This window comes from Akebia trifoliata, chromosome 15 (genome assembly GCF_017979445.1).
Source record: "Akebia trifoliata isolate Shusen 1 chromosome 15, ASM1797944v1, whole genome shotgun sequence".
NCBI classification, from domain to species: Eukaryota; Viridiplantae; Streptophyta; class Magnoliopsida; order Ranunculales; family Lardizabalaceae; genus Akebia; species Akebia trifoliata.
Window position 1 is genome coordinate 27,187,442 of NC_141389.1, and position 61,493 is coordinate 27,248,934.

General features: G+C 34.0%; 7 protein-coding genes across 11 annotated transcripts; 4 read left to right on the forward strand and 3 right to left on the reverse strand.

The window, feature by feature from the left end:
- The first annotated feature begins 6,562 nt into the window (after nt 1-6,562).
- LOC147384934 (uncharacterized) lies at nt 6,563-14,233 on the forward strand. Of its 3 annotated transcripts, none has more exons than XM_086426731.1 (12): nt 6,563-7,822; nt 8,465-8,699; nt 9,264-9,358; nt 9,982-10,044; nt 10,128-10,216; nt 10,338-10,403; nt 11,169-11,516; nt 11,625-11,696; nt 12,618-12,688; nt 12,759-12,831; nt 12,972-13,167; nt 13,293-14,232. In XM_086426731.1, the coding sequence occupies exons 2-12, from the start codon at nt 8,614-8,616 to the stop codon at nt 14,018-14,020; spliced, it is 1,887 nt and encodes a 628-aa protein (XP_086282857.1). In that variant the 5' UTR covers nt 6,563-7,822; nt 8,465-8,613; the 3' UTR covers nt 14,021-14,232. The 3 variants fall into 3 exon arrangements, with proteins under 3 accessions (XP_086282857.1, XP_086282858.1, XP_086282856.1); XM_086426730.1 differs by having other exon boundaries at nt 6,564-7,822; nt 11,169-11,519; XM_086426732.1 differs by lacking the exon at nt 9,264-9,358 and having other exon boundaries at nt 11,169-11,519; nt 13,293-14,233.
- Nucleotides 14,234-17,230: 2,997 nt separating this feature from the next.
- Nucleotides 17,231-20,501, reverse strand: LOC147384935 (F-box/LRR-repeat protein At1g67190-like). Its single transcript, XM_086425811.1, has 2 exons — nt 20,265-20,501; nt 17,231-18,761 (listed from the first exon to the last, which is right to left on the reverse strand). Exon 2 carries the CDS (start codon nt 18,754-18,756, stop codon nt 17,497-17,499), a length of 1,260 nt encoding a protein of 419 aa, XP_086281937.1. The 5' UTR covers nt 18,757-18,761; nt 20,265-20,501; the 3' UTR covers nt 17,231-17,496.
- Nucleotides 20,502-21,135: 634 nt separating this feature from the next.
- Nucleotides 21,136-24,410, reverse strand: LOC147384936 (iron-sulfur assembly protein IscA-like 1, mitochondrial). The gene is made up of 3 exons (XM_086425812.1): nt 24,187-24,410; nt 21,993-22,110; nt 21,136-21,655 (listed from the first exon to the last, which is right to left on the reverse strand). Exons 1-3 carry the CDS (start codon nt 24,374-24,376, stop codon nt 21,544-21,546), a joined length of 420 nt encoding a protein of 139 aa, XP_086281938.1. The 5' UTR covers nt 24,377-24,410; the 3' UTR covers nt 21,136-21,543.
- A 3,557-nt stretch (nt 24,411-27,967) lies between these two features.
- Nucleotides 27,968-34,430, forward strand: LOC147384937 (cell division protein FtsZ homolog 2-1, chloroplastic-like). 3 transcript variants are annotated; one of them, XM_086425109.1, is made up of 8 exons: nt 27,968-28,097; nt 28,815-29,592; nt 30,739-31,038; nt 31,540-31,630; nt 32,628-32,752; nt 33,320-33,412; nt 33,944-34,009; nt 34,095-34,430. In XM_086425109.1, exons 2-8 carry the CDS (start codon nt 28,939-28,941, stop codon nt 34,224-34,226), a joined length of 1,461 nt encoding a protein of 486 aa, XP_086281235.1. In that variant the 5' UTR covers nt 27,968-28,097; nt 28,815-28,938; the 3' UTR covers nt 34,227-34,430. The 3 variants fall into 3 exon arrangements, with proteins under 3 accessions (XP_086281235.1, XP_086281236.1, XP_086281234.1); XM_086425110.1 differs by having other exon boundaries at nt 27,997-28,390; nt 28,939-29,592; XM_086425108.1 differs by having other exon boundaries at nt 27,998-28,390.
- A 480-nt stretch (nt 34,431-34,910) lies between these two features.
- Nucleotides 34,911-40,860, reverse strand: EMB1345 (Transducin/WD40 repeat-like superfamily protein). The gene is made up of 10 exons (XM_086425111.1): nt 40,501-40,860; nt 40,220-40,366; nt 39,863-40,081; nt 39,570-39,634; nt 39,350-39,415; nt 39,144-39,215; nt 38,358-38,420; nt 37,026-37,095; nt 36,109-36,192; nt 34,911-35,262 (listed from the first exon to the last, which is right to left on the reverse strand). The coding sequence occupies exons 1-10, from the start codon at nt 40,702-40,704 to the stop codon at nt 35,191-35,193; spliced, it is 1,062 nt and encodes a 353-aa protein (XP_086281237.1). The 5' UTR covers nt 40,705-40,860; the 3' UTR covers nt 34,911-35,190.
- A 3,796-nt stretch (nt 40,861-44,656) lies between these two features.
- LOC147384939 (cytochrome b-c1 complex subunit 9-like) lies at nt 44,657-48,154 on the forward strand. The gene is made up of 3 exons (XM_086426237.1): nt 44,657-44,867; nt 45,221-45,268; nt 47,789-48,154. Exons 1-3 carry the CDS (start codon nt 44,748-44,750, stop codon nt 47,837-47,839), a joined length of 219 nt encoding a protein of 72 aa, XP_086282363.1. The 5' UTR covers nt 44,657-44,747; the 3' UTR covers nt 47,840-48,154.
- Nucleotides 48,155-49,058: 904 nt separating this feature from the next.
- On the forward strand, nt 49,059-49,714 carry GNA1 (glucose-6-phosphate acetyltransferase 1). The gene has a single exon (XM_086426236.1). The coding sequence runs from the start codon at nt 49,107-49,109 to the stop codon at nt 49,647-49,649; it is 543 nt and encodes a 180-aa protein (XP_086282362.1). The 5' UTR covers nt 49,059-49,106; the 3' UTR covers nt 49,650-49,714.
- Nucleotides 49,715-61,493: the final 11,779 nt, after the last annotated feature.

Sequence of the window (61,493 nt, forward strand, 5' to 3'; positions counted from 1 at the left end):
CATTAGCAATTTTTAATATAAGGGTGGGGCCCTCCATAGCCTCAGCTTACTGATCAAAATAAAAAGTTGCTTGAAATTCAAAAGAATTTTCTCAAAAATAACTTTGACACAATGCATAACCCTCACTATTCTTTATCATCAATCATTCTGAAATAAAAAATTTTGGCAATTAGAAATTTGTTTGTACCTTCTACTTTTACCTTGCATTTCAACTTCAATTTATGTATTTCTCTTGGACTTTTGGTGGTAGTGGAAAAATCATAGAAATGATCAGACAATCATTTAGAATGTAACCAAGAAAGAGAAGTTTTTTTTCACATTTTTTCCTATCTCCTTTAATCATCGAATTGGCTCAATTCACCAAATCTTGAGTCCCTGCTTTGATTGTAACCATGACATGCTACTAGCTTCCAATCGACTTCATAGATAAATAATGAAGTCATAAGATAGTTGGAAAAATGAAGTCTTAGAAAATAAAGAAACTAGAATTTTGGGATTTGAGGTACAAAAAGATAGCTTTCTTTAAGACTTTATTTGTCCCTAGTCATAAACAAATTTTTTAATGGGTTACTGACAAAATAGCCTCTAGGACACAACAAAGCCATGATGAGAATTCACAAGCAACAATCTTGAGAACTCTCCTTATGAATTCTCTTACAAAATAGTATGTATTCTCCGACTTGATAATTTGAGAAAATTCAAACACTCCATTGAGTTGTTGGGAAACTCTAGTTGAATTTTAGAAAAACATGAGGGTATGTTTGATTGCATGGAAAGTGACTTTCCATGGAATTTGAAATTCATGGAAAAATTGTGATAGAAAATAGGTAGGGTTGGAAAATCAAATTCTATTGTTTGATTTTACTTGGATAAAATCATGGGAAAATTAAATAAGGAAAAAGAAAAAGAAGGAGAGAAGGAGGAGAAAGAAGATGAGAGAAGGGGGAAAAGAAGAAGAAGATGAGTGGCGGTGGCGACGGTGATGGTGACGGTGGCGATGGTGGTGATAGCGGCAGTGGCGAATGTAGTGGTGGCGGTGGCGATGGCGATGGAGGTAAGTGAGGAAGAAGATGATGGTGAAGAGGGGAGAACGTGGTAGTGGTGGTGGCGGAGGTAAGGGATGGAGAAGGAGAAGAAGAGAGGAGAGAGAGAGAAAGAGGAAAGATGGTCGGAGATGGTGATGACGGCGACGACAATGGTGATGGTGACGACGGCGAGGTTAGTGTAATGGTGGTGGTAGTGGTGGTAATGAAGAAGAATATGTGAGTGTGAAAAAATTGGAGGTTCCATCTCATATCTTCTTCTTCACTACCACCACTACCACCACCATCATATGGGTGGGAAAGTGAAATCCATGTTTTGGTGGACTTTTTAATTAAGGTGGAAAATGAATTTCCATTTTCATGTGCAATCAAACACTTCAAAAATATCATTTTCCATGGAAATTGATTTTCCACCCTATTTTCCATGTGCAATCAAACATACCCTAAGTGATTTTGCCAAAATGCTAATTCTATTTATAGAGATTGAAGGGATTTTTAAGTATCTCTCCACAAAGACACTTGAACAAAAGAATGCGTTCATTCATGAAAATCTAAAAAAAGTACTTTGTCGTGTACTAAATAAACGCTATAATTTAAATTCAAATATTATGGAAAGTCCTAAAATGGAAACTTGAAAAAAATGCCTTGTAAACGGTTCTGTATCTCGTAAAATCTATCCTTAAACTTGTAAATAGATGTACTCATTTAATGAGGGCCCATTGAAATTCGAAACCGTTTATCTAGCACCTTCTGCTATTTATTTCACCCTTTACCAACTTTTCTCTTCGTTTTATTTTATTTTACTTTCCATTCGAGATCACTGCAATTGCCAAGGGAGGAAGAATTAAGAAAAAATAAGGTAATATAATTGTGAGAGAAGGGTTCCGTGAATGCTTCTTACAATACTGCTTTTATTTTAATTTCATTTGAGTTTTAGTTTTAAGTCTTTTTCGTTTTGATCAATTGATACTTCAAAGAACATGGCGATGATTGATAACATCTTTTATGTTCTAGGATTTTATCAAATTAAATTTACTAGAGAAATTAGGAGGGATTGAATTCTATTACAATCGATGATATTCTTAATTTTTTATTTTTTATATGGGGAGCTAGTAACTTTCGACCTCAAATATTTCTCCTTTTATTTAATCAATATTTTTCTTGTATTGATCAAATCAAATATTTCCATTCGACACGCTCCCCATGAACTTTTGGCCAACCCCTTAATCTACCTTCACAAAAAAAAAAAAAAAATCTGCCTAGTTGATGATTTATAGCTATTGGATCTAAATACCTTTAACAATAAAAGAATTTTGGTTGAAAAACTTAGGGTTTCATGCCCTCCATGAAAACTGCTCAGATCCAATAGCTAGAAATAATAATAATATATATATATGGGTCCCGTTCACCACCCTACGCTTTACCCTACTCTTTACCAAACGTGTTTTGTCCTACATGAGTTAGAAGTTTTGGAATAGGCTGATTTTGGGGAGGATGATCTCTATGGTGAGGAGATCATCCTCACCAAAAATCAGCCCATTCTAAAACTTCTAACCCCATAAAAAATGGTTTACAAAATATGGACGGTCCACGATTTTTCAACTTGTAAACATGGGGTTAGAAATTTCGGAATTGGCTGATTTTTGGTGAGGAGGATCTTCTAATCGTAGAGATCATCCTCACAAAAAATCAGCCCATTCCAAAACTTCTAACCCATATATATATATATATAGGGAAATGTTCAACACCCTACACTTTACCCTACGCTTTACCAAACGTGTTTTGTCCTACATAGGTTCGAAGTTTTGGAATGGGTTGATTTTTGGTGAGGATGATTTCTACGATTAGAAGATCCTCCTCACCAAAAATCAGCCCATTCCGAAATTTCTAATCCCATATTTACAAGTTGAAAAATCATGGACCGTCTATTTTTTGTAAACCATTTTTTAAGGGGTTAGAAGTTTTGGAATGGGTTGATTTTTGGTGAGGATGATCTCCTCACCATAGAGATCATCCTCACCAAAAATCAGCCTATTCCAAAACTTATAACCCATGTAGGACAAAACACGTTTGGTAAAGCGTAGGGTGGCGAACAGGACCCTATATATATATATATATATATATATATATATATATATATATGGGAAATGTTCAGCACCCTAAGTTTTACCACACACTTAACAAACGTTTTTTGTCCTACATGGATTAGAAGTTTTGAAATGGGCTGATTTTTGGTGAGGATGATCTCTATGATTAGAAGATCATCCTCCCCAAAAATCAGCCCATTCCAAAATGTTTAGCCCCATGTTTACACGTTGAAAAATCATGGACCGTCCATTTTTTGTAAACCATTTTTGATGGGGTTAGAAGTTTTGGAATGAGCTGATTTTTGGTGAGGATGATCTCCTCACCATAGAGATCATCCTCACCAAAAATCAGCCCATTCCAAAACTTCTAACCCATGTAAGACAAAACACATTTGTTAAAGTGTGTGGTAAAACTTAGGGTGCTAAACGGGACCCTATATATATATATATAGTCTTTTGACAAAATACTAAACAACATTCTGGACAAAGTTTTGTCTTATATGATTAAAAAATTTCGGAATGGACTAAATTTTTGTGATGATGATCCCTATAGTTAATAGATCATCCTCACAAAAAAAAAAAAAAAAATCAGCCAATTCTAAAACTTCTAACCCCATGAAAAGTGGTTACAAAATAATGGTAAAAATTGACGGTTCACGATTCTTTATCTTATAAACTAGGGTTAGAATTTCCAGAATTGACTGATTTTTTGTAAGGATGATTTTCTCATCATAGATATCATCCTCACAAAAAATCAGCTCATTCTAAAATTTTTAGCCCATATAAGATAAAATGCTTTGTCTAGAATGTTAACTAGGATTTTGTCAAAAGAACGCCACCCTATGTATATATGTGTGTGTGTGTGTGTGTGTGTGTGTTTCATTATGGTATCTATCAATTTTAATTTTCAATTCGTTTTATTGTTGAAGAGCAACAAATTGATATAATGATTTTTTATATTATCATGGAAAGTTGCCTTTGATCGTGGTGAATTATTCAGGCTTCGTCTATTAGAATTAACAATGCAAAGTTGTCTTTCAACAGAATAAAAGATAATGACGTTCAATAGTGAAGAAAATGATAAAGAAAAGCTCTTGGAGGTAATGATTAATTCAATTTTTTGTCCATTTTTTACTTAGCTACGTTTTTCATTTATTCATGGGCATTTGAATCGCATCTTAATGGTTTAACGTTTAATAATAAAAGCCCCGTAGAATTTTCAAATATTAGTCTTGACCAAAGTAAAAAGGTCCTGAATAAAATTCCTAAATAATTTGTATATAAAGTACTACTCAGCCCACTTTTTAAATCTCTTTTAAGGAAAAAAAAAATTTCTCCCTTTTTTTTTTTTTCATCATTTCTTCATTTTGAAGTCTATCTTCCGGTATTAAAACTTATATTTTCCATTGTGTTTTAAAGCACATTGAGTTTACTTAAAGTTCCACCCAATCAACTTGTTTAGATTGAATTTTGAGTTGATTCGAGGTTAAAAATTTCCTGGAGCCAATTCATCAAGTCAGCTGAAGAGCACGATTGACTTGACTAGGAAACAGTGTAAGTTGAATTAGAAGCTCGGTTGAGTTATTTGTTAAGTTTAACATTTCTTCTTTGGGAATAAAATATATTTACAATTCTAAAATTTAAAATATTTTTCTTGAGACATTTAATAGTATAAATATATGTATTTTACAATCTATCATCAAGACAAATGTTATAAAAATAAATTTGAAACATAGGCTCGCAATGCTAGCCCTTAAAAGTTTCACAGATCCAACCACAAGATTGTGGGCAGTGTTTTAAAAGGACTAAGCGTCGAGGCACGAGGTGTACGCCTTGAGGTGAGGCATAGGGATCATGCCTTGAGGTTTAAGCTTCAGACAAATTCTTTTAGGTTTGGGCCTTCAGGCTACGTGAGGCTTAAGCCTCAATTTCTGAGGCAACCGCCAAACCCGTGGGTCAGAGTTTGGTTTTTTTTTTTTCCCCTTGCTTTTTTGTTTTATTTTTCACCTATACGAACCCCCCTCCCTCCCCTCCTGTCATTTATTCACTAAAACCTATTAAATAAAAAATGGTTTTTTAGAAACATAAGTTTTGAAGAGAAAAATCAAAATCCCTCTTTCAAACCATATGTTTTTCCGCTACACTAAGATTTTTTCTTTGAACTTCCAATACTCATTCAATTTCGATTTCGTCGCTTCCTACAATTTTCTTAAGAAGATTGTGGTAAAATAGAAGTAATAAATCAAGGATTTACTAGGTTTTTGGTGGATCCAACTAGTGAAAATAAATTTTAATTATTTTAATTCTTCTCTAATTTATACTGGTGTCTAAAATGTCATTCGTAGGGTCTAGACAAGTTGTTTATTTGATGCTAGATACTATGACTTATTATAATTGATAGATTGCTACTATATTACATGGCTGCTATCCTTACATTTTATTGTTTAATGTTTTATCTCATGCTTGATGGTTGTGTACTTGTATTTTATATTTTTGTTTCTTAATTTGTTATTACTGTTATTTATTTTTTAAGATTGTTTTTAAAATTTAATTGAGGCTTACGCCTCACCTCAAGTACGCCTTAGTTACTTAAAAACAGTGATTTGAGATAATCCATAATTTTCTATTAGCAATACTATTGACACTTTATTATATCTTCATCCATGTTTACGCATGCATTATATGCATGATTGATGGGAGAATAATATTCTTTCAAGAAATAGGGTCTTGGGAAATTGAATTTTCTCAAATAATATTCATTAGTGCTTCTAGGTTCTTGATCGGTTTGATTCTAGCGTATTTTGGAAACAACCCCTGTAAGTTGGTGATATTTGATTTAATCCTTTACAACATGCAAGATTAGGCTTACCCCTTGTAAGTCAATGCTACGTTTTCTTGACGATGTAATGGTGAAATTTTGATTTTTATTCAAAATGCTATTACTAAATCAAAATTTGAAAAAGATCAAAAGTTCTTTGTTAAATCATCAAGAAAAAACAACGTTGACAAACGGTCAAGAGAGGTAAACTTAATCTTGTATTTTGCAAAGGGGTAAATCAAATATCACCAATTTTACAGAGGAGTGTTTCTAAAATACCCTTGATCTTGTGTTTTTTTTTATATAGCAAAATTGCTTTTTTTTTTTCCACTTATTTTCCCATCATTCATATTGACTTGCAATGTCTAATTTTTTTATTTATTTTTGGATAATAATTAGATCAGCACCGTCAAATCCTAAGTTCTAAAATATATCAGCTACACTGAACTGGAATCCATAGAAGATACCATGCTCCGTCATTCACCTTAGAAAAACTCTAAAGTCAATTTCTAGTAACCCTAGCCATATGTTGGTCCTACGCTAGACCAGAAGACTCTAGAAATTGGATGACCTTGAGGATTACATTGCACGAATCTCGAAAACAATCAAGACGATGGTTTGCCCTAATTCACAGTATTTAACTATATAAACCATGCAAGAACGCTGCTACAGTTCTATGGTTTCTCAGTTTGTATAGATGAGTGAACCCTAAAGGGCGTCTGAGGACGTCTCATAGGGTTTTAGTTTCTTTAGAGGAACCCTAAAGGACGTCCGATGATGTCTGATAGGGTTCTAGGTTCCTCAGTTTCTTTAGATTAACCCTAAAGGACGTCTGATAGGGTTCTAGGGTTCCTCAGTTTCTTTAGATGAACCCTAAAGAACATTGCTAGTTGACTGCAGCTCCATTTTTTCATGTTCCTTATTGCTAATGGTCTTTTTTCCACTGGAATCCTTGGTATATAGGATGTATTGTGTCTCTAAGTCTGCCAAGAAATCCATTTTTTGAAGTTGATGACCAAGTCTTCTGCTTGGATTTCATCTTTATTTTGCGTTCACCCCTCGAACTTCTCAATGTTAGACGGTCAGGTTTGGCTTTTGCTACAAAATTTCTCGTTAACTTGTCTTTGTTTTGATCCCATGGTTTCTCACTTCCCTTTCTTTCACTCAAGACAAAGTTTTCAAGTGCTGATGAGGCTCTTGAAGCACCCTCATTATGCAGCCCTTCCTTCTTCCCTCTGTTACAATTCGGCTCATGATTTGCAAAATCTAGGTTAAATGATTTAATTCAATCTTGAAATGCGTCTGAAAAACTCCGGTCAAGTTTATCATCACAAGGATTAGTTTCTTTCCTTTAATCAATTTTGTGGGTTGAATTCTTGATTCCAAAATGAGATTTTTTCATTCCTATACCCTCAGTCGATTCCTTTAGTTGGTTTTATTGCATTAGTTCATTACCGGGGTCTATTGTCAGGATCAACCATTCCATGGTTGTCACTTAAGCCACTTAGTTGGGTTGTCGAGTAGGGATCAGTTGCATATATAAGTCAGGTGATTGGCATTTTCTGCAACTTATCCAATTGGGCAATTGGGGAACAATTCCAATGCCAATTTGGAAAGATCACAACGCTTCCATAAAGCCATCAAGAACTGGACGCTAAGTTTCAGGACCATCTCATCCTGAGGGAGTACTACCTTGTTGTAGATATGCTTCCCTTATCCCAGTGTCCGATGTTGGATCCAATCACATTGGTTGATCCGAGCTTGACACGTACTGGAGGACTAAGGAGAATTCTTGGTGTTTTTGTTAGAAGCACTAAGGAGGACCACTCTTTTCGGAGCTGCCCATCCTATGCTAGACGCCTCTATCAAGACAGGTAAATCTTTTTTTGATGTCATAATTATAGACTAGAATGTTACCTATGTTCCTAGATTTAGTTAGATCATATATGCGTTACCTTTCTATATTTCGTGGAACTTCTATGTATATGTATATATATAGTGTGTTATACTATTCTTTGTCTTGGTTACAAAATCTGTAAGGGCTGCTTGAAGAAAATTTAGAGTAATTTGACTAAATGATTGTTGAAAAGCTGAACTGGAGTGAAAACGAAACTAAAACAGCCTCGAACACCTACTATCATAGCAACAATTGTCAATCATCAGAGCCTACGCAGAATGGTTTCATCACCAAAGCAGTCATATGACATTGAGTAATTAGACTGTCTACAGAAGATATGATGTCTTTGGATCAGGGATAGGGCGAAGTTTTAAGTTTTTGCTTTTATTTTAAGGAGTGTATTTTGTTTACAAAAAAAATAGTTTGTGTGCCTTACTTGGTTTTTAGAGCAGTTTAAATCAAACCATATATGATTTTGATTATTAGGGAATTGTTTTGTTCCCTCTTGGTTCCTCCATTCTTTGATGTGTTTATTGCTCAATAATGTTGTCATTGGTTTACATAAAGTTGATTGATTATGTTCTGAGATCTATTTCATTTTTTTCCTAATTCATTTCAGTCAGAAGAGACCAATAATGCCATGTTGAGGCAAAAATCTGAGCTCATGGAAATGGACAAGGATATGCTCAGATTGGTAGTGAAGTCTTGGTTCAAGTTGAAGAAAATGTTCAAGGATTGCCCCCTAGAGGAGAGGTTTGCGATGAAAACATGAATGGGAAACGTTCTCCAAGCACAATGGATGGTGATCGAGAGCCCAAACGGACATTATCGTTTTCTAATGCATATGGTTTCAGGTAAAATCTTTGTATCATTATTATGTATCTTGTTATATAGTTTGGTCGTATAAAACCTTCTTTTATTCTAGTTTGGTATGAGCATTTCAAGTGGTTCCCAAGTAGTTGCCCCTGATATTATTGGTAAAACTAATCTCTCTCTCTCTCTCTCTCTCTCATATGTATATCGGGGGAGGGGGTTATATGTAAAAGCAATCATTTTTCAAAATATGGGTTAGAAGTTTTAGATTGGGCTGATTTTTTGTGAGGATGATCTTCTCGGGTTGGGGGGGGGGGGGGGGGGGTTTTCAAAATATGGGTTAGAAGTTTTGGATTGAGTTGATTCTTTGTGAGGATGATCTCTATGATGAGAAGATCACCCTTACAAAAAATCAGGCCAATTTAAAACTTCTAAATCCATCAAAAGTGGTTTTATAAATTATTGGTTAAAAATTGACGGTCCACACTCTAAATCACTTCTGATGGGATAAAAGGTGATCTATTTTTTCCTAATTTGAAAACTAAACCTGAGGTATCGTTATGGAACAAAGTTATTGATTTATCTCAAATTGTTCTGCAATTCAGAAAATCGGGTCGTCTGCCTTCAAAAAAACTGTCGGATCACGAGACTTTTAGTGGTCAGGGGCATGCACTATCTAGTGGTTCATCTGATTTCACAGGTAGTATGTTAAAATAGATCCTTAAAATTTGGCTGCCAGACATGTAATATCATCCTTTCACAACATAGACATTATTGATACTTCTGAAAAAACTGTTATATTTTGGGATATCTTTATAAAACAATGCAAACTTTAGGCCGTTGGTATGACAACAAATTTTCGTAAAACAAAAAATTGCAGGTCTCTGGTGCTTGGTTGCACCTATGCTAATCTTTGTGAATTTTCATCTGGTTGTTGATAGTCCTTTGTTGACCAAATTTCTCCCCAAATTGCATGCCTTAATTCCCTTGAGAAATTTTTTTGTAAAACTCTAGTGTCCAAAGATCACTACTTGAGACTGCAAAATTTGCAACACAAAATGTTGCAAATTTTCAAGTGTACAAACCCTTGCCTCAACGTTTTTTTTAGAGTTTGTACGTTTTTTTTTTCTTTTCTGGGGGTAATTTTATAATGTTTTGATATTTAAAATTTTGTAAGTTTTTCCTTATTTTCACTGTATAATGTTATATTTCTTTTTATCTTTCTTAGTAAACTTGAGAAAAACAAGGTAAATGAAGTATTGAGATTCATAAATTCTTTTACACACTATATTTGGATACCTTTATTTATGCCATCATTTCCAGGTAAAGCAGATGATGATTGGAAAGAACTTTTAGCTGCTGCTAATTATGCTCCTAATGCCAATTGTATGCATCTGACTTTTTCAACTTTGTTTATGGCTACAAATGCCTCTCTTTCATTTTGTTGACGAGTATGTTTATTATTGCAGATCCTGCTTGTTCTAGTCCATTTTGGAAGGAAATTGAACCATTTTTTGGTCCGATCAGTTTAGAGGATACAACCTATTTGCACCAACAAGTAGCAACAAGAATTGGCTTATTACACATAATTTATTGAATTTTCTCTAGTTGGAGTTCTATTTGTTATAAAGTTTTACTTACAGATGTCTTCCATTTCTTTGTTTTGACTTTTGAATTAGTTAACGTCCCTGGAGAAGCTTGATGAAAGATTTTGTCATCTGTTTGGCACTAACCGTAATGTTCAGGTATTGTCTGTTACACTTTGGTTACCTTTTAATCAAGGTATTAAATCCTTGTTTCTGTGTCTATTTCAATCAACCTAGAAATGGAAATACTTTGTAGAAATATTTCAACTTGTGTTAAAAATTCCAATTTTGTTTTTTGGAAATGATGGAAATATCAAGAAACTTTTCATTGAAATTGTTGGAATGATAAAAGACATAAAAACACGCTCACAAGTCATTAAACTAGTACCATTATCAACTATGCCTGCATGGAGTTCAAGTATGAATAGAAAAGAAAGAGATATTTGCTTGGTAGTAAAAGAATGAAGATATGGTACATGGGGTTTGAGGTACTAAACCAATTTCTGATCATCATAATTAAACTACTCGATGAGACTAAATCAAACCCTTTCAATCACCTTTTACAGGTTCTAACCTTGGCCTTTTGTTTTTCCATGTTCCTTCGAAATTGCAAATACACCCTATATTTAATATCTAATTATAAGCATGTGTCGAATAAAGTTGAGCTTGGGTTAGCTTATTAACCAGAGGCATGAGCCTGAGCCCAAACCTAAGTATTGATTGCGCTTAAATATTCAAACCGGAGCTCATTGGGCTCTGGTTGGTCCCACCCAAGTTGTACCCAGGTAACTATTATTCCACAACAAATTGTTTCTTTACATTAATATCAGGGAAACAAATAAGAGGAAAAATGGCAATAATTTTTTTTTATATGATCTATGGATTTCCTTCATTCAGTAGTCTGAAGTAGTTTTGTTTTCTCAGGACGAATTAGTGGGCAAAGAAGTTACATTATCTCAAACCAATGCTCCTAGAGAACGAGAAGGAACCCAATTGTCTGAAATTGGGTCAAACAAATTATCTAGGACCGTGGGTTCATCAGACCAATCACTGTACCAGAGAGTTCTCTCGGCTTTTATTGAAGAAGTTGATGACAATGGTGAGGGGAGTCTTGCATCTTTTGAGCAAGCAAGTGACAATTCCCTTAGTGGTGCTACATGTATCCAAAAGCTTGTGGATGGGATACCTGTGAATGGGTATGAATATCAAAACATGTGTCTTGACGATAGAATCGCGTTGGAGCTGCAGAGCATTGGCGTATATCCGGAGAAAGTGGTATCAATACCCAGTGATGAATCTTAGCTTTCTCATGTTAGCTGAAAGTGGTTATTTCTAATTTATTTATTTACTTTTTTATTTATTTTTTTGGTTTTGTCCCAGACTTATACAACGGATGTAAAGGAAGAAATTGACAACAATGTTGTTGAACTTGAGAAGGGGCTTTACCAACAGGTAGTGTTTTCTCAAATATTTTTTCTCTCTATAGATTTTTTTTTGGCTTATATATACATGGCTGGAAAACTAAATTTATGTTAGATATCATTAATGAACGATATTTACCAACACAAGCGTTATCTTCGATTATTTTTTCTTTAATTGTTGGGGAGACTAGAAAGAAAAAAAAATATTTGATCTTATAAATTATACTTGTGAAAAAGAGAGTTTGGGAATATCTTTGAATCTCGAGGACCATCCAGGGATCAGGACCATAGGATAGTTCCCAACAAACTGCGTTGGGAAATATAGTTAGTTTAATGAAACTAACTTATTTCAAATTTAAAAGGGCCAACTACCTACTTCTCAAACAGAAAGCAATGGGATCAAGCACATTGACACTAGTAGGCCTAATTAGTAATTACCTCAATAGATTAGATTTGGTACGGATCAGAATCAATTCGAAACATATCTACTCCGAATACAATTAACATGAAAATACCATTTACCAAAGTCAATCCATGTTTTTTCAATTCTCATGTTTTCAATGATGGTACCTCCATCCCAAGTGTTGATCTTATTAAGTTGATACTTGTTTCTTGAATGGCCTCATAGAGGAATTTCCTTTTGGAATATCCCACTTAGACTCAAACTGCATCTTGACTTTTGTTTGAATAACCAGAAAATTACTATAAAGAAAATATAGTATTTTCACTTCACGGCGAGATTGTTGGGACCATTCCTTGAGATCGTTTTTGAGAATTGAGAAAGCTCATGATTTTTTGGATAGAATGAACATCGTGTTGCTCTAACTGTATAATTCCAAGATTTTTTTACACTATCATAAAAGTTAGGATGTGGGTGTGTTGGGGGGTATATAGGAAGGAGGGGTTATTTTGAGAATTTATTTTGTTGATTGTTTTTCTTTTGATTTGTTAGGCAAAGAAGAAGAAAGGGATGTTAGGAAAATTATGGACAGCTGTTCAAAAGGGGAGAGAGGCGGAAGAAAGGTAGGAATTACTATAGTTTGGACATGATTCTTACATTGGGTTTTGGAACTTAATGTGGTTTATTGTGCAGGAATCTTGAGCAGATTGCAATGAACAAACTTGTTATGATGGCTTACTTCAAGTATTCAAGAGTTATTTCTCAGGTTATACTTCTATAATTGAATATTGTACTGTATTTGGTTCATGGTCCTAATTATTTGTGGATATAAGGATTTATATGGGATCGATTAATAGGTTTAAGTTGCTAGTATTTATGGTTTAATGGGCTGTTACTTGGTTACAGAAGCGCCGAGGAAGGAAATCGTCACGGGGTAGAGTCAGCAAGGGTTCCATAGAAGATATTTTGGCCTTTGTTAAGAGAACTCTTGAGAGATGCCAGAAATTTGAGGAGACAGGCAGAAGTTGCTTTAGCGAGCCTCCACTACGGGATATCATTTTGTCTGCACCTCGACACAGTAGGCCTGATTCTAGGACATCGGGTATCCAAATTTGAATGCTTGTGTATTGTTTGCATTCTAAAATTTGATTCATAATCATTTTATATTCAGATTGGCTGTACCAACTTGGTTTTTTATAAATAAAAAGACTTGGTTCTTATCTGCAGCTGTGGGTGTCGCTTCTACGGTGATTGAGCTACATGATCCTCATCGTGATAGACATAAAGGGAATTCTTCAGATGCATTTCAAGGTTTCTCTCACTCGTCTGACTTGGCTATTGCAAACCCTAAGCCGAAATGTAACAGATGGAAGAAGGATGTGGTGCTTGGTGATGGTGCCTCAGGAGTGTCACCAGCACTTGGAAACTCTATTTTGAGTGAAGCAAAGGGAAGCGAGAAACCAAGGGATCAAATCAAAGACGAGTCAATGAGAAGTTATGTAGCAAAAGCCAAATCTGACCATCTAACATTTGGAAGTTCGAGGGATGAACGCAAAACCAAGATGAAGTCCAAGCGGAATACTCGTTCATCAACTTCAGAAAATGGCCTTCTTGGTGGGCTTACAGTCACCACACATCCTGTATGCCCTTCAGTGCATGATTCTAGTGGAACTGAGACCATTATCAGCAATAAACAAAGTGAAGAAATGGAGTTGCAGTCTGCTAATAATGATCTTCAGGGTTCATCATCTAAAGAAAGTGAGAAACCCATTGATTCTACAAATCTGGATATAAATGCATTAGAGTCGGTAGAACTAGGCATAACCCACGTCTTTGGTGGGCATCAAGACTTCAGTTCTTGGTTGAACTTCGATGAAGCTGGGTTACAAGAACATGATTCCATGGGCCTTGAAATACCTATGGACAGCCTCTCAGACTTAGATTTGAATTTTTGAAGATGTCTCAATGTGTATTATTCAAGAGTTTCAATAAGAATTTTTTATTATTTGTTAGAAAATCTCAGCCAGTGTGTCTTGTATTTTGTGGTGCAATAACTCGGTCCTCCACCAGCCGAGTCACTTTGGTTTCGTGTAGTTCTTTAATATAGATGTCAACTTAACTCATTGAGTCATCAAGTTGTTTTGCCTCAGTTGGATTTTAGAGGGATACTCATCTACTTGACCGAATCAGCTGGAAAATACACCTAGTTGAAATAGAAATTATTTAATAATATTTATGTTAATAACAAAAAATTAATACTTTTTATTATTTTAAAATTTAAAATATTTCTATGTTTAATTAAGTTCTATTTGACTTATCCACTTGGCTCTAGTTTTTAAGTTTTAAAAATATGTTTAAATTATGGCATAAGTTGATAATTGAGACAGACACAAATAAGAGCGTTACTGTTACGGCAAAGTGACCAAAGAGGAAATGAAAAACAAAACTTTACCCGCCCCTCTATATTTTGGCGAATATTTGAGATAAACCCTTTATTTCCAAACTGATGACATAACTTTTGACTTTGGTCTACTATGAAAGAGTAACAAAAATGACCCCTTATTATTTTATTTTTTTGGAAAATTACTAAATGAGGGTTAAATATTTTAATATTTACTAAAAATAATCTATTTTTTAGAAAATAATCAAAAATGAATTAAGTCGCTAAACAAACCAGTATTTTAGCAACTCACTTGAACTATCCAACGTTTTAAATGGAGGTTAAATTGCTTGGTGTTAAAACAATCCAGTGTTTTAAGTATTTAGGGGGCATTTTTGGTAAAACAATGTATTTTAACATATCAAAACACCCAACAGTCTAGCGACTTACTAAAATGTTAAACTGTTTAGCGACTTAATTTGGTTTTGATAATTTTTGAAAAAAAATAAAAAAGAAATTTTTTTTTTATAAAAATTAAAATATTTAACTCTTTTTAGTAATTTTCCCTTTTTTTAATTATGGGTAAGTCGGACCTCGTGAGTTATGGGTCTAAACCCATCCTAAAGTCCCTCCCTAAACCTATAAGCCAAAAGCTCTTTTTCCCTCCCTAAAATCCATGATTTTCAAGCTCTTCAACCTCTATGTAAATTCTTTTGAACCTATTCAATTTCATTTTCATTCCATAATTTTCTACTTGTCTTAACATCTCATAGAAAACCTTTGATTTATTATTATTTTTTTTTTTTCAAATAAAATTCCGTCATCTTCTATGTCCTCAAAGCTTTATTCTTGAAGTCTGAAGGTGGAACGAGATAAAATCTTAAGGTCTTACATAAGGGTAAAAAAAAAAAATTATTGAAGAGATTGAAGATGATTGGTTTGAGAAAAATATAAGGGTTTAAAAAAAAAAAAAAAAAAAGAGGTTGAAAATGAGAGTATTTGGGTCAATTTGTATTAGACTCTCTGAGAAGACCAAGGTCAAGAGGTTTGTCATCAGTTTCAAAACCTAGTTTAGCTATCTCAAACATTTACTGAAACATGGAGGAGCATTTCCAAAAAAAAAAAATTGTTAATAAGAAAAGATGGCCAGTTTCTTGTTCTTTCCCGCGTTTCTATTCTCTAATGTATATTCTATAAGTAGATGTTATTTAACTCATAGACAAGAATAGAGAAGTATGAAGTACGTGAGGCTTCACAAGTGCAAGTTGGGGCAGGTTGAGGAGGAGTCGGGTTTGTTATCGAATACTAGCGATGGAAGGTTGTTCATCCACGATCAGGAAATCGATCGTGATGTTGGAAAGGTGACGAAGTTTATGGAAGCTGTGCAACGGGTCATGACTATTAAAGATCGACACGTGTCCAACGTGGGAGATAGAATGGGTGAAAATAAGAAGATATATATGTCATCTGATGCTAAAATGGATGGTGAAGATAAGTTTCTTGGCTTTGATGAGAGGGTTGATGGGGGGAGCAATCCCAAGAAAACTAAGTCCCATTGAACTATACTGTAATTGTAAACCATCTGATCTGATAATGATCAGTGGGACACCTTAGTCCTTTGCTTGGTCCACCAAAAGAATGCATGTAATAAATTAGTATTTGGTTATATTGTATAAATGGGAAAAGAGTAAATTATGACTCCTCTGCCAATGATTTTTAAAAAACTCCTCACTAAGAGAGTTACCATATACACATACATTCTCCCTTAGAATTGAAACAACGCTCTCCAAAGCCTCACTTTCCAATATCTTTACAAATCCCTCTCTCACCGTTAGTGGTGCAACTTGGTCCGGTTCAAACCGAGAATCGAACTAAACCAATAACTTTGGGGTGGTTTGGTTCAGTTTGGAATAATTTGCGATTTTGTTCCGGGTTATGAAAATAGATAATCAATCAATTTGATTCGATTCTTGGATCAAACTTGTATAGAATCGAACCAAATCAAATAAATATATATATATAATATATATATATATATATATATATATATCAAACTTGTATAGAATCGAACCAAATCAAATCAAAAAAATTTATATATATATAATTAATCTGAATGATTTTAGGAATTAGGACATAGATCGATGATCTTTTATGAATTTTTTACGAATAGATTAATGTTTTATTATATGAAATTTTATGTTTGTTTTTTCATTAAAAAATGTTACTTACAATTTATAGAATATTGGCAACCTATAGAACCAAACCAACTTTAACTCGATTTGGGTAGGATTGACTCGGTTCCAATGGAATTTGGTTCTGTTCTTTTTTTTTTTTTAAAAATAATACAAAAGAGAACAAGGTTGTCTCCTACCAAATTTTAATTTCTAACCATTTAAAATATATTACTTTCTCAAAAATATTATAAAAAAATGTCTAAATATTTTTTTTGTAATATTTTTATTTGTTATTTGAAAATTTAATTGTGAAAAAAGTAGGAGAACCTGATGATTTTCAATATACACATAGGATATCGCATATGGTGATTTATTTATTTATTTTTTTTTTTTTTAATGTATCGAAACATTGGACACTAGTTATTTTTTATATTTATCTATATAGAAATTTAACCACTTAGGCTCATACATTGTAAATGAGGGGTTTTTTGGTCTTGTAAAAAATATAATATTTTAATGGTTCTTGATTTATTGCATCCATCATCATTTATAATATAATATTTATTATTATTATTTTAGAATTTAAAACCAATCCATGCACATGAGGGATAAATCACAAGATCATATTCCTATTTAGATAATAAAATTTAATCATTTACCAAGAAAACACAATCCAAACGACTCGGCCAATATCCAAAATATCATTAGACAAGACGTATCAATGTAAAGGACGATTCACACCCAAAATGTCACTCGGTCAAGGGATCCTGTTTGTAAAAAATCAAATTTGATCCAATCTCATTGCCCATTGAATCATATTATCGAGATCGTAATGAACCAAAACTTGAATAACCACCAAAGCGTTTTTGTAAAATTTCTATTCATACTCGAACTCCACCTCAACATGCATATATTTCCTCATTAGCCGAACAATGGACGACGTAAAATTGGCCAACATATGACATTCTTCGTAGGTTTTGGCCTCTGAAACCATACCATGGATGACAAGCTTCTTAAGATTAGGGCATCTCTCAAGCAGTCCCGCAACCAATTGAGAAAAAAGATCATTAATTACAGTCCACCCAAGTTCTAACACAACCAAGCTATCTAACCGAGACGAACCTTGCAAGCCATAGTGAAGCAATCCATCTCTTAAATCATAACTTAAGGAAAGATGGCTTAGCATTGGAAAGCAAACAGCAATTGTTTCCAAATCCATAATCTCATCCTCATCATCAAACACCACACCCCAGAGCCGAAGCCTTCTCAATTTCGATGATCTCGAGATTATCTGGTAGAACTTTGGCCACATGATTGTAAAATTGCTAATATCTACAATCTCAAGATTCTCTGTAGTCTCACCAATCTCAACATGAATTACACTAACATCGTCGATCCTGAGATGTTTCAGAGTTCCTTTGCCAATAAGTTCAAAAAGCTCAAGCGTACAATCCTTTAGGTGCAAATTTTTAAGACTATCGGCCTCCAATATAAACTTGTCCAAACTGATTGCTTCAACATAAATGTTCTTTAATGAGGGACTACAAAGCTCCATTGTAACTTGAGCATCTGACATGGCAATCTCTAGATTGACAAGGGCCAATTCTTCAATCTTTGGGCAGGCAGTGAGAAGAAGACTCAAATCCAATGATGAGATACTAGCACAACTTAAAGAAAGGGACCTCAAACAAGGGAATCTCTGGTAACTCGGTTCAACTCCCATGATTGAATTATGTGCCAAGGCCAAAACTTCAAGCTTTTGTCTACCACATTTTTCAAGAATGTTGATGTTAGGGGTAGTTTGGACATTGTAAAACAGCTGGCGCAAGGTTTCCCGGGTATACATGAGCCAAGCAATCACTGGGGCCGCTGATAACTCGTCAACATCATCCATAAAAATTGAGAGACATTGTAAACCTTTGGTTTGAAATATTGTTTGTGTTATAAGGATCTCCAATTGACTAGTTGTGAGATCACAATAAACGGGCCAATCATTGGAGCTGAAAGAAAGGGTGTGGAGGTGATTCCGAGAAGCTTCTCGCCATTTCCGACATGTTGCAGAGGCAATTACAACATCCCGGGCAGCTCCAAGCCAGGATAGTATGTTTCCAATGAGTTCAACGGGAAGATACTCCATACCAACTAGATCATAACCAAATGAAATTTGATAAAGGCCATAGACTTTAAGATTTTATAAAACAACATGAAATCTCCAGCTCATACAAAACAAATTTCATAAGAGGAGAATACATAACCAATCGTAGATAACTAAAGGTTGTAAACTAAAAGCCACCATCTTGGTTTCTCATATGAGCCCATAGAGCTCAAGATCTATCCTTTTTTAAGATAGAGGAACATCACAATTTCTAGTTTACTTGCTTATTGTAATGCAAGATACCTTGACCCCAAGGTTACTCTTGATGATTAGTATGAATGTTTGGACACCCCTCCACCCCCCCCCCCCCCCCCCCCCCCCAACACAACACACAAAAAAAAAAAAAAAAAACAGAATTAAGAACCACAAAGCAGCACGGCTCCAGAGTGCTGCATGAATGCTGTACAATGCTACACAAGTTATTCGGAAATAATTGACCTCCATCATCAAATCCCCACTAAAAATTTGATTTTTCACTCATTTATCCGCCAATTCAAGAGGTTTGTCAATATATTCCATTCCATGAGAGTGAGAAAATCAGTTATGTTTCTCCTTTTTCTCGTCTCTATGTTTCTATTTTCTTCATTATTCTCAATTGTTTCTCATGCTAAATACACTTGTAAGAGACATGAATGCTATTCCAACAAGCAAAACTTCCATTTATGTGCAAATTCACAATGCTATGACGGGGTGAACTTAAGAATGACACAGGTAATTGGTCAAAGTAAGATCGCTTCTATGATTCTCCCAATTGGTCTAAGTAAGATCATTAATGCATCGAAGGTGCCAGCTAGCTTAGTTGGTAAAGTCTATAAGTGTTGATAGTTGATACCATTATCCAAGATTCAATTCCCACCATCACCGAGTTACTGATCTCATTAAAAACAAGCTTATCGATAAAAAAATAAAAAAGAATATTAACGCATTTGTCATTAATACTTCCTTCTCCCTTATAAAGGCGAAGACCTAATTTGGTTTTGTTGAATTTGGAAAAAGGAGTCTTGGACACCAAGAGAAACTTTAAACCCATTGAATTTCAAGAAGAAATAAAACTAGATCAATATTTTTCAAGTTCTTCAAGTTACAAAGGAAAATGGTTTAAATCAGATCCAACCCATCATCATTAAAATAAAAAAAATTCGCATTGATGATCAAAAAATCAGCATAACATCTAGCATATTGATTTTGCAATTGAGAATCAAAAGGTTAAGATTTTAATATATTTGAGATACAGAACCAATAATAAGGAAATCAAGCAACTCAACTGAATAAAAAACCAATACCCATCATTACAGATTCCAATAAAGCAAGAAATCTAGAATCCAAGAATCAGTTTGAAACACCAAGAAAGATTAATAATAAATCCTTGGAATCAAACGAGCAAACCAGTTCTGCTAAATTCTATTTTTATTTAATAAAAGGTGAGTAATCCAAACATACCCAATTGTTAAAAATCCCGAAAAATTGAAATCTAGTATAAGGGTTCTCACCAGTAGATCAAGAGTCCAAGATCTTTGGCAGCAATCCAACACCAATTGATTGACCACTCAAAGTCAAACTCTAACAACAAGAGAGAGAGAGAGTTCGAAGGGCGGAGGATTTGAAGGGAGAGAGATGAAGAATTGGAAGTTTAGGGTTTTATTTGCAGAAAAATAAATCGCGAAAAGGTCAAGCGAGAAGAGGCCGTCCCTCTTTCTCTTTCGCTCTTGCGCGATCAGTTCACACGTGCGAGTTGATTTAGGAAAGAGAAATTATATTGCTACTCCAACTTTTAGTTATAACACACCAAACCATATGCATACAGCTGAGTAATTTCAAAAGGATTGGTGTGTTCTAAGTAAAAGTTGGCGTGTTAACCAATTGACCCTCGACTTAACCAATTGCACGTAATACTTTCCAAATCCAGTAGAAAGCCTGCTCGCCATCATCAGAAACCATTTATGCGGGCCACTGGAAGACGTCGAACGGAAACACAGAGCAGCCCTGTTAGCACTCAAGATCAGACTTGATAAGCTCCTCAGGAAGGGTGGGTCAAAGTGTTCAAAACCCCACAAAGCAATGAATTCCTTGGGGCCACCCTCCAGGGTCCGTTGTCCCTTGACTCAACAATTGCTCGTAGGACTTTCCAAGGTGGCGGTGTGTGTGACCGTGGGATTAGTCTCACCCAAAGGGTGAGCATACACATGATAAGCACACAAAAAAACAAAAAAGATCCATATGGGTGCCATAGTGTTAATTCATCGATCGATCTGTCTTAGAATACATTCGATAGGAACCCAAGACAACCCTTTCAAACATGGCTCCAAATAGTTTTGTTAGATTAAAGATGAGAGATGCACAAGTGGTGGTGTGGTCTTTGGGTTCAGTCTCAACGAATCCTTCAATAAGAAATTTGATCGATTTGATTAAAGTTGACATTTGAATTACTTTAGTATACAAATCAAGCCATTAAATATGACTGGTTACAAAAAATTTCTCAATCCCATAATCCGAACCTGTGGAAGTGAACAAAAATCTAAATTACAAATGTCCAGCTCGAATATCATAATCAAATCCACGAACAGTGTTAAAAATATATAATTTTGAAAACTTCTCCAAATGACAAGATTACAAAGTCAGTGTTGTTAGTGTCGGCACCTATGTAGACTCACAAAGCAAAGCCACAGAACCTTTGATCGAGATAGCTTTGGGTGGCAACTAATAGTGTTTGGATTGGTCAGACATGCATGGGAACTCAAGAGCACAATTTCGGTCTTATCGAGTTTGCTATCATTCTTTACTGGCACTTGGTTTAGCAGCACCAGTGCTGCTTGTTGTCATGAAAGATTCTCCGCAACCACATTGCCCCTTAGAGTTCGGATTGATAAATACGAACTCAGACCTACAAAAAGACAAAATTAGTTAAAGAGTATAATTTAAAAGGGGCAATTTAAGAAATATTTGAGGAAAACCAGGAAAAAATTTATATAAATCCACATTTGGATAAATATGGAACGGTCCAAATCGATGGACAATAGTGCACAATTGAACCATTCAGTTCATCTAGAAATTGGAGTTCCAATTCCTGCCCAATCCAGGGATTGACTAACATTTGGAGTGACCAAATTTTATACCCCTGTGCGATGTTTCTACCACATCTGTATCAAGCATGAAGTAATCTATACATGTTTTATTTACGTCAAATCATTAATATGTGTATGATGGGGGAGATTGCCTACTTGAGTGTGTCATCCACAAAATCCATCTTTGTTCCTATAACATGCATGAGTGCTTTTGGATCAATAAGTATCCTAACACCCTTGTCCTCGATCAACTCGTCAAATTTCCCTTTCTCGTCTGCAAAATTTGAAAGCATTTGGCATTAGGAACCATTTTAAAGGCAGATAATGTGCTAAACTTAAACATTTTCTAAACCATATTAGTTCAAAAGAAAAGGTAGAAATAGTAGATTTATGTAGGGAAGACAAAATGTAGAAATCAGTGCCTTGTGTTTCCCTGCAAATTGTCAGAGTGAAATTGATTTCAGTTGAACAGAGAATAATAAAATGCTAAATCGAGATGCAATGAATAAACGATCTCTTTAGGTTCCTCTTTCTTATATTGGAGAGTTTCCAGTGACAATTGTGTGTCATTAGTATTCACAGGGAGCATACATTTGCACTTATTCCATTTCGTTTCATGCTACTGAGACAGAAGAATGATACTTGGAAACTCTCAATAGAATATGCCAACGGAAGACAATCCCATATAAATTCAGCTATGAAAGCAATGGTCATAGTACACGTGCTGAGCAGGTTTTTTTATATTAAAAAGACAATCTCCCTCTAAGTGGAACACATTTGGGCTCCATATCATCATATACATCTCAAGTGTACAAGATAGTAAGCACTTAATCAAGATGTGTTAATCCTAAGTAACCCAACCCAATCAGGGCAGGTGTGGGTGTGAGAACTCCTAGGTGGGGTTCCAAGGCAATCTCTGAGTGTTCCCATATCTTGTCCGATATTCTTCTCACGCTTTTTAGAACGTTAAACACGTACCACACTATTTCGCTCAATCTTCATGGCATGTGATCAAACCATCTTAATTGACTCTCCTTTAATCTGTAACACATTAGGGGCAACTCTACCTTTTAAAAAACATGCTCAGTTTTCATTTTATCTTCCCTAGTCTTTCCACTCGTATATCACATCATCCTCAGATATGCTATGCCCATAATGTCATAATGTTGTTTCTTGATTTCCCAACATCATGCTTTATAAAACCATAGCTGATCTTGTTGTTGTTTAATGAAATGTTATTCTTAGTTTAATAGGTATGTGTTGATCACTAGAATTATAGAAGCACCCCTCTACTTTAATCATCAATTTTAAGAATAATGATTTTCTGACACCCCCCCACGCCCCCATCACAGAACCGTAGATCATTTGCCTAGGGATACGCAGAACCATAAATATTTTCTTTGTTATCCCAAGGCAAATGATCTACGGTTCTGTGATGGGGGCGTATGTCAGAGTGGGGCATCAGATTTTCACGACTCCAATTTTAATTCTATGAGCAACATCATCCTCAATATCTCCATCCATATGGATAATAAAACCAAGATAACGAAAAATGATTGTCGTGGGATATTTCATGGACATCAATTATTATCAGTGCATCATCTCTATATTACCCACCAATCATAAGGCCCCATGCCTCCATCTTCTCTAGAGAAACTTTTACCTCTAATACTCCAATCTACAAAAGTAAGTGAGCTCTCTAGTCTTCCATGCATCTCCTCCTAATTCTAAGCCTCCTCTAAGTCTTTGGTTCTGCACTCTCTCTAAAAAATTTCGAGCTCGTAAATATCATTCTCACCTTCTATAGTTCCCAACATATTGTATAAATCACCAAATGCCTTGTTTTGGCTTACAAAAAACACTAATATGGTCAAGAAATAGAGTCTAGATTGTTAATCTGGACATAAACATGAGCAGTTATAGTAAGAATATCGAAACAGCGAATTAAAACTCCCTATAACTTCAAATTCCACCACCGAAACCAATCTATAAATAATAATCCAAGATTTAGACAAACGAAAAACAATTCCCCATTGTAATTTCAACCCAATTTCAGTGTGATCCAATTTTTAATTTCCACACCGCACCCCAAAAAAAAAAAAATCCTAACCACAAAAAGTGTACGGACACAATTTCTTAGTTTGAAAAAAAAAAAAAAAAAAACCTAAACAAACAAAATCCTGACTTTCCACTTTTTGTGTGATTTAAGAATATGGGAATCGAGTATTTTTCGTTAATTATCAATAAAATAGCAGAAAGAAGAGATGTTGATGAAAATTAAGAAAATCCAGAATTAAACGAACATAAAACATAGAGAATTAGAGATGGGTTTTTGAGGTGAGATTCAAACCAGCGTAATTAAGGGTGTAAGATAAGCCATTGCAGCCACGAGCCTTGACGCCAAGCTTGAGGAACTGGCGCTGTCGCTGTTGTAGAAGCTGGCGTATTCTAGCAGCCGCTGCATCCGTTAAGGTTAAGGCTTGCCGTCTTACAGCAGAACCTGCCTTCTCTGCTGCTGCCGCGAGGAAGGAAGAAGCCATCTCTCTCTCTCTCTCTCCGAAATGCGAGAAAGATCACAAATTCTCATAAGTTTTAACTAAGAAGGGTATTTATGTCATTTCCTTGTCAGTAGCTTACGCTGGACGATATTGTAATGGACCCCTGATGTAGGGGCTTCCTTATAAATACTCTTAATTTGTGGATGAATGAGCTTCTTCTTTCTATGGAATTTGAAATCCATGGAAAAATAGTGGTGGAAAATAGGTAGAGTTGGAAAATCAAATTCTATTGTTTGATTATACTTGATTAAAATCATGAAAAAATTATATGAGGAAAAAGAAGAAGAAGAATGAGAGGAAGAGGAAAAAAAAGATGAGCGGAGGGGAAGAGGAAGAGGGATGGGGGAAGATGTTGTGGTGGTGGTGGCGGTAGTGGTGACAACGATGGCGGCGGAGGTAAATGAGGAAGAAGATGAAGGGAGAGCGTGGCGATGGTGACGGCGGAGGAGATGAGAGAGAGAAAGAAAGTGACCGGAGATGGTGATGGTGATGACGATGACGGCAACTATGAAGGTGACGATGACGAAGGTAGTGACGACGACGAGGTTATTGTGATGATGGTGGTGGTAGGGAAGAAGAAGATATGAGTGTGGAAAAATTGGGGATGAAAAATTTGGGTGGATTTTACTTTCCCACCCATATAGGTGGGAAAGTGAAATCCATGTTTTGGTGGACTTTTTGGTTGAGGTGGAAAATGAATTTTCATTTCCATGTACAATTAAACACTTGAAAATGTCATTTTCCATGAAAATTGATTTTCCACCCTATTTTCCATGTGCAATCAAACATACCCTAAAAATGTTCCTCACCTCAACCAAAGTTTTAAGATATGAAAAATATCAATTTCTTCCCTTTTAATATTCTAGAGTTTTTAATGATTTGTGACCATGAATGATGAATAAATTATGACATACTCGTAATTTCAAAGATTTAAAAACGATTTCTTATCAACTTAACTAAGTTGGCACCTTCAACTTGTTACGAATATACTTTACTCTACTACAATTCAATGACTTTGTAAACAAATCAACTAGTTGATCTTCAAATTTCACAGACACAGTAATAATTTCTCCTTTAAGTAATTTGTCATAAATGAAATAACAATCTACTTCAATATATTGAGTTCTCTTGTGAAACACTGGATTGTATGAAATATGTATTGGTTACTATATTTCCAAAATCATATATGATTAACATCATTTTCTTTCTTGATAAACATACTCAATTGTCATAATCAAATTATAGAAACTAAAATCCATGATACAAAATCTTATTTGGCTAACACGATTTTTGAAAATTGATCTTGCAAAATAAAAATACTCAATTGCCCATCTTGAGATTAAAAATATTTGTCTCAAAAGAATGAAGATAATGGATATTTTTAGAGAACAAATCAAGGATTTTTGGAAAGAGATTGAAAAAGAGCATTTAAGTAAATTTTTTTTATTAGTTTACAAGTGAATTATACATTTAAGGGGAATGTTTAAATTATCCTAATAATTAGGATGACTTTGTAATTTTATATGAAAAAATACTATTATTTCTATTATTATTGTTATAATTATTGTATTACTATTATTGTAAAATATATTTTAAAACTGTTATAAATAGATAGTTTGTGAAAATTAGGAGAATCAATGTTGTGTCTAATTTTACGCACGCAAGTATAACGTATCGAAACAAGTAATAAAGTGATAAAAAAGTATCGTTCCCACGGAGACTAAATATCAATCTATTGCTAATTACCAATTTATCTCCTCTAATTTTATCCAAACAAAAGTAAAAATAGGATTAAAACTAACAAGAAAAAACTAACGAGAAATAAACTTGCAGATTTAAAATCAATGAGTGATAAAATTTAGGTTTATAATTTCCCCCCAAACAATCCAGTTGATTTAATTCTCCTTCCCTTATGATAAATTAATCCACTATGGTTGTCATCCAAGAACACTAAATTCTCTACAAGCCTCTTCCGATGGTCATGTAAAAATACCCTTCTAGACTAATTCCCTATATGCCTATGAGAATCAAATCAAGAAGAATTCATTAAGAATAAGTTCTCATAAGGAATGCACATGCAACCTGAGTATATTCCTATCTCAAATTAGCATATGTTAATCTATCTAGGTCATGAACACAAAATAACTCTGCCGATATTATTAGGGTTCACCAAATCAATTCAATTAATGATCAGTTAATCAAATCGCATTAAACATTGGATAGAATAAACAATCACATGTGGGATCATAGAAGAAAGAAAGAAACTAATCAAATATCATGAATGGGTTCCATTATAATCCTAGAATAGAAATTAGTTCTTCATTGAAAAGAAAACAAAATCACAAAAGTATTTAGTCATTCTTAGATTACAAAATTAAGAGAAGAGTTAAAGTTAAAGAAGATAAAACTCAAGAGCCGATCTCCAATTCCCGTCCTCCTTCTCAATCTTCTGCCTCCAAGAAAAACCCCAAAACTTCTGTCCCCAAATAAGGGTTAAACTTTCCTATTATAGGTATGGAGTCATTAGGGTTTAAGAGTCCCAAAATCCGTCTCTAATTCGGTCACCACAAATTAACGTGTAAAGCTGGAACGTAAGCAGGCCATGGCCTCCCAATATATCATGCCGCGGCTTGTATTTCTATATTTCTGTTATGCCATTCTTGAATTCCCGCCGCGGCCTCGTTTTCTATCAAGCTGCGGCTTGAAGACTTTTTAGCTTGTATGCTTAGCTTCCTTCTTCCGAGAGTGAACCAATTTGGATCAGAATTTCTCCTAAACGTATGCACCTATCCCAATGTTCCATATTGTTCCTAATCTGTAAAATAAGCATAAAAATCAAATAAAAACATATAAACACATAAAAAGTATAAAAATAAATAAACTTAAATAAAAACAACTAAAAGACTCTAAAATTAACAAAATATTATATTTAAAAGTGGTTAATTCGTAGGTATAAAACCTACTCATCAATCAACCTAAGAAATATTTCTGATTCTTCATGTTTTATGATTTTTTGTTTTGAAAAAATTAGATCGATAATACAAACCAAATGGTGCATCATATGCTAGAATCCAAATCAAAATCCCAAGAGTCTTCTTAACACTTTTTTTTTTTTTTACCTTCCTCCCATTTCTTTAGCCCAAATGGTGCATCATATGCTAGAATCCAAATCAAAATCCCAAGAGTCTTCTTAACACTTTTTTTTTTTTTTTACCTTCCTCCCATTTCTTTAGCCCCCACCAAAAACAGCATGACTCATGCATCTCGTGTGATGAGCATGGTTTTGAAACTCGGTTTCGCATGTTGTCTCATTCATGTTAGATACCAAGTCGTCTCAGACGAGTTTTCTGATACTTTTAAGACGTCTCGTCAAAAATTTTGAAAAATGAACGTGGGTATTAAATCCCGTTCTAAAATTTGATTTGTGTGTCCATCTCGTTCATGCCTGATATCGAGACAACTAGGACGAGTTTTGAAACCATGGTGATGAGTCAAACCATTTACATTGATTTAAAATCATGTATATATTTATTTCTTTTTATCAAAATACCTTTTTTCCCCACCACACCATTATTCCAAATTTGTACTTCATTTGAGGAGATTTTTTATGAGTTTCAAGTGAAGTCCATGATAATGTGTAGTCGTTGTTTTGGGGAAAAAAGGGGTTTAAGGGAGACCAATCACTTAAACCCTCGCCGATAAGGTAACTCGTCTTCTTCCCTGTTTGTTGAGCGTCTTTGGAGCCCACCACTCGCTTTTCTGGTGATTTTTCGGAGATTCTCTCTCTCTCTCTCACACACACACACACTCCTAAAACCCAAGCTTAAATATCAAGGAAAGTTGGTAATCCAAGTGTCTGCAACTACAAAATCAGATCAAACCCCTTTTCAGACTCTAACTCTCAATTTCATAAGTACCTTTTCAGCTTTTATTTCCCAAATGTTTGGAGGAGACACCTAAAATGTTCCCTAGGCTTGGATTCTGCAACTCTATCTGGTATTTTCCCCTCTTTTTCCTCTCTCTTACACACACACTTAAGAACCCATTCTTACTTTCCTTCTCCTCCTTCTGTTTCGATGCATTTAGTGATGATTGAGGACTGTTTTGATCCATTCTTGGTTCTTTGGGTTGTATTATATATGTGTATGCTGAATTTTATGTGATTACTCTCTCTCTCAAATTTATTGGGCATTTGGGCACTTTTATGTTGTTTGGTTTTGGGCTTTCAGTGAACTGGTCTTGAAAAAAGTCTTATAATCAACATGCATAATTTTGGGGATTTGTACTAACCATCAATTTTTAATTTTTTGGTGATTTTGCTTCATGGGTCACTTGGGAAAAAAATTTAGTTGAATTTCCTTAATGGGTTCAATGCAATTTTTGTTGGGTGTATTTTGATTGTTTGGTTTTTGACAAACAGGTCTTGAATGGAAGGTTTGTAATGGAGTTACCGACATTTGGGCATTTGGGTTTTTGAATCTTTTAATAGTTGACAACCAATCCATTTATTGAAGTTTTGGAGATTTGGGTTGTGCTCATTTCAGATGGCAATTCGTCTGCCCTGTTTTTCGCCTTCTGACACTCAAAATTCAGTAGGGGTATTAGCTGTTCTTGGAGGGAGACTACCAACGGAGGATCGCATGAGTAGAGTTAGCTTTCTGAAGATGTTCGATGAGAAGAATGGGCTTATGGGTACTGGCCAAAAGATGACTTCATGTTTACCATATTTTAGATGGTCAGCCAATGCCCATCGTGGCAGCCCATATGACAGTAAAGATCATTTCTTGAATTTACACCCCGAAGTCACAATGCTCAGAGGAGAAGGAACTGATTTTGTTATAAGTCCGAAAAAGGAGGGATCAGGTAGCAATCAAACCGAGAGCTTAAGAGACTCGTCTGATATGAACAATTTCAGCGAAGCCAAGATAAAAGTTATTGGAGTTGGGGGTGGTGGGTCCAATGCTGTTAATAGGATGATTGAAAGTTTGATGAAGGGTGTGGAGTTTTGGATAGTTAACACTGATGTTCAAGCCATTAAGATGTCGCCCTTGTTTCCCGCAAATTGTTTGCAAATTGGTCAGGAGCTAACCCGGGGTCTAGGTGCCGGTGGGAACCCTGATGTTGGCATGAATGCTGCCAAAGAAAGCAAAGAAGCGATCGAGGAGGCGGTTTGTGGTGCCGACATGGTTTTTGTAACTGTAAGTTTAATTTGTACACCCTCACTATCACTTTCTATCAATGATATGGTTATGTAGTGTCATAATAAATTTAAATTTGTAGGATATTGATGAGCCTTACCTTTTTCAATCAATGATATATTTATCTAGTCTCCATACTGTATTTGTGCGTTGACGGCTTGTCATTTGTCGGTGGGCCACCTCATTGACGAGCATGACCCAAGAGTCGTACTATACCGAGGATCTGAGCTATTCGATCTAGAGTTAAAATTCAAAATAACTAAGAAATATAAAAGGAGACAAATTGTTGGGGGGAAAATCTGTACTTCTGGTGGTTATGAGGCCTGATTCAGCTGGTTCTTGGCCCATATTCCATTGAAGAGCTGATTGACTATCATCTGAATTGATATGTTGGTGAGCTAATTGAAAAGGGCTATTGAGACGATCAAGTTCAGATGCATTATATATTTCCTTTTAGTTGTTTGATTGTATCTGATGTCCAGCTTCGTCTTCTCATTTATGGTTTATAGTGCACTTTTTGGTTTCTTGTATGTGTTGTATCCTGCATTTTTCCCACATGTTTGAGGGAAGTGGAAGATCTTGTGTTGACGATGTTGACTTAAAGCTTAAAGTAGCTGAATTATAATAAATTTATTATTTTGTTTTCAATTTTATAATTAATAATATTAGAATTATTAATATATTTTCTATGTACTCATTTGCTTCTGTTGGTGGTTAATGGATCTTGTTATGTTGTTAGTAAGAAAGCTCTTATATTATGCACGTCTTTTTTATCACTAGAGGTGTAATCCTACATATTTGAAGCTTGTTATTATATAAATCATTTTGTAAATAAGCTATTATTTTTTGGGTAGGTAATCTGGCCTCAATAAATTATGATATGATGTCAAATCTATGAATCCTATTTGATTATAACATTTATACCCTTTTGTTTTTGTTTTTTGTTTGTTTTTTGCAACACAAGGTCAGGAGAGTTGCCTAGATATGATGATCTTGCACCTTTTTCTTGTATTATTTTGTATTCTGAATAGATATTCATTAATGATTAAAAACAGAAAGAAAGACCCCCAATTTCTTTTTATTTTTGGTAAGTAAAGATGTTCCACATTCTCGTGTACAAGCTACTCATGCTCTTTTTATGTGTAGGCTGGAATGGGTGGGGGAACTGGCACTGGTGGGGCCCCAGTAATTGCAGGGGTTGCAAAATCAATGGGAATCTTGACTGTTGGTATTGTGACAACCCCATTCACTTTTGAGGGACGAAGGCGAGCAGTTCAAGCACAGGAGGGCATTGCCGCCTTGAGAAACAATGTTGACACACTAATTGTCATTCCAAATGATAAGTTGTTGACCGCCGTTGCCCAGTCTACCCCTGTCACAGAAGCATTTAACTTGGCTGATGATATACTTCGGCAAGGTGTACGTGGCATCTCGGATATAATTATGGTAAGGATTGCCCAATAAAACTTTTCCAAGAACTTTGATTTCTATTTATATATATTTTGTTCCTATGGTGTTAAACGAATCCCCAATCTTTTTTTTTTCTTTTTTCTTTTTTCTTTTTTTTTTCTCTGAAGAGGAAAGCAGAGAGGAAATCACCTTGATGTAGACTAGAAACACGTCTTTATCCATCTTTGCCATTCGGCACAAAACCCATTCTTCCCTGAAGATTATCTATAAATATCTAACTAAAATTACTGTAAGCCTTCATTATAATCTTACATTGGATCGTAAGGATGCCACTATGAACTTTGGAGATTATACACTCTTTTGCAATCAATACACCATCAAAGCGGAAAGGTGAAGATTGGCATCCCAATCTGCTGCACTAGATACTCATGCATCGAATGATCGAAATATCTTACACTCCATTTCGCTATCATTAAAAGGCATCTGATAGTCAATATTTCTTGTTTTCTAATTGGTGGTGGGTTACTTTGATTGCAGGTGCCTGGTATGGTGAATGTTGATTTTGCCGATGTACGAGCCATTATGGCAAATGCAGGTTCATCTCTAATGGGAATAGGAACCGCGACAGGTACTCAAAAGGATTTGTTTTCCCCTAATACTCGTAAGATATGTTGTTAGTTAGTGAAGCCTGTGCGAATGGCAATACCACAGACATGGGTTCAATGCCCACATTCACCCTTTCTATCAAAAAGACAAAATCATGTCATAAGCATAGCTCATGACTCATAGTAGATGTTATTTTTTCTTTATAGGTACAGATGTTATTGTTGAAATCAAATTTCACAATTTTCTCCATGTAGGAGAAAGCATTATATTCCTTTCGTGTGTTGTAACATTGAGTTATTCTTTTAAAGATACCATGATACGGATATGTTGTAACAGTAAGAAAACGTGGAGGATGATTGTCAACCTTTTGTTTTTGTTGGATTAAGCATGCAATATGGGAGGAGATTCTTTTATGCTTTGGAAACATAGAACCAATATTTCATTTTGGACTCTTGGGTGGCACCTCAAGGTCCAAGATTATTTTCCCTTTCCCCCATTTCGTTGGTGATCTGAGATCAAACCCACATGACAACTCTCTTTTGTTTGGCTTCCTTCATATAAGATGGTTTTTATAATGGAAGGGTAAACCAGAGGTGGTTCTTTGGGCTTGGAGGGTCTTCCCATTATCTCTGGAGACTAGCTTTATCCTAACTATTTGGGGCCTAAACAATAGTACTACACATTGAGGCAAAATTTTAGATATTAGTTTTCTTTCCCCCTTTTCTTTTTGGCTCATTAGATGATTGCCTATTTTACTCTCTTTATTAGAATATCATACTTCGAATTTGATTAAAAACTACTTAACTACAAGTCCAAGGGATTCATGAAATGAAATAGTAAAATTAAGTTGCATCCATGTCATGGTAATGGGCCATGCCAACAATCCGACCTCCCTTGTAAGGTTATATGGATGATTAATATCTTAAAACTCCTATAGTTCCAGATTAGAGTTTTCGCGCCCTAGATTTTTCAACTTTCAATATTCCTGTATCAATATCATGATGATCATTGCTTTGCAGGTAAGACTAGGGCAAGAGATGCTGCGTTGAATGCCATCCAATCTCCTTTACTAGATATTGGTATAGAAAGGGCTACAGGAATCGTGTGGAACATCACTGGTGGAAATGATTTAACTTTGTATGAGGTACACCCACTTTACTCGGTGTTCAAACTATTCCTTTCTCTTTCCTATTTACACTCCGTTGATACTTTGTTTGTACGTAAACACTAATTTGAACAATGACACGTATGAGGCCTTGCCACTAGTAAGCTAATGTTCTAGTGGTTGCCTTTCACACCTGGCCCATTAAATCGTATTGGAGATCTCCTTTAATAGCACAACCTATAACTCATTTTACGTAAATCAAAAAAGGGTTTCTCTCTTGGGGCCTGTTTTATTTTCCAAAGTCCTCAACTCCTTTGGTAAGACTCTGGATGAGAATTTTCACTCCCATTCTTGCTTAAGATCTATTATATACTCTTGATTATAAGTCTTTTCAATACAAGAATAAGGTAAGCAAACTCATGTCTCTGATTGAACAACTTTTGACCTGATGGCTAAAATACCCATTTGTGACAGCAATGATAATAATATATTTAAAAAAAAAAAAAAAAAACTTGCATCCTAGCTTCTAATATGTGACAGTTTCTTGTAATACCTCTGTTGATCTTTCTATTGTCTGAATCTCCTCCCACATCTGATTTCTTGCAGGTAAATGCTGCGGCAGAGGTGATATATGACCTTGTCGATCCAACTGCGAACTTGATATTTGGGGCAGTGATAGATCCGTCTCTCAGTGGTCAAGTAAGTTGTCCATTCTTTTTTGTTAATGGGTTGGGTTGGCTGCGATCAAACCCTCAACCTCACATTACATTGCATAATCACCCCCCCCCCCCCCCCCTCCTCGGAATCATATCCAAAAAAAAAAAAGTTGTAATTGCTTTTGTGGGAATTTGGTTTCAATGTTAGTTTTGCATGGCATAATTTAGCCATTGTAACAAGAGTCTGACTATCCTTACTAAGATAGTGAGGAAAAAATTCCTTACTCTAAGCCTCATCCACCATCAAAAGACCCTGAGATTTGTAAAACAAGTCCTCGAGATTCATAACAAATAGCCATTGTACTATTTGTCCTTCGGATCCAACTTATTTGGAGTATTGATTATGTACGAGTCCACCTCCCAAAGGCCTATTGTGTGTTGGACTGTCGTCAGTGCTAGATGACCAAGTTTTTGGTCTGCGGAGTTATCTTTGTTATCAAACATGCCTTGTGTCTACTATTTTATCTTGGATTTAGATGCAACTTTCTAAACTAAGACATTACTTTGCATTCAGGTTAGCATAACTCTGATTGCCACTGGATTCAAACGCCAAGATGAGACTGAAGGAAGGCATTTCCAAGTATATATCTCCCTTCTCTCCATAAGATTCTTATTCTCTCTTTCTCATAAAAGTCTTATTTTCTTGATTTGGGTAAAAATGCCAGGGGAATCAGTCAGTACATGGAGATGTCAACCTTGGGATGAATCGACGCCCTTCCTCTTTCACTGAAGGCAGCTCAGTGGAGATTCCGGAGTTCCTGAAAAAGAAAGGACGATCACGCTATCCTAGAGCTTGACACATTCATTTTTGTAATATACATCTTTTCTGGTAGTTTATGTTTCTCTTCTCAACTTGAAATCCCTTCATAGGGATTAACACCACCCCCCACAAAATTCAAGTTCTTCGTGCCTAGTTTCAAACTCCAGATGAATGGGTATTATTGTTGAAACTCATCAATTTTTAAATAAAGAATAATGGTGGAGTTGGTTAATGTCTACAATTGTTTGCAAGGAAGAATCTTCAATTGATTGCTGAAGATCCATGAAGAATTTTTGCTTTCCCATAATTGGGGTGAGGCTTAGATGAAGACAAATGTTTTTTCCTTCATTTTTTATGAAATTTTAATTGTTAGCGATACTTTTTGGGAATACCTTCGATTTAGTCCCATTGGAATCAAAGATTTTGGTTGAAGTTGAGATGAAGCTGACAACTCTTGGCTCCTCCAGTGTAATCACTTGGGGGCACCTAATGGGGTCCTCGCCAATGTTCAAGACCAAGTATGTGATTTGAATTGGATTCAATTGACCATGGTCTTAGGAGTGCTAGGTATTTTACCAATCCTCTGATGACAAATCAACCATCTAATATTTATCTTGGCGGCGTGGGGTTTTAAACAAGTGGCCACAATGTAGGATAATACAAGGTTTTAAATGGACGTAGTAATGTAATGGCCAACCCATGTAGTAAAGGAACATCCATCCCTGAAATTTTATGCTGTTGACATGGTATTATTTTTTAAGTTTAGATGACTCAATGTGTGCACATCAATGCGAGGTAAAATTCCTTAGCAGTGAAACAATCAAATCGTTTATTGTAACAAGCATTCATTTCTTCATAAAATCTAAATTCTTGATTTTCGAAAGCTGCAACTTATATAAAGGAGTGTTTCCACAATTCCGTAAAGTATATGATCAGGCATGCATAACTGATAAGGAAAACCATGAAGCAGTGAATTGATGTTAGTAATGGGCATTGACACATCATGGTGAAGAAGCTAACTCCCATATCTTTATAGTCCCATCATCACTTGCGGAAGCTAGAAGCCGGGTTTCCTGCCAAATTATCAATAACCAACACAAGCATCATTTAAGTAATCCTTTATGACATTGGAAGAATATGCAAACATGGTTGAGAGTCATTTCGTTATCTCGGACGATTTTTAAAACCATGGAAGCAAAGCAGAGCTTAGAATTGCTATTGCTGATGATGTTACCATCACTTGAACTTCAAACCTTTTGGTTGAAGTACTGAAGATGCTCTCATGCAAGCAACACAGAGAAGATACAAAGCAGAATAATAGAAACTCATGGTAAAAGGACATCCCTGGGTATGCCCACACTTTTCTAGTCAGTGTTGTATAAAGCTTATTCAGTGCTTGTGCTATTCAAAATATTATTCAACTCCTCAATCAACTACCATAAATAATAAAAGAGGAGACATCAGGTGGGTCATGGAAGTTCCAAAATCATGTTTCATATATGGAGCGTAACAGAGATGAGTGGAAAGAAATAAAATTAGAAATGAACACATTCATGAAAATGTAGTAGATCCAACACATGGTGAAGGAAAGTCAATTGAGATGGTTTTGTCATGAACAACAAAAAAATAAAAAATAACCACCAACTTCGAAGAAACGTGGAAGTTGAATCAAAAAGAGCGAGAGGAAGATAAAAAAGGACAGGTTTGAGATAGGGAAAGTGGAGATGAACACACTAGAATTAACTATGAGACATCACCTTAAGATGAAATTCAATGGAAGAAAAAGATTCATTAAGCTGACCCCAAATTCTTTGGATAAGGAAAAGGTAAGGCTTTGATGATGATGGATTCATTCAACCAATCCCCCACTCTTCCATACAAACCATAGTATCTAATTATTTCCAAAAAGAACAGCATACCTTGGAGCTCCATTGCACTGAATTTACATCCATTTCATGAGCCTTTTCCTTTTTCAGAAGCAACTTATAGGATGGTCCATCAACCTGCACAATTGAGAATATTTTTTTATTTTTGTAACTTGATAAAAATTTCATGAAGACATCAGCTAATAAAGGAGAGGGGAGGAAATGGAGCTGCCACTGTAGCTGCTACTCCATAACATGTTAAGGGAGGTCAAACCACCACCAAGTGTCCATAATTTCCAAGGGTTGCAGAACAGAAACACCATCTCTTTTTGCAGTTCAAGACTTCACAAGTTTGAGTTGTAGATCAAAAGCTTAAGATCTTCAGACCAAACAAAAATTATAAATTTATGAAAAAGGTGGATTATGTGCTAGGTGTGTGGTAGAGTCCATGAAGCATGCTAGACTTCAGGTTCATCATCTACGTTCCATATTGAATTCCCAATATTTGCTTAGGTTCTCCTTTTTGTGTAGATCATAACACTAGTTCTTTAGTTCTAATAATACCTCAAATGGATATAACAACCTCCCAAAGATGAAGAGGTAACTCAATTCTCAACATTTTTATTGGGTGTCTTTCCCGAATTTATTAGCTGGGGGAGCATAATGTACCATCCTAAGGTAGCATTTCAATTGTTGATACAACTATCACACTGCTTAATGAGAAACTAAGGCATAGAGAAAATAAGAGTTACTATTGCCACACCAAATGTGTGCAATTATTTGGTTATTTACATTGGAATTGGTGTGGCAATAGCAGTTCTCAAAAGTAGTCCAGTTGAACAAGTGACCATTGGGTTCTGTCTCTCGTCAAGCTTATGTGATTGAGTCAAGCAATTCATCGTTGATTTGCAGAAATAAAGAGTAATTACAAACTAACAGTCAGCAGACAGAAAGAAGGATATGGGGGTTACCAAACAATCTTCGTTCTCAATGAAAAGACGTATAGTATCATCAGCTGCTCCACTAGCAATAATGCCCTCCCTGTTATATTCACAAACGAATCACAATAAAGTCCTCATTAAATATGCGCTTAAATCATCCATAGATTAGATAATGGGATTTGAAAGACTAATCACACAAATAAGAATTTCCTTTTAAGTGTGGTTATAGAGAGGACATGCCAATAAAATTATGTCGCAATTTACATAACTCAAGAGTCCAAACATTCCAGTCACTTCGAAAGTTGAACAAGTAGTCAACTCAACAAGATCAAATGTTATGGTTGAGCGGTGGAACTCTCAAAATTTAGTCAGGACATGAGAAGACTTCTAGATCAACTTGAATGTTCACTCAATTTTTTGGATAAGTACACCTTTATTCCATAAAATGTTCACTCAACTTGAGTTAGCTAAATCAATTCACTGCACTTTTTTTTTTTTTTTTTTGTAAGGGTACCTAGATACAAGAAGGATAAGGTCAAATACATTGTGGGTGCAACATTCACACTGAAAATGAGAGTACTTGATATGGATACGAATAGAGGGTATGAAAACCATTTTGAAGTATCAAGATAACATAGAAGTGAAGATATTTAAAATTTTGCTAAAAAGTGCCTAGTCATTTCTTCCATGTACTTCTGCATTAAATGAATTTAATCAATAACTAGACTATTTTTATTTCTTTATTGCAGTAAATTTTCTAGAATGGGGCCTGTTTCAATGTAATATATTAATGGATCAATTACAGAGTACAGACTTTGAAGTTTTAAGCTCTTTTCTGTTCAAGACGAGCTTTCCAAAATCAGATGAATTTTAACGGAAAGGCCCCAGCTTTGGAATTAATAATTATTTCAAAATAACAGTCTTGGAAAGGGTGTGACCTTGTTCACCCACAGAGGCCCGTATTTTCATATTTCTTATAATTGTGATGGGTTTTTTTTTTAATTTTTCAACAATTGAACAAGATTCAATCCAATCTTTGTGCCAAGTAGTCTCATCAGCAGATATCTAGGTGATGTCAAATCTTTGATATTTTGAAGAATGATATAACAAGTACTTAATAGAGTGTGGATCACAGATATAAAACCTAGGGTTTCCAAGAGGAAACAATAAAACATAGGCCTCAAGAATTGAGAGGCAGGTTAATTTTGTTTGTTGATAATGCAACTTTGCTAAAAGAGGGAGCAAATAAATGAAATGGTTGAGGCTAAGTTAGGTAACAGGACAAACAGGATAAATAGCAAAGTCACAAACAAAATAAAAAGTTGATTCATATTAGTCAAACCACCTAGCATGAATTGCTACCTTGACCAATGAACTGAGAATATTGTCCGATCATGGAACCCCGACAGAGTGCAAACATGTCTCCTGTAAGACTCAAAACAACACACTTATTAGATGTATATAAGAACAGAGTCCTTGTGAATGAAAAAAGGGCTTCATGGAAACCAGCCAAGTAATTACTGTTGTCATAAATGAAATTGCAATTTCTTATTGCAAGCATGATACAGTCAAGGAAATCAGAACCATGATTCCATGTTAAGCTCGAGGTGGTATCAATCTACTCCCAAATTGCCAAAAAAAAAAAAAAAAGCACGCACACACACACATTCACACACTTTTTATATCATCAAATAAGGGAAGATCCTTGGAGATTCTACAAACTGCACTAGGGGTTCATAAAAATGTTGACCTTGCCACCTTTAACCCAACTTGTCATATGCTATCAGAACAAGCATCAGTAGCATACAACAATTGAGTTTCAGGCACGAACCTAACATTACCAGCTTAAAGATTGCATTTTTCTCAAAATGAAGAGACTTTAGATGGTTCAATGCTTCCCCAAAGAAGAAGATCACTAATACACAGAAAGACAATAAAGTGAAACCACATCACCAAATTCTATTTTTTCCCCTGCTTTTTAAGCAATTTGATGATCAATTATGGGTATTCAAATCCTGCTTCTTTTATATTACAAAAGTTATACTTCTTAATAACAAATGAAATTTTGATGATACAAATTTGTTTAATACAATCTGAAAGCACCCTTATGCATAGAAAACCAAATATATGCGAAAGCATATCGCTCACCAGGGTGCAAAGACACCACCATTTTGCATTGTTTTGCTGTCAGTTTCCCATATTTTCAAAGTAAGATCATCACTGCAAAATCAATCCACTGTTATTTTAATTTCTCCAGTACAGACATTGGTTATAATAAGATTACCACACTAGTAAAAACAAAAGTAAATATTCGATCAATAAGCATGATAGACGGGTAAAATAGATTGACATACCTACAGGTTACCATTTTGTCTCCTGTTGAGTTAAAAGACAGTGCCCAGACTGTCGATGAGTGTCCACTACAAAGAACAACATCCAGAAGAAGCCATATAGATATGTTTAAGAATATTGTAATAAGTATAACTAGTTGACTTACAAATAAACTAAAAATAAATTTGGTGCACGTGTTTCATAATAAAATTCAAGAAACTAAGATATGTGAAGGTATTATACTTATTTGGTTCACCTAAAGTTTGTACACAGTGCCAGTCATCACTGTCACCATCCTCCGCCCAAACCTGGCATTATAAAGAGAAAACTATTATTTTTTTAAAAAGGGTCTTTTGGATTTCTTTTACCAACTTGCCACGGGACGTGTCAAATGTAACATTTTTTTTTTCATTTTATTGCTTCTAAAAATGAAATTGAGAGAGGCAAATATAGCATTGCCATTGGAGTTGCTCTAACTAGGTTTTCCATCTGAAACCCCAAAAAAATAAATAAATAAAAATCAAACAATCTTATACCTTAATGGTGTCATCGTAGCTACACGAAAACAAAACATCCATAAACGGATGCCATTGAACCATCTTCACATCCTGAGTATGCCCTTGCAACACTGATACACACTCAAACTCATTCCCGGGCAGTACTTCCCAGATCCAAACAGATTTATCACGACTACATGTTGCAAGCAGAGACCCAGATGGATTCCAAGAAACACTTTTGACCTCATTTTCATGACCCTATACACAAAAATCGTCATTATTTCCAATTAAATCGTCATTATTTTATTTTTTATTTTTTTACAGTAGTGATGCATCAAACAACAATAACAAGAGAAATCAATGGATTCTCAAATAATTATACAGAGATGATTATACCTCTAAAGTAGAAACACATTCAAAATCATCCCCAATATGTTTCCAGATAGCAGTTGTGGCATCAAAGCTTCCTGTGGCCAATAACTTTCCACATGGCGACCAAGAACAAGATCTAACAGTCCTAGTGTGTGTTTCATCCAAAATTGCCTGTTAAATAAAATTTAGATCCAAAATCAAACTAATATCAATTAAAGTTACTATCGAATCTCTATTTAAGGTACTCCTCGATTAAATTAGGGCTTTTTTGTTACTAATTGAAGAAATAAAAGAAAAGAACCAACTTTGCAATCCCACGGATCCGAAGGTTGTCCGGATGGATTCTGCTGCCATATTCGTACGGTTTTATCGCCGCTACAAGAAGCCAACATCGCCGGAATCCCTGCAACTCCGGTGGTGGGGTTCCATGCGAGACTCCAAACCCTATCACTGTGACCTTCGAGTTTCTGAATCTCTTTTAAGTCGAGATTTTGATCAAAGAAATCCATGGCGGCGATTTGCTGAGATGAAACTAGAATGGATTTTGAACTAGTTTCTGTTACAGATTCTAATCGATCTTGAGAAACAAACTCTCTCTCTCTCTCTCTCTCTCTCTGCCCGCGCGAGTGAGACTTTGGAGACACTGAGATCGCAAAGAAGCAAACATATAGCGGTGATCTAGTAGGATGGTTTCACTTTCACGTGGTACTTCATATTATGTCCTTCGTGTCAGTTTCTTATTCGATAATTAATTTGTCAATTTGCATCATTTGGCCTAGAAGACAAGCCGCCATCTTGGATGATTGGGTATCAATGATGCATGGGTACCCATTTAATCGGGAACCAAAAACCCTAATTAAGCATTTTTTTTTCCCGTACTTGGGGGACGTTTGGTTAGGATTGTAGATTCTAATACTTGATTCTGATTATGGATTATCATGATCAAATTATAAAAATTGATTTTCAGAATCTAAAATCCTGCTTGATTAGTACTATTTTTGAAAATTGATCTTGTTAAATAAAATTACCTTATTACACTTCTTGATATTAAAAATGTAAGTGAAAATACATGTCTCGAAGATTGAAGACAATAGATTTTTTAGAGAAAAAAATCGAAGATTTTTTAAAAGAATTGAGAAATATGAGATTAAAGTCACTTTTTTTTATTAGTTTTCAAGTGAATTGTATGTTTAGGAACATGTTAAGATTAAGATTACCCTAAAAGTTATGATGATTTTGTATTTTTATTTAAAAAATTATTATTATGTTGTTGTTGTTGTTATTATTACTACTATTGTTATTAATTATAATTGTAATTACAATTATATTGTTATTATTATTATTATTATTATTTTGATAATATTATTATAACTACTTCTTTTTTGATTTTGATTTTTTTTTTTTTTTATTATTGTTGTTGTTGTTGCAAGATATATTTCAAGATTGTCACAAGTGGATAGTCTGTGAAAATCAAGAGAAATAGTCTGAGCTATGTTACCTGGTTAGTTGGTTCGATCAGTTCGAATTTGAGTATGGAGTTTGTGGTTTGCTAATCTAAAATGAACTCGGTTTGTAGGGGTAGGTAGAGAAAATTCGTTTTCGGTTTGCTAGCTTGGTTTGCTTGTGCATATATATAATTCAAGTATACAAATTATAATTACAATTATAAAAAATTATAAGTTAAATATAAATAAATAAGTAAAATAATTTAAATTTTAAATATAAATATAAATAAGGAAAAATATTTGGTTTGTCAAACCTGACCAAAATTTGGGGGATTCGTAAGTCGTTTGATTTTACGAACCGTACTACGAACTAGTTCACTTTGTACCAGTTTGTGGTTCGGGCTAGTAGAAATGAATTAAGTAATATAGTGCCTGAGAATTATTTCTAATTCTCCATAATTTTGGTTCCAAATTATGAAAAAAATTGATAAATAATTCGAATCAAACGATGCATTGAATTCTAGAATCTAATTCTGACTATTTTAGAATCCGAACCAAATGCCCCCTAGATTAGAGTCAGGTTTAAAAGCAATCAAACCGATTTGATTCTATCCATAGTAACAAAAAAAATATTTTTTTTTATAATAAAAGGAAGTGCTTAAAACTTGTTTTGTATCTCTGACGACTAAAAATGATTAAAAAAATGTGTTAACAAAAAATGTCATTTTTCCCCCTTTTTTCTATTTTTTCACAGGAAAAAAAAATTAAATACTTTCTTCTTCTTTTTTAATGTAGGATTTGATACATATTAGAATTTGATGATTCATAAATGTAAAAATATGGTATTTGATGATAATAATTTGATTTTATGAATTTTCATTATATATATATATATATATATTATTTTTTATTTTCATCATTTTTTTTTTTTTTTGTTTTTTTTTTCCCCAAAGTTTGTCATTTTAAACCCGTACTTCGACTTTGTAACTATGGTTCTATCCATTAGGTACTCGTTGGGTTTATGATTTTATAGGAGATTAATCAATTGTAAGCAATTATTGTAATTGTTTGAACATGATTTATAATTTTGAGATAATAATTTGTGCCAAAACTTTGTAATGCTTGAAGGGTGTGTTTTAATCTTTAATTGGAGTGTAATAGTAAGTAAAAGTTGGGGTGCCAATAGCAGCTCTCTAAATTATATTGGATTATCTCCTAAAAGTTTATTATTTTGTAAAGAAAATAAATTTTGATTTTTAGAAAACAAGCATCTTTACCACATGAAATTGAAATTATGTTAATATTTTTGAAGATAATATGTTAATTCTTAAGAGAAAAAAAAAAAAACCTTTCTCATATTTTGTCATGAAAAAAGACTTCTAACCTTAGATGAAATTTATCGTACTATTGAGATTGTATTCACAAACAACCTGACTTGCCGACAACACCTTGTGAAGCAGACAAGGTTTGAATACAACGAGGCTCTCACCCTCTTAGGCACCCCCTACATAGTGATCCGGGTCTAGTTTGTTGTTGAGGACGTTTCTATAGATTATAATTCGGGTGACTCCAATATCGATGATGGAATTCTATTATCACTAGAGGGGTTTTTTTTTCTTATTCTATTCTTGAGGATTGAAATTCATAGGTACTTGAGGTTGTTGACAATTCCAATTCCACTTATGCCACAGTCGAAATCAATAATAAAAAAAAAAATTATAGTGATTCTAATTCTAAATATCTTAGGAATCAAACCCAACTCCTTAACCCCAAAGAGGATGCTCGTGCATTAGACGTAAGCAAACTCTAATTTTATAACAAGAGAATGATATTCTATTAATTTTGAACATCTAAACATTTTTATTTATTTATTTTATTTTGATAATTTATATAAAAGAACGAAGAACGAAGTTGAGATTCGAAATTTTTTGTTGATTAAACTGTAATTTTTTATTTGCAATTATGATTTATGCATTCTCGGTGTTTCAAGAAGATTTACCTAGTATCGAAGTTGGAAAAATAAAGACTCTAATTCACATTTGCATTGTTGAGTTCACCATTTTTTATTGTCTAGGTCACCATTTAATTACTGTCAAGTTCGAAAGTTTCTTTCTTATGAAAATATTGTCGAATTCGATAGTAATTAAATAAAAAGTAGTGAACTTAATGACAGTAATTAAATGGTGAACCCGAAGCTATATATGAACCAGATCTCTATGTAGTGTCAAGTCAACACAGTGTTGAACGTAATGTCCAACACAAGCAAATAGGCATTTTCCAAATAAAAATGGGTCTTGTTAAGGTGTGCTCTAAAGGTACACATTAAAATGCATTAAAGACACCTTGGGAACAAGTATATGAAGGCATTTTTGGTAAAATAATTTTTTTTTGGGCAATTTCGTACAACTATTAAATCCCAAAGTGTATTTAATACACTTTAAAGCGCATGTTAACAAAAACAAGAGTTGTGATAATCTAATTCTCTTTTTTGTACGTTCTCTTCACAGAAACGTAGATCCTTTGCTCTGAAATACACAAGGATAGAAGATTTATAATTTTGTGAACTGTTAGGTCATAACAAAGAGCGTACAAAAAAGAGAGTCAGATTCTCACGAATCTAAAAAGAGTCGTGATAATTTGAAGCCCTCATCATAGAATCGTAGATCATTTGCCTCGGGATACACCCAAAAGATTTATGATTCTAATTATCCCGAGACAAATAATCTACGATTTTGTGATGGGGGGTGTCAGAAAGTCATTATTCTTTCAAAAATAATAATCAAACAGTTTTCACGAGAACTCGAGGGGAAAGGATATTTTGGTCATTTCAATAATCTCTTCGCAAATCAAAAGGTTCCCAATTACGACTTAGAAATCACCAATCAAAAGATAGTGAGTGACACATGTCAAGAAAAGTGAGTTGAAGTCGGAGAATGTAACACAGTTCTTGAATACAGGATCATTACGTACCACGCGCAAGCTAAAATGACGAAGACCAGACCAACAAGAGGCATAAAAAGTAAAAACCATTGAAAAATAAAAAAAAATACATCTTTTAATATACATCTGGTTCGAAGGGTAGAGAAGAAGAAAGTAAGAGAGAAACCATGGATTCAACGGCTAGAAGAAGCGGAGGAGGTCTGCTCGAAGGACTCTACAGAGTCCTCATGCGCCGAAACTCTGTCTACGTTACTTTCGTCGTGGCTGGGGCTTTCGTTGGAGAACGGGTAGGGTTTCCTCTTCGATCTCTCTGTTTCCTCATCTGAATTTCCTGCAAATATGTACGGGTTTCGTCTATTTTTTTTCTCGATTTGGAGTCACGAAATGATGTCTTTTTTACTAGTTTTTGAGATCTAGAAGAAATAAATTTGATTGAAAGATTTGGATACTTAACCCTATTAATTCATGTAATTTGTGTTATCTGGAATGCGGTAGTGTTTGAGAATTGAGATTTATTTGCATGAATCGTTAAATTTTTGTGCTATTTGCACATTAATGTTGATGCACGAAGAAATTTGATTTTTTTCTTTCTTTCCAATTTTTGTTTGGTGAAACTAATGGGATGGTTTCTTGGGTACAGGTTGTGGATTATGGGGTTCATAAGCTTTGGGAGTACAACAATGTTGGGGTATGAGATTTACACCTGATTTTGTTCTCTATATGATGAATCTGTCCCTTTTTATAATTGTAGGAATGTTGACACATACTTGATTTTTCAAAATTCACAATAGGATAGACAATCGTTTTCCCACCCTTTTCAAAACGCACCACAATCAGTAACAGGTTAAGAAAAATAAGAGGTCATCAAATGGATTTAAAAATAAAAAATAAAAATTAATGGGATAGACAATCTTTCTCTCACCCTTCTCAAAATGCACCCCAATCGGTAACAGGTTAAGAAAAAAATATTGGGTTCGGTAACAGGTTACCGATTGGTTCGGAATGGGTTCCATAAGAGGTCATCAAATGGACCCTTCATTTCTTTTTATTTATTTTTAAATAATTTAATTTGTAAGTGTGTGTTTTGAGAAAATGTGAGGTCTGTTAGAATTATAAAGATGCAGAGTGTTTCCTACTAGGTTTGGGAGTTGTTGTTTGTTACTCTTGAATTCTTGTTTGAAATGAAATCATACTGTTATACATTGATTTTCCTAGTTAGGTGGGAGCATGGTTCCAATCATGGTTTTAAAACTCGTTTTGATGTCTCGTCTCATCCATGAATGAGTCCGAGTCGTCATGGGTGAGATATCCGATTTATTTGAGTTGTCTCGGACGAGATTTTAAAAAATGCCTTAGAATTAGAACAAACCATGTCTTTGAGACAACTTGTCAACTCGTCTGGTTGGTGGACGATACCGAGACAACTCGGACGAGATTTAAAACCATGGTTCCAATAGGGCCAATGTTACCACTTCCAATTTTCAAGATTTTGTGTTGCCAATGAGCCGACACGAACAACACTTCTAGACACTTACCATACATATAGTAGAGCTAATTTTCCTGAATTTTTTAAAAACGAATTAACATTAAGAATGTGAATTATGTATTCTAGTAACTGGGCTAACTGCCTGACTCAAATTTCATTCATGTGTCACATATTACTATTTTACCTTCTAGAAGTTCTGTTATACCAAGGGTTTATATTTGTACTGTTGTTCCACCTTTTTGGAATTTTTAGAAGGTAGCTGTGCTGAATTCCTTTGGACTCCTTGATACTTAGCATTTGTGCCATACGTCAAGGTAATACTAAATGTGGGTGAGAGGGTTAGAAGGGATGTAGAAGTCTTGTCTTCCATTTGTAAAACATGTTTTCTCACTACAGAGAAAGGGACACTACTTGTTTCATCGAATGCCACTACTGGAGTTCCTTCTCTAAATCAATTTCAGATATTTGTAGTTTCTCTTTCCAAATTTCATAAGCTTGTAAGAGAGCATAAATAAGTGTTGTTGGAGTCGATAGTCATAATCATCAACATCAACAAAAGTAATGCCTTTTACCCGTTAGGGGCACATGAATCTCGTTCTCATTCAATTTCGTATTGAGCCGTATCTTCTATTAAACTTGATGCCACCCATCCTCAATTTGGGCGGCTTGTGGCTGACACTACAAGACTAAAAAAACTCGACACTGTTGGAGTTTTGCTTAATCATATAATTTCTGCATGTATATATGTGCACTTGTGTGTCTTCCTTGTGAAGTCAAGAAGTAGAACGTTGGGTCTATCACTGCTCCTGTGATTCATTGTTCTTGACGTACAAGTCCCCTGAACCCCATCAAACCCATCATAGTCTGATCTTGTAGAGAGTATTATCACCAATAAAGGGTCCTTGGGATTTGCACCACTTGAATCTTGAGGGCCATCTAACAATGGGGATTGTAGGTGTTTGGTTTGGTGATATAAAATCACCATTCTTTTGTTTCTTAAGGTTAATAGGTTTTGTCCAAAGGTATTTTGGGGTAATGTCATTTCATTAGTTTATGAGAAACAAAAAGGGTTCCTAAATGGTAGTTGTTGTCCATAAAATGGGTTTTTCTAAAAGGTTTTTTTTTTCTTTGTTAGAAAATATGAGAAAACATTGAGTCTCTATGTATGCATTTCTTCTTCTCTTGTAAAACCTAGATGGTCGAGGTTCTTGAGGATGATATTCACATGATTGTTGTTGGCTTGTGATAACGGGCGTGAGATGGATTTATCGTTTGGGTTCTTACTAGAGTTGGCTGTAGAGATTTGGTGGGTTTCACCAAAGAGTTGGAGGTAAGTATAAACTTCCGTACTTGTAATTTCTTCCATGAGTAGCGGATTTCTACTTGCCGGCTTGCTTGTGGATGAACCATGTATATCTTGTGTTGTAGTTGTGTTCTTTTCTCTACTCTTTATTTTTCTTGTATTTGCTTTGCAACACATTCTTGGGATTTGGTTGTTGAAATTGATTGCTTGGTTATTAGAAGGGATTAATTTCAATAATCGGATTTCCGTGTGTTGCTTGGGATCTAGCCACAACAGTAGGCACATACCCTAATTCAAATAGGATTAAATTTGAATTATGAGCTGTATTGCCCTTGATAGAATCGTGCACACCACCAATTCTTCATTTTTTTTGTTACTAAATTTTATCTAAAATTTCCCCTTTCATTGTAATAATGCAGAAGCGGTACGAGGATATTTCAGTATTGGGAACGAGGCAATCAGAAGAATAAATGATCAGCTCTCTCTCTCTCTCTCCCCTTTTATCTTAGGAAATTGAATGATTGTTGGTGTATCATGTACTACCAGGATTTCTGATAGCTATTGAGCATCCCATTTGGAAGATTTAATAATTGCTCTCTTTTGTTGTGTGTTATTTTTTTTTGGAAGACAGAAAAGTACAACTATCTAAATAATTGGATGGTTGGAACCCTGTTCTGAACATTCTATCTGAGTGGTTATGACTTGTGCCAAGCATTTTAAGGTTGGTTTATGTTTGTGAGAATCAAACCTGGTTAAATTACCATCTTTTTTTTGCTTGATGGATCTTATTTGGGTTATATTACACAGATAATCATAGATTTGTTTGTTTTCTTCGAGATGCAAGTTAAAGATCAACGGTTTGAGAGTCCAACTCAGTGTTGAATGTAGTGTCCAACATAAGCATTCCATCATTTTTTTTGTGTGAAAGTGTCTTAAAGGCCGAAGATAAATTGCATTAAATACACCTTGGGATTTTATTTTTTAATCAAAATTGTTGTAAACAAATTTTTCTGTTTCTTTCCAAAACTTGTTTTTAACAAATAATAGAAGATAACTAAAATATATTATAAATAAGGAGTTTATTCAAATCTCTAACATATTGATTAAAATACAACAATAATGATTAAACAGATCTAAATAATTTTAAAAATGCATGAATTTAATTTTTAATAGAACCTGAAAATCAGCACGAGATATAAACCAATATCAAATTGCAATGCACATCTCTGTTATGTGTATAATTTAAATGAATGTTTCTTGCTACGACGCATCCAGTTCAGTAAAAAATAACAGGCATTTTGTCATCATATAATTTTTTTTCTTTTTTGTTCGATCATACAACATTGTAGCCGTAATCATTTGTTTAAAATCGTATTTTAAGGAAAATAAATTCTCTATCCATTTTCTATGTGCAATCAATCAAACCTTTCAATTGTGTATCCCAATGAAAGAGATCTATGGCTCCGTGCTCATGCCATGTCAGCCGAGTATCGACGGTGAAGACTTTCTAGTTAGAAATTCATTATTATTATTATATTATTATTATTATTATTATATTTTTAAAAAGAAAAAAAAATCACCCCTAGGATAGATGAGGGCATTTAGGTCACTGTATGCGTTGGTCAAATTAAATAAACTGCCATAAAAGGGTGTGCCTTCATTTTAAAAAGACAGGGTTGTTTCAATTATTTACCAAAACTCGGAGGGGCAAGTAAAAATTATCCTTTATTTGTGTTGATGGAAAATTTTTCCACCTTTGTCTTCTCGACAGATTTTTTTCAAGGGTTTTCGATCTTCGGCATTTGTGATTCGGTAATGGACCTCGAAGGAGGAGACGAGAAATTTCAGGTTCGAAAGTTACAGATCTCAGACAAAGCAAAGGGTTTCATAGAGCTTCTACAACAACTAGGTGTCTGTGATTCAATCTCTGATGCGGAATTCGAGGCTCGATTTCAAGATCTCAGCTCTTATGGTGAAGATCACGTGATTTGCGTCATCGAAGACGATCGATCTGGGAAAATCATCGCGACTGGTAGTGTGTTCGTGGAGAAGAAATTTTTGAGGAATTGTGGGAAAGTTGGGCACATAGAGGATGTAGTCGTTGATTCAAATTCTCGAGGGATCAAATTAGGGCAAAAAATTATTGGGTTTCTTGCGAATCATGCTCGATCTGTTGGTTGTTATAAGGTGATTCTCGATTGCAGTGTTGAGAACAAGGGTTTCTATGAGAAATGTGGATTCAAACAAAAGGAGATTCAAATGACGATGTATTTCGATTGAAAATTTCAGTTGTAATTTTATTTTCTCAATAGAGCAAATAAAATCTTTTTGTTTTTATTTTAGAACTGTTATTAACACATCAATTTTTTCTTACAACACACAAATCTATATGAAATTATGAATCGATTCGAAAGGATTGGTGTGTTGTAAGTAAAAGTTGATATGTTCTTTTTTCATCCTGGTTAGGGAAAATGTTCCACCTTTGTCTTCTCCACGGATTTTTTTCAAAGGTTTTCAAGAACGAGATGGTTTTTTATGAGTATAATATGATTTTTTCAAGGGTTGTAAGTAAGTGCCATATAGTATGTTTTCATTATATAGTTGTTCATGAAGTGAAATTTGATTCTTTTATAAGCAATAAGCACCTTATCATCAAACCTCAAAAGACTCCTAAAAAGAAAAGTCAAGATGAGTTTAGCATAAAATGTGTATATTAGTAACCAAAATTTCTGTTTGTATTGAGTCATTTGTGATATTGATTATAAATCCTTAGGAGCATCTTATCAAATTATCTGTTTGTATCATCTTTTACTTGCACATAATAGTTGTAGATATTGACATTAAAATGTTATGGTATTTTATAAATTCTTAGAAGCATCTTATCAAATTATGGTCATTTCTGTTTCTTCGGACATCTTGTCCTTGAAGGGTTTCAAATTCTGTCACTTTGATCTAGGCAACCTATTAGTTTCTTTGTGTTTTTTTCAATCTCATAATGCAAATATTCAATCTCTAAATAGTCATTCAGAACCTAACTTTAGAAAAAATACAGAACTTTACCCCCTCCATCCCAAATGATGTCACCACTTCTACTTCTTTTTTGCTTAATCAAACAAACTATATTGATAGCCCCAAGGCCAAACATTGCACTCTTGAATTTGCTCTTTAGTTTCAAAATTATTAGAGTTAGCACAAATTGATGTTCTTTTCTATTTGGTTGTGTAGAAACAGTGAGATTTTTCTGTTTTACTAAAAAGCTTTGTTTGGACTGTTAGAAAAATAGAACTTGAAAAAATTGCTCTGAGGCATGTAGTAATCTACGTTGTCTTATAGATAACAGACGCCCCCACTTCGATTGAACACGAAGATACAGATGGGTTGCTGGCGAACTTGTCTTCAGGAATCCGTTAAGCACCCTTAGGCCCCTTTGACACCTTCGGATCGGCCTTGGTGCCTATCCAAAATTGGACGGCCCTATTAAATATTTAATTTTTCTCTCTCTCTCTTTCTTTATTTTCCTTCTTTCTTTTTTATTTTATATATATATATATATATATAATATATATATATATATATATATATTATATATATATATCTATATATATATATATATATAATATATATATATATATATATATATATAAAATAAAAAAGTATTATTAAATTTCCATATAGCTTGAAGCCATTAGGAGCTCTCAAGGAGAAAGTTTTTGGAATGAAGAAAGAGTTGAGAATAGGTTCTTATTTATAAGTTTAAAAATCCCTCTAAAACATTTAAAAAGCAATGTGGGATTTACAAAAAATTTGAAAAAGGAGTCAAAAGAACTTTTACAAATTTCAATCCATGTGAAAAGATATCAACCAATGGAAATGTTCATTTTAAAAAACACTTACTTTTCTTTAACAAAAAGTACATCAACCATAAAGTAACTTTCAAATATCATTTTAAAATAAACTAAATTAATTTTATTTGAATCAATTTTAAATAAATATTAATCAACATTTATTTTAATAATTCCTCACTTGATTCAAAAAATAATTAATTAATAGAGGCAAACTGGATGTGTATCAGAATGATCATAATAAGCATAACCATAGGTACCTAACGGTTTGAACCTTTGGCTTATATATATAATTCAAAGTTTATAAGATATTTAAACTTAAATTCTATGTAATAAACCGGAATTATATATACACTTATTATAATCTAACTCATTAGTGACAAAGAATAACGCTTTGCAATCAAGCGCTTAAATCCTGATTTTCATGATTATTTCAGAGAGATGATCAATTCTCTGTTTAAAGTAGTTAAACTTTTATACTCATATAGGTGAATTTGTCATAAGTGCTCTTGTAACTTCTTTAACACTCAAGCTTAAAATAACCTACAAATTCATTAAGAGTTTAACTCATCCTTTTCACATTACAAGATATGTGCACTAAATAACATCATAGGGATAGTCAATATAAATATTGTGTGCACTTACAAAGACAGTAAAGTAGCTTCTTATCTCTTTGAACTTAGAAAATGGGATCTCCAAATCTACTAAGTTGAGGTTCCACTACTCTGTCTTGATGGATATAGGTTTTAGGCCCATCCCCTCGATGTTCTCAAAACTACCTCTCTAGGTAGTGCTTTTGTTAACGGATCTGCTAGCATTTCTGAAGTTGGTACGTACTCGAGCTCGATCACCCCATCTGTCAACATCTGTCGAACAATGTTATATCTAAAGCCTATATGCCTTGATTTACCCTTATATTTTCTGTTTCCTGAAATGGCTAACATAGCTTTATTATCACAATAAATAGTAATTGCATAATCTCGAATAGGAGTTAATGGAATAAATTTAATAAAACTTCGAAGTCATTCTGCTTCTTTTACCTCAGCCGATAATGCTATGTATTCTGATTCCATACTTGAAGCAGAAATACAAGTTTGTTTCTTTGACCCCCACGATATCGCTCCTCCTGCTAAAGTATAAATCCAACCACTTGTAGATTTTGAATTATGAGAATCAGAGTTCCATGTAGCATCTGAGAACCCTTCTACTAGTTCAGGTTTACTATTATATTGTAAACAATAATTTTGAGTACCTTTTAAATATTTCAAAACCCTTCTAATTGCTTCCCAATGTTTAGGTCCTGGGTTACTTGTAAATCTACTCAATACCCCCACTATAAAAGTTATATCGGGTCTTGTACATTGCATTAAATACATAAGACTACCAACTATTTTAGAATATTCTAATTGAGATTCCGTTCTATCCGTATTCTTAAATAATTTCTTACTTGGATCACAAGGAGTAGGAGAAGGTGAACAGTCAAACATATTATATGTTTTCAATACTTTTTCGACATAATGTGCTTGAGATAAACTAATTGTTTTATCTTCTTTTATGATTTTTATTCCAAGAATAAAGTCTACCTCTCCAATGTTTTTCATATCAAAAGATGATTTAAGATAATTTTTAGTTTCTACAATTATATCAATATCTGTACCAAAAATTAACATATCATCTACATACAATGACACAATCACATAACTTTAATTTATAACCTTACTATAAATACATCTATCACATTCATTTGATTTAAAATCAAATTCTTTTATTTTTTTTATCAAATTTATCATGCCACTGTTTTGGTGATTGTTTAAGACCATATAATGATTTATTCAATTTACAAATCAGATTACTTTTACTTGATTCTACAAAATCTTCTAGTTGTTCTAGGTAAATTTCTTCATCTAAATCACCATTTAAAAATGCAGTTTTTACATCCATTTGATGTATATATAAGTTATGAATAGATGCAAATGCTAAAAGAACTCTAATAGAGGTTAATCGAGCAACGGGAGAAAATGTATCAAAATAGTCTATTCCTTCTTTTTGCCTAAATCCTTTGGCTACTAATCTTGTTTTAAATTTTTCTATACTACCATCTGGTTTTAGTTTCTTTTTGAAAACCCACTTATGTCCTATAGCCTTACAACCTGGAGGTAAATATACTAATCCCAAGTTCTAATAGATTTAATAGATTCTATTTCATCATCCATAGCTTCTTTTCAAAACACACTATCTAAAGATGTTACGGCTTCTTTGTAAGTCTTAGGATCTATTTCTAAAAAATAGGTGTAAAAATCTGGACCAAAATTATAATGTAGATCATTTCTTGGTCTCTTACTTTTTCTAAGTTCTAGTTCTCTATTTTCTTGTCTTTTTCTTAATACTTGTTCAGAATGGGTTTCATTTTTTAAATCAGAAACATTATCTTTATATTGAAGATTTTCAAAAAATTGTGCTTCTACAGATTCGATAATAACATTATCATCTAAGTTTAAAAATCGATAAGCGTTACTATTTTGAGCATATCCTATAAAAGCAGACTTATATGTTTTAAAGCCTAATTTTTTAATCATATCATCTGGTTTTCTAACATAAGCTAAACAACCCCAAACTCGTAAATATTTTAAATTCGATTTTCTATTTTTCCAAAGTTCATATGATGTTTTGTTCACTTTATAATACGGTACTCTATTTAAAATATGACATGCAGAATACAAAGCTTTACCCCATAAATTCATAGGCAAATCAGAATTTATTAGCATAGAATTTATCATTTTTATTAATGTCATATTTTTACGTTCCGCTACCCCATTTTGTTGAGGTGTTCTAGGGGCAGAAGTTTCATGTATAATTCCAAAATTTTCACAATAAACAGTAAAATTATTATCAAAATATTCCCCTCCTCTATCACTTCTTAAAATTTTAATTTTCTTTTCTAATTGATTTTCTACTTCTGCTTTATATAATTTAAAAGCTTCAAAAGCATCATTTTTGTTTCTTAACAAATATATATAACAGTATCTACTAAAGTCATCAATAAAAGTGATAAAATATCTTTTACCACCTCTAGTTAGTATCCCATTTAATTCACATAAATCTGAATGTATTAATTCTAAGATAGTAGAAGTTCTCTCTACACTACGATGTGATTTCTTTACTATTTTAGACTGAATACATATATGACATTTATCATCATTTTCTTTATTAAACTTAGATACTAAATTTAAATTCATCATATTTTTTATAGCTTGAGAATTTAAATGTCCTAATCTAGCATGCCACAAATCAAAAGATTCAACAATATAAGCAAAAGAACTTCATTGATTACATTCAACTTAATCATATTGTTTACAACATACCCTTTACCAATGAAAATATCATCTTTGGTCAAAATCAGTTTTCCAGAATGAAGGACTAACTTGAACCCATTTTTGTCTAACATACAAGCAGAAATTAAATTCTTCTTAATTTCTGGAGCATGTAGAACATCCTTCAACAAGAGAATCTTTCCAGAAGTGAGTTTGAGTTCCACAGTACCGAATCCCGCAATCTTGATGGTAGAAGAATTTCCCATGTAAAGTTGTCCTTCATCTTGAACTTTGTATGATTTGAAAGCAGATCTATCAAATGACACATGCCGTGTTGCACCTGAGTCGATCCACCAATGTCCTTTTGTTTCAACCATATTTACTTCAGACACAATGACAACCACTACATCTCCTACCATGTTAGATTCGATTTTCGATTTTTTACTTTGACGTTTTCTACAATCTCTTACAAAATGTCCTTTTTTCCCACACACATAACAGTCGCCTTCATTCTTTTTAAACTGACCATGACCATTTTTCTTGATAAATTTCTTGAATGGTTTTCTATTGGTAAAAGACTTGTTGTATTTTTTCTTTTCTTGAATTACAGACTCAACTATATGAGCCTTAATTGATTCAGAACGATCATCCTTTTTATCTCTGATCTTATTTTCTTCTTCTATTTTTAAATCTTTGAAAATCTCATCTAGAGTTTGCAAATTTTTATTATGAGACAGGATTTTTCTATAGTCTTTCCAACTGGGTGGTAATTTGGAGATTATTGCACCCACTTGAAAACTTTCGGGAAGTTTAATATTTTCTTCCTCCATCTCAGTAACAATAAATTGCAACTCTTGAACTTGTTCAAGAATAAGTTTATTTTCTGTCATTTTAAAATCGAAGTATTTGGAAACTCAAAAAGTTTTTGTACCCGCATCTTCGGTTAAATAATTCTTCTTTAGTGAATCCCATAATTCTTTAGCAGTTGTGTACTTGCAAAACGAGTTGAACAATCTGTTAGTCATTGCATTGAGTACATGATCTCGACAATCCAGATCATCATCTTGTCATTTTCGTTGAGCGTCGATTTGTTCAGAAGTTTCATCCGTTGAAATAGTTGGACATGCTGTTGTAAGCACATAAGCGACCTTAAATTGACAGAGCATAAAGAACACCTTCTGTTGCCATCGTTTGAAATTCGACCCATCAAAACGATCAAGTTTTACAAGGTCTTGATTCATAAACTTGATGCTTTGTGCTATTAGAGCAATATTCTGTTGTCTATTCATTGTTAGAAAAATAGAACTTGAAAAAATTGCTCTGAGGCACGTAGTAATCTACGTTGTCTTATAGACAACAGACGCCCCCACTTCGATTAAACACGAAGATGCAGATGGTTGCTGGCGAACTTGTCTTCAGGATACAACAGAGCCCAGTTATAACACAACTGTATATTTCCTCAAAATTTGCACTATTTTGAGAAAATCTGTCACACAGAATCTCAGATACATGAATGCCTCTTTTTGTAGAAATTTTTTGAAATTATTTATTTTAACAGAATTGATCTCCATAAATAGATAACAATTATAAAAATCACACCCATTTGTAAATGGTTTTTTGAATCTCAATAGATATGAAACCTATTGGAACTACTAGGCACCTATTCGAATCAAGGAATCTGTTAAGCACCCTTAGGCCCCTTTGACACCTTTCGGATCGGCCTTGGTGCCTATCCAAAATTGGACGGCCCTATTAAATATTTAATTTTTCTCTCTCTCTCTTTCTTTATTTTCCTTCTTTCTTTTTTATTTTATTATATATATATAAAATAAAAAAGAATTATTAAATTTCCATATAGCTTGAAGCCATTAGGAGCTCTCAAGGAGAGAGTTTTTGGAATGAAGAAAGAGTTGAGAATAGGTTCTTATTTATAAGTTTAAAAATCCCTCCAAAACATTTAAAAAGCAATGTGGGATTTACAAAAAATTTGAAAAAGGAGCCAAAAGAACTTTTACAAATTTCAATCCATGTGAAAAGATATCAACCAATGGAAATGTTCATTTTAAAAAATACTTACTTTTCTTTAACAAAAAGTACACCAACCATAAAGTAACTTTCAAATATCATTTTAAAATAAACTAAATTAATTTTATTTGAATCAATTTTAAATAAATATTAATCAACATTTATTAATATTTATTTTAACATGGACTATTAAAAAACAATAAACAGGAGAATGAGACTCGGAGAAATGTAGCTCATGGTGATGCCATGCCATCCGAACCATTTGTTATAGAAGATAATTACGTCTCTCCGAGCATAGCCGGACAAGCAGAAACTCCATCATCTTCCCCTTCTGGTGGTCTAGCTTGTGCAATTGCTGCCCTTGCTGAGTGTCAACAAATGGATAGGGACTCCACTAATGATGCTGGGAATGTATTGCATTTCGACATGCTTCCCATGTTGTCTGGGGAGGAGAGATTAGTAGCAGACAGCTGGGTTGAGTTCCAACAAGATATCAGGAGGGCAGCGTTAGTGGAGGGGGAAGATGCTGAGGCAGGGACTAGCTATGCCATCTCTGATCCTGCTGGGGAGACATGGGATGGTGTTGGAGATCGATTCCAATCCAACATTACAGGGTTATTATACCTGAGAGTTTTGAGGAGCAGATGATGCTAGCCATGGCTGTTTTGTTAGCGGAACCCACTTCTTCATAAAGACTGGTTCTGTAGTAAAACTTATTGTCAAATTGGCAGATCTTATTATTTGAAGTATTGGTTCAAAGTTTGCCAAATGTGTTTCACTTTCCATTAAGAGTGATGGTATTTACAGGGAGACCATCATCATAAAAAATAAAAAGCAACCTTTCATATATTCTTATTTACACCTCATGTATGGTTGTGCCAAATCCAAGTATTAATCTTATTGTAGATAAGTGAAGAAGATTTGAAGTTTTATTGGGTAAAAATAATATAGTTATAGAGTCTTGAGTTGATAAAGTACAAGGAGGTTGAATTAGGAGCAAATTTCTCCAAAGAGCTCAATTTCATAGCATGGTTTTTAAACTCAGTATCGTGTCTCGTCTCGTTTAGCTTCGATACCGAGTTGTCTCGGACGAGTTTTCCGATACGTTTGAGACGCCTCATGAGATAACTCAAAAAATTACACTGTGAGACGTAAAACTCGATCAAAAAATGACTTTGTGAGTTGGTCTCGTTCAGCTCTGATACCGAGTTAACTCGGACGATACGTCTCGGTCTCGGACAAGTTTAAAAACCATGTTTCATAGTTACCATTAATCAAGAAGGGATGTCATCGACGAAACCAGTGACAGTAGAATATTTTATTGAAAATGAGTCCTAACGTTTATCGGGTAGGATTGGATAATGAACTCTGAGCCAATTCGTTTATACTGAGACATCATGGAAGAATGAACCAAGGACCAAAATCATTTATTCTAAGAGATTCTGGATGCTACAAATTAAACAAATTCTAAAAGAGTACACTAACCCATGAAAGCCTTATTGGATTGATTAGGTGTGTTTTTTAACCATGTTTTTCAACATTGAAAAAAATTAAAATTCAGTACTTTATGCATGTTTAGCAAGTTTGTTTTACTAAAAACCCTCAGCACTTAGTGCTGAATTTTTTTCTCAGAAATTTGTGTCTTTAAGCTGTTTAATACTGGGTGCTATTATTTGCACTAAGCACTGGACCTGTTCAAAACTCATGCAACTTTGGACATTTTTTTCCTTATTTACAAATTATAATTTTAAAAATACCTTCAAAGAGTTTCGAGGTTTTTTCTTCACCTTCATCGAACTCTTCTTCACCAAAAGGCTATAGAACTTTGAAGTTTGCAAAAAAAATCGTAATTATTACTTTTTTTGAGCATAAGTTGTTGAGTTATAATGTTAAAAACAATAATTATTACATATAAGGGCATTCTGATCATTTTAACAGAATTTAGAATAATTTCCTAATACAAAACTTTGTAAGAAGTATTTTTTAAATCCTGCATCCAAACGTACAATATGTATGTAGCTACTTTAGACAGTACTTCAAAAAATACTTCTAAGAGTACTTATGTTTTAAGTACTTCTGGCTCCTGTAAAGTGTCTGTGATTCAATCTCTAATGCGGAATTCGATGTTCAATTTCAAGATCTCAGCTCTTATGGTGAGGATCACGTGATTTGCATCATCGAAGACGATCGATCTGGGAAAATCATCGCGACTGGTAGTGTGTTCGTGGAGGAGAAATTTTTGAGGAATTGTGGGAAAGTAGGGCACATAGAGGATGTAGTCGTTGATTCAAATTCTCGAGGGATGAAATTAGGGCAAAAAATTATTGGGTTTCTTGCGAATCATGCTTGATCTGTTGGTTGTTATAAGGTGATTCTCGATTGCAATGTTGAGAACAAGGGTTTCTATGAGAAATTTGGATTCAAACAAAAGGAGATTCAAATTGTGATGTATTTCGATTGAAATTTTCAGTTGTAATTTTATTTTCTCAATAGAACAAATAAAATTTTTTTGTTTTTATTTTAGAACTGTTATTAAGACATCAATTTTTCCTTACAACAGACAAATCTATATGAATTGATAAGAAAGGATTGGTGTGTTGTAAGTAAAAGTTGATGTGACAATAGAATTAAGGATGTAACTTAGTTCGATTCAAACCGATAACTTTGGGGTGATTTGGTTCAATTTGAAACAAATTGCAGTTTGATTCCAAGTTAATTTAGTTTAGTTCTCAAATCTAATTTGTATAGAACTGAACCGAACCAAATCAAACCAAGAACTAAACCCTTATGTAATATATATATTATGAATTATTTTATGCGTTAAGATATATATTAATTGTATGAAATTTTATATTTATTAATGTTTGTTTTTTCATTAAAAATATGTTCTAATTTATTGAATATTAGCAACCCATTGAATTAAATCAAACCAATCCAAACCGAACCAATGACATTTGGTTTGGTTCTAGTTATTACTTTGTGGTACTGACCTATATTTGTTCGGTTCCAATTTGACTTCAAACCGAACCAAGTTGCGTCCCTAACTTCAATCTATAGTGACAAAAATCAGCGATTTTTTGTGATTAAATCACGACTTTAATAATTGTCAGGTTAAATCATCCAACTTTTTTTCCCAAAAAAAAATTGATGATTAATCATGATTTATTCGACAATTTTTTTTTTTTTTTATTTTTAGTATTTTTTAAGTGTTATTTTATCATTTAATGCCTGAAATACATTTTTTTTATTTTTATTTTTGCATTAAATTTTTTTTTTTTAATACATTCGATGTTTTCTTGACTTTATCAACTTTTGTCACTACGGTTTAATCTTTGTGATTGGATCCAAAATATTGGGATCCTGCAATCCACAAAGAACCCCACTCTACCAACCCTATTAAGTACTTTTAATTTCCTTGTTTATTAAAAACAATGATTTTAATACCGTATTGACGATTATTCGGATTAGAAGAAATCAGTAGTGCAATGTTAAAAAATAAAATAAAATAAAATGTTATACAATCACATATTCATGAAACCCTAAAAATAGAAGAAATTTCACCTGTTAAAAATATATTATTTGATAATAATATTGATCGAAATCGTTCGATTGTAACTAGTTAGAGATTATGAGTAAAGTTGCGACCTTGGTAATACTTGTCAAGTTATAATAATAATAGTAGAAGAAATACAATCACTCTATGGACGAGGATGAGTGAAAATATAACTAAGCTAGATCGTAGTGGGGGCATGATTATCTCTTCTAAAGGATATTAGAATTAATTAAAGTATGTTTAATTTCTTAAAGATAATCAATTTTACATTGTAAAAGATTTTTTTTTGTCATGTTTAAATGTTCAGAATCATGTGTTTTTTCCATGAATCATTCTTCTTGACAGGGGCGGAGCTAGGATTTTGCTCATTTGGGGGCAACCTAGAGTAGAAAAAAATTTGTGGGAACAGTTAAGAGTGAAAATAATAGTTGTGAGGGCAACTAAGGGTGGAAAAAAAATTTGTGAGGGCAATAGTGGTAGATTTCTTTATCCGCTCCTAAAATCTGTTGCAATAGTACATTAATCTATAGAATTTGAAAACTTTTGTGGGGGCAAGAACCCCCCACAGCCCCCACTCTAAATCCAACCTGCTTCTCGAGTCACCGGAAATCAACTAAAATAAATTTTGGTTTAGTTTTTAAAAAATCAAAATGCTTTTGAACCATTTTTGATGTATTAGAATGTGACTTTAAATCTCCGTTAAATATTTTTTTCTTGACTAATGAAAAACTAACTTGAAAAAAATCACTCAAAATTCACTCGTTGATGTGAACGTGTGTACTAAACCATAGATCTATTTTCCTTGTATATCTCGAAGAAAAGATCTATGTGCACATGCCACGTCAACGAGTGGATTTTGAATGGCTTTGTGTGTGTGTTAGTTTATCGTAACTCTATTTTCTTAGAAAAATTATACTCCTTTTATTGAAAAGGGTAAGAAAATTAAATGATACCCTCCTTTTTTCACAAACAACTTTATGTCAACACCCACTTTTTTGGTACATGTCTTTTAATGGTAGAGACCCAAATTAAAAAGGAGGGGACCCTTCCTATAATACTAGATTTGAGACAAAATGATGCACAAAAACGTAGGCGGTTTGTGCATGGCAAGTGCACAGAACCGTAGATCTTTTTCTTCGGGATGCACAAGGAAAAAATATTTATGGTTATGTGCACTTGCCATGTCACCAACACACAAATTGTGTACGTTTTAGCGTGTCCTTTTATCATTAGTCATAATATTAATGGATTCTTTGATCAAAAGGAGAGATTGAACATTCTCTCTACGTAGCTTTTCCTCTCTCGATCATTGCACTCTCAACCTCTGGCCCTTCGGTGCCACATAAGTGGAGGTCAAAATCTCCTTATCACGCCGCGTAAGCAAGGACCTGAT

What these genes read in the sequence shown, in the direction of transcription:
- LOC147384934 (XM_086426730.1), top strand. Translation starts at nt 8,614, where the DNA reads ATGAATGGGAAACGTTCTCCAAGCACAATGGATGGTGATCGAGAGCCC. An exon ending in TGGTTCATCTGATTTCACAG is followed by an intron (nt 9,359 to 9,981) that starts GTAGTATGTTAA and finishes CATCATTTCCAG; the next exon opens with GTAAAGCAGATGATGATTGG. An exon ending in GCCTGATTCTAGGACATCGG is followed by an intron (nt 13,168 to 13,292) that starts GTATCCAAATTT and finishes TCTTATCTGCAG; the next exon opens with CTGTGGGTGTCGCTTCTACG.
- LOC147384935 (XM_086425811.1), bottom strand. Translation starts at nt 18,756, where the DNA reads ATGGAGTATCTTCCCGTTGAACTCATTGGAAACATACTATCCTGGCTT.
- LOC147384936 (XM_086425812.1), bottom strand. Translation starts at nt 24,376, where the DNA reads ATGGCTTCTTCCTTCCTCGCGGCAGCAGCAGAGAAGGCAGGTTCTGCT. An exon ending in TTACACCCTTAATTACGCTG is followed by an intron (nt 22,111 to 24,186) that starts GTTTGAATCTCA and finishes CAAATTTTGCAG; the next exon opens with ACGAGAAAGGGAAATTTGAC. An exon ending in TTTGTGGATGACACACTCAA is followed by an intron (nt 21,656 to 21,992) that starts GTAGGCAATCTC and finishes GTCTTTTTGTAG; the next exon opens with GTCTGAGTTCGTATTTATCA.
- LOC147384937 (XM_086425109.1), top strand. Translation starts at nt 28,939, where the DNA reads ATGGCAATTCGTCTGCCCTGTTTTTCGCCTTCTGACACTCAAAATTCA. An exon ending in GGGAATAGGAACCGCGACAG is followed by an intron (nt 31,631 to 32,627) that starts GTACTCAAAAGG and finishes ATTGCTTTGCAG; the next exon opens with GTAAGACTAGGGCAAGAGAT. An exon ending in ATGATTTAACTTTGTATGAG is followed by an intron (nt 32,753 to 33,319) that starts GTACACCCACTT and finishes GATTTCTTGCAG; the next exon opens with GTAAATGCTGCGGCAGAGGT.
- EMB1345 (XM_086425111.1), bottom strand. Translation starts at nt 40,704, where the DNA reads ATGGATTTCTTTGATCAAAATCTCGACTTAAAAGAGATTCAGAAACTC. An exon ending in GCTACGATGACACCATTAAG is followed by an intron (nt 39,635 to 39,862) that starts GTATAAGATTGT and finishes TTATAATGCCAG; the next exon opens with GTTTGGGCGGAGGATGGTGA. An exon ending in CAGTGCAATGGAGCTCCAAG is followed by an intron (nt 35,263 to 36,108) that starts GTATGCTGTTCT and finishes ATAATTTGGCAG; the next exon opens with GAAACCCGGCTTCTAGCTTC.
- LOC147384939 (XM_086426237.1), top strand. Translation starts at nt 44,748, where the DNA reads ATGGATTCAACGGCTAGAAGAAGCGGAGGAGGTCTGCTCGAAGGACTC. An exon ending in GGGCTTTCGTTGGAGAACGG is followed by an intron (nt 44,868 to 45,220) that starts GTAGGGTTTCCT and finishes TCTTGGGTACAG; the next exon opens with GTTGTGGATTATGGGGTTCA. An exon ending in GGGAGTACAACAATGTTGGG is followed by an intron (nt 45,269 to 47,788) that starts GTATGAGATTTA and finishes GTAATAATGCAG; the next exon opens with AAGCGGTACGAGGATATTTC.
- GNA1 (XM_086426236.1), top strand. Translation starts at nt 49,107, where the DNA reads ATGGAAAATTTTTCCACCTTTGTCTTCTCGACAGATTTTTTTCAAGGG.